The sequence below is a fragment of the Rutidosis leptorrhynchoides genome, chromosome 4 (assembly GCF_046630445.1).
Source record: "Rutidosis leptorrhynchoides isolate AG116_Rl617_1_P2 chromosome 4, CSIRO_AGI_Rlap_v1, whole genome shotgun sequence".
Lineage (NCBI taxonomy): Eukaryota > Viridiplantae > Streptophyta > Magnoliopsida > Asterales > Asteraceae > Rutidosis > Rutidosis leptorrhynchoides.
In genome coordinates, this window is record NC_092336.1 from 16,760,165 (window position 1) to 16,832,253 (window position 72,089).

The window sequence follows — 72,089 nt, forward strand, 5'->3', positions numbered from 1 at the left end:
AAACAAGTAAGTTGTGTCAATTAACCGGTTACGACACAAGGTCGGGTGAAATGTGTTCAATTAGTCCTATGGCTCGTTACGACTCGATTATTTAGCATGTGAAATCAAATTGCCAAGTTTCATGCAAGATACAAGTATATAAACAAGTTAGGAAGGTTGCATAATCATTTGGTTAAGTTTGACAAAAAGTCAAACTTTGGTCGGTCAAAGTCAACGAAAGTCAACACGTTCGGGTCGGGTCCCGAACTATTTTTCTGAGGTTTTTATTCATATATAAGCATGTTAGAACAAGTCTCATGTGAATCGGAGGTCTAGAACATGGCAAACATTTTTGATAAAATGGAAAAGTTGGACAGAATCTGGACAAGGCAAATGTCGCGCCGCGGCAAGGGGTGTCGCGCCGCGACATAACACATGGTCTGGTGTCAGGTCGTTTTCAAGGTTCAAGTCTTGGTCAAAACTTCAAACAAACGCAAAACGCAAACCGCAAACAATTAGAAGACGTATCTTATACCGTTGGAAAGCTCTTTTGACAAGGAACACAACTAAACACAAATCCTCAAACAAAAACATCATTTACAACAATCGAATTCTCGTCATGTGATCAATAAACGCTCATTTCAAAGCCTCAAGTTCATCAATATGCATTTTAAGTTCAGGGAATCCAATTTACACATATGATATGCCGTTTCGAAGGTAATTAAGCATACATTACAACTAATCACTAACAATTAACATTCCATGGCATTCAAGCATCAAAAGTTCATGTCAAGAACTATCAAACCCTAGTCAAACATCACAAAATCATTAATCGGGTTTTTGAAGTTTTCTTAATCAACCTACACATCCAAATGTGGCTAATGATACTAGTAACACAATTAAAACATGCACTTTAACAATCTAACAACATTAACTCATCCAAAATCAAGGATTAAGCAAACCCATTTCAAATGTTCAACTAGTTACTCAAAACAACAAATCGAGCAAGTAAATCATATATTCATGCTAGACACGAGCCATAGACACTAACTAACACCATTTCAAATCAAAAACACGAATTTAGAGAAATCTAGAGTTTTAGAAATGTTACCCAAACGAGATGAAGTTGGTATCAAATTGTAGAGGATGAAGAGAGGATTCCAAATATGTAATTTGTTTTGAAGTTTGCTTCCCGATCCGAATTTAGATGATGATTTATGTTTGTGTTCTTGAGAGAAAAAAAGAAAGAAAGAAAGAAGAAGAAATGGATGAATGAGGGGTGGAGGTGGTGAGTGGTTGACTAGTCAACTACTAGCCACCTCTTTGGTCAAGTGGCGGAACTAGTCCCTCAAGTTTCAGAGCGGGTGCGGGAATTAACCAAACGAATATTTTTAAAACGCAAGTTAACGAGAGATGTTATAATTAAATGACGGAATTATTATTAACGTTAGTCAACGGAAACTACGAATTTAAATACGAAAGATTATTATTAAAAAAAAACGGTGTTAAAAATAAATTTAACGGAAAAACGCGGGATGTTACATTATCCACACCTCAAAAGATATTTCGTCCCGAAATTTAGTTGGAAGTAGTAGTTGTTGAATCTTACTCGAGATCTTGCGTTGTAAATTGTACGAATAAGTGAAGGTACGTCCTTGAGTATTTCCACGAATTTTGACGGTCGGGATCATATGTTGTTTTAAGGTTTGGCTTCCATGATTCATGGTTTCAACCGGTCCTCCTAGGAAGTGAGGGTTATCGTCGATAGTGAGTTCATCAAAGGAGATAACAAGTTCTTGTTTCGCAAAACACGTCTTTGAGTTGATACATCGAATGTAGGATAAACGGAGACCCAAAATGAGTCGGAAAAGTCTAAACGGCTAGCGACGGGTCCAAAACACCCCAAGAATTTAAAGGATCAAAATATCGCGGATTTAGCTTCCTACGTTTCCCGAAACGGATTGCACCTTTCCAAGGTGCGACTCTTAACGTGACACAGTTTCCCACGTGGAATTTGAAATGTTTACGTCTAACATCGGCGTAACTCTTGGTGATTACGAGTCGCGTAGGGTTTTACCTGAATATGAATAAATTTTCTCGGTTGTTCATGAATAAGCTCGGTCCCGGTGAATTGGTCATCGTTTACTTGGTTCGACAAAGGAGAACGACGTTTCCGGTCACATGTGGTTTCAAAAGGAGTGACGTTAAAACTCGAATGAAAATCATTGTAGTACGAGGATTCGGTTAAAGGAAAATACTTTTCTCAAGTAAGTTTGAAGTTGGTAATACAAACTTGTATTATGGTTTCCAAGGTTTAAATCGCATGTTTGTTCGGTCCGTCGGGTTGTGGATGGTACGCGGTACTCATGTCTAAACGCGGTCCCGAGGCTTTTTGTAAGTCTAGAAATGAAACGAGGATCTCGATCCGAAACGAGGTACATTTCCTTAAGGCATATCGAACAAGTTTGCTAGGAATGGAAAACGTTAGCTAGGAAAAGTTTCTCAAGAAAATTCGCGTCGCGGAAGATTCATCGGTTTCCAAAAACGTTCGTCGGAACTATTCACCCTCGAGGTGAATACTAGTATTACGTGGAGAGTCCCTCCCTCCATTGAAAGTTTAAAATAAAGATTTCCTGAACCGGAATTACGAGGGTGATGCAAGAGAAGTTTCCGCCCCGATGTGAGCATAACGAGTAAATTGTAGTTAGTCAACAAGACTGCGCGAGGACGAGCTAGTATACCCGTGTGACATACGGTTGAAGTCGAATGGAATCGGTAATTCATTCGGAAGCATAAATATAATTTGACAATAATTGAAGGTGTGTCCCCGGTATGGTTGTTATAAATATTCTCGGAGTTTTCGGATGTCCAAACCTGAAAAGATGAAGTCATGTACATGGCACATGGTGGTGTTTAGGTTGATCGAGTCTAACCACCATCACGTGTCACTAGAACTTTGGTATGTCTTACCGTAATATAACCACGTTGATCGAGTGTCGTTATATTACGCTAACTCATACCTCCATTCCCACATCACTCTATAGATTCAAGTTCGTGTCATCGCGAAAATCTAAAATAAACAAAATGTAACGACGTCTCAAACGTGACTCGTATTAAATCGAAAGAATTGGTGCAACTCTGAAGATGCGTTCCCCGAGGGAAGTGTATAGTTGATTGTTTACGTCAATGTGGTTCGAGTCAGACAATATGTATTTAGGTATGAAAAGAGTAACGAGTCATGATAACAAGTAGTACGCAACCGTAGCGATAAATAGTGATGACGATACTCATCTAGAGTAGTGACGGTGACTTTACAATACTCATGGATAGTAAGCTAAGACGGGGTGGATAACAACCAAAGAATTTGAGTTCCCGAGCTAGAGTAGCTAACGAAGTCGCGGTCATCCGTACGCGTATGAATCTTGAATTCACGTGTTTTACCAAAAATTGGCGGAATACGAGTTCGTATGATGAAGGTTGGGTACCATTAAAAAGTTTGCCTAAGAATGATTCAAGTATAATGCACAAGTAGTCAAGTAAGTGCTATCTATAGCAATGTATGTCAGAATGCAAATGCTAACTATCCGGTTGTAGTCTAGACTCACTAATGCGTCCTAACGACTCTGTTAGACACACTAATGCACGTCCTAGTTCCCTACAACCAACGCTCTGATACCATCTGTAACGACCCGACCAAAACCGTTATTGACGGCGCCGTTAACTTAGGTCCCGTTGCGTGGTCGTAGTCCCTATATGAGACTCGTTTGACCAAAATTATGTCGCATTCATTTGAAACGTGCATGACTTGCAAAGTTTAGTTCACCAAACGGATCGACAACGAGTTTAAGTTTACAAAAGTAGTAAAGTACGAATGAAATATCTTGCGACATAATTAGTTTAAAAGCACAGTTGCTATAAATAGCGTAAGTATGTAAACAATATGTTTGAATCCAAAGGTGCTATCACTAGCGTATGCATGTATGTATGCTTGACTCCAAGCAAGAAATCAGAGTGTATGCATGTATGCTTGACCCCAAGCAAGTATGAATGTACGCGGAAGCATGTATCAAATAGCCATGTATGAACCTGAGAAACATATAGAAAACTGTCAACGAAAAACGTTGGTGAAATCATAGGTGTATTAGTAAACGTTATATTTTGAACCACAAGATTTAGTATTTCCATAAATTGATCATCCAAAAGTTGCATTCCAAAAGTTGGTTCGCGAGCACCCAATTATCAAAGCTTAACATTCCTTCCATTGTATACCCCATCACTTAGTGCTAGAACAAACACTGATTCTCGAAAATGTATTTCATCCGTAGACGGTAGCGAACCGTCAAGGATGAGGGTTGTCAACCCATATGGCCATATAACATAAGTTCTCGCTTACACCCGGCAAGTGTAACTAATGATAATCGAATTGAGGATTTTCGTTCTAAACTCGCTGTAGAATGTTTGTTTTCCTTGTTCTTGTGTTCAAAGTATAAAAGTAAGTAGTACAAAATGTAACAAAGTATATGTTTCTCAGCCCACAATTTAAAAGTATAAAAAGTTGTTGAAAAGGTGGGACTATGATCTCACCTCGAGTGCACGAGTATAAAAGTACTTCACAAAGTAACGTATGCATGAAAGTTGCTTAGCCTTGACCTAAACAAGTAAGTTGTGTCAATTAACCGGTTACGACACAAGGTCGGGTGAAATGTGTTCAATTAGTCCTATGGCTCGTTACGACTCGATTATTTAGCATGTGAAATCAAATTGCCAAGTTTCATGCAAGATACAAGTATATAAACAAGTTAGGAAGGTTGCATAATCATTTGGTTAAGTTTGACAAAAAGTCAAACTTTGGTCGGTCAAAGTCAACGAAAGTCAACACGTTCGGGTCGGGTCCCGAACTATTTTTCTGAGGTTTTTATTCATATATAAGCATGTTAGAACAAGTCTCATGTGAATCGGAGGTCTAGAACATGGCAAACATTTTTGATAAAATGGAAAAGTTGGACAGAATCTGGACAAGGCAAATGTCGCGCCGCGGCAAGGGGTGTCGCGCCGCGACATAACACATGGTCTGGTGTCAGGTCGTTTTCAAGGTTCAAGTCTTGGTCAAAACTTCAAACAAACGCAAAACGCAAACCGCAAACAATTAGAAGACGTATCTTATACCGTTGGAAAGCTCTTTTGACAAGGAACACAACTAAACACAAATCCTCAAACAAAAACATCATTTACAACAATCGAATTCTCGTCATGTGATCAATAAACGCTCATTTCAAAGCCTCAAGTTCATCAATATGCATTTTAAGTTCCGGGAATCCAATTTACACATATGATATGCCGTTTCGAAGGTAATTAAGCATACATTACAACTAATCACTAACAATTAACATTCCATGGCATTCAAGCATCAAAAGTTCATGTCAAGAACTATCAAACCCTAGTCAAACATCACAAAATCATTAATCGGGTTTTTGAAGTTTTCTTAATCAACCTACACATCCAAATGTGGCTAATGATACTAGTAACACAATTAAAACATGCACTTTAACAATCTAACAACATTAACTCATCCAAAATCAAGGATTAAGCAAACCCATTTCAAATGTTCAACTGGTTACTCAAAACAACAAATCGAGCAAGTAAATCATATATTCATGCTAGACACGAGCCATAGACACTAACTAACACCATTTCAAATCAAAAACACGAATTTAGAGAAATCTAGAGTTTTAGAAATGTTACCCAAACGAGATGAAGTTGGTATCAAATTGTAGAGGATGAAGAGAGGATTCCAAATATGTAATTTGTTTTGAAGTTTGCTTCCCGATCCGAATTTAGATGATGATTTATGTTTGTGTTCTTGAGAGAAAAAAAGAAAGAAAGAAAGAAGAAGAAATGGATGAATGAGGGGTGGAGGTGGTGAGTGGTTGACTAGTCAACTACTAGCCACCTCTTTGGTCAAGTGGCGGAACTAGTCCCTCAAGTTTCAGAGCGGGTGCGGGAATTAACCAAACGAATATTTTTAAAACGCAAGTTAACGAGAGATGTTATAATTAAATGACGGAATTATTATTAACGTTAGTCAACGGAAACTACGAATTTAAATACGAAAGATTATTATTAAAAAAAAACGGTGTTAAAAATAAATTTAACGGAAAAACGCGGGATGTTACACCTTGCATGAAACATGACAATTTGATTCACATGCTATTAGGATCGAGTCTTAACGAGCCATAGGACTAATTGAACATCTTTGACCTATCGTGTTTACCGTTATTGATACAACCTATTTGTTTAGGTCAAGACTAGCATTGTTCTTGCACACATTTACTTGTTGAAGTACTTTACTACTCGTGCATTCAAGGTGAGATCATAGTCCCACTTTTTCAATCACTTTTATTCTTTACATCGTGGGCTGAGAAACACATACATTTCACACTTATTTACTTTTCATGCTTTTACATTGTGAACAAATACGAATACAAGGATGCATACGAGTTTGAACAAAAGTCCTCAATCCAATTATCATTAGTTCCACTTGCAGGGTGTAAGTGTAAGCGTGTAATTATGTTGTGTGGCCATACGGGTTTAACAAACCCTCATTCAGACGGTTCGCTACCGTTAGTGAATGAAATATAATTTCAACAATGTATAGTGTAAGTTCTAACACTAAATTCAAAATTCAGAGGGAAGATTCGGTTAAGCCTTGATAATTGGGTGCTCGTGATACAAATACTATTTTGGAATGTGAACGATTCTGGTTGAGCAATTCTTAAAGAACCTTGTGGTTCAATACAATTTACTTACTAAACCTATGATTTCACCAACGTTTTCGTTGACAGATTTCTATGTTTTTCTCAGGTCTTGCACGATATGTGATACATGCTTCCGCTCATTATTTGATACTTGCATTGGATGTCGAGTATACATGCTTTTCATGGAGCGTCTTTTGACTTTACTTTAAACTGTGTCGCCTGGATTTCAATCGTACTTATAACGTTGTAACTTAACTTTTGGTTGAACAATTCTTGTAAATTTTGAAACAATCTTTATTTTGAAATGAAGGCGACATATTTTGGTCAAACGTTATCTTAAAGACTTATAATCAGGTAATGGGACCCACGTAGCCGACGCCGTCACTTGACGATTTGTCGGGGTCGTTACAGCTTATTCTGACGTGTTGCGACCTAACGACACCGCATAAATAAAACCGTCCATTTTGGCCATATCACAAGTCTTCAACTTCTTTGGTAGACAACAAACCTAATCTTTCTGTCCCTTTGAAAGACCAACTCCAACATAGCTCAACTTGTCTTCAACTTGGACAAGTATTAATCTTCAAATAAGATTAATCAACTTCTTAAGTCCCTTCAAGGAAGTAGATCACTAAGCTAGCCAATGCTTCTACTAATTGAAGTTACGAGACTTATACAATTTGCAATGATGATCCTAAGACAATATTAGGACATACATCACACTAAGTAAACTCACAAGATAAACAATTTTGATTAGTAAGTTTACAACAATCAAATTATATATCTATAAGATCATAGAATCTTCTCTTGCTTGATCACATTTGAGTAGTAACTAAAGCCCTTGTGATCTCTGAAAATAAGCCTTTAAAATATGCAAGAGGGTCAGCTTCAAATGCTCTTCAATGCTTGCTATTTATAGTGAGCTTCAAAAACTAGCCGTTGTCACACAGTCACAGGCACAGTCGATCGTGGTTCGACCGTGCGTGATCCAGTCCAAAAATATGTATCCGTTGTATAGCCGTTTGACTCAGATTTGAACATCACATTTTGGAATCTTTACTCCATCTAGCACCTGCAATAGAAACCCAATATCCTATAAAAGTACTATATGCATTAAGTGTGTGAGACTTGGTCTTATTGAGTGAAAATGACATAACACTCCAAATGTGGTAAACCCAACATTATTGGAGAAGTGTCTTGATTGAAATTTTGGGTAATCTCAGTTTGGTCAAGACTTAGTTAGGCTCATTAATGCATTTGGTTCAATCCTAAAGACTAGTCAACATATCATTAACTTCCTAGTTTCAATTAATCACAAGTCATATTCATTTTAAGATTAAGTAAAGACTAATTAAATGATATCTTTCTAAAATAAACATTAAGTGTGTAAAGACATCAATGTTAAGTCATACTTGGACAAGTAACACAATATGTTACTTAGACAAGACCAAATAGATCATTGACCATTATTCCTTTGTGAACCATTTTACACTTAATTCATTGAAGTAAACTAGTTACTTGAATCCTAGTATTCTAACTAGTAAACACATAGCAAGCATATTAATCAAGTTGGCAAATTAATGAGTATTAGACATATTAGCAAGTAGCAAGTAATACTCACACATAGCAAGAGATAGTTATTCCAAGATCAATCATATGGATATTTGCACAACACTATGGTTCAATCTTTAGCAAGCTTACTTGCAATATAACATATTGCATGATTAATGTATAAGCAAACATTAATGTCCAACACATGCACAAGGGAAGAGCAATCTCTAGTTAGGACTTGGTGACCATCCTAAACGTATGTAAGTGTATTTTAGGATTACAAGTCTTTACTAGTTATACTTAAAAGTATTGTTCTTCATTTAGCCTTAATTTGTCACTAAGTAATCTTTAATTGTAATTAGTGTTCTAGTGGCATTAGCTTATATATGTTGGTACTCGGTGATCATCCTAAGAATGTCTAGACAAGTTTTAAGATCACAAGTTGTTGATTAACACTTATGTGTTATGCCTAATCATGGTTAATTTGTCATTAAGATGTAATTAAGCGTAATTAACCAAGATTAATGTTTTTATGACCAAAACTCAATTGAGTATGGAGGGGGCATCTATTCTAAGCGTGTTGAGAAATGTTTCATGAATTATAGATGTCGGGAAGTAGTCAAACTAAATTTGATCGAAAATGGTGACAGAGAATTCAGCAGTCGCACTATGGTTGACCGTGGTGGCGACCGTGCAACTTGTTTTCACAAAACTGCGTTGCAATTTAGTCTAGGCTTCTACGGCTAAGTATACGGTCTACCGTACTTTGACTGTGTACTTCAATGATCTTTATTTTCATTTTATAAGTTTTGTTTGACTTGGTTATTTGCAAGATCAAGTATGGATTAGTGAACTTGCGTGTTTTATGTTAAGATGTCGATAATCACTTATGCATATGTATGTGTCATCATCAAAACATATTATTTGGTTAAGCATCATACTTAACTTTGTCGGTTAGTCCATTAACCAACATTCAACCAACATAAAGGATAATAATATTTAATGCATTTTTAGAGCACATGGAGTCGTCCAAATTTTTTGCCGTCACCACAATGCGGCGCCGGGATGGTGGCACCGTCGACTCCTTTCCGGCGTTAAACCGTCGTTGGAGCTCGGCGTTTGGCTTCAGCGTTGGCTAGTCGACGGTGGTTTCGCTCTATTTTCTTCCTTTTTTTCTTTTTCTTTATTCTTCTTTTCTTATTTTCATCATTTAATTTAATTGTTTTTGTTGTTGGTTGTTGCAGGTGAGTGGAGAAGATGGGATGAAGGAGATGGTTTGAAGATACTTTTAATATTTTAGGTTTATATAGAAAAAGTTGGGCTAAATATTATTTATTATTTGGGATAAATATATATATTATATGTTATTATAAGATTTTTTTTAAGTATTGTTTTTTATGCATTGTATTTTTTTAATTAACTATTGTATTTTTTATTAATGAAATTAAGTAATTAAGATTTGTATTTTTAAGCAAATAATTAATTTAGTTTTATTATTTAAACGAATTAAATATTAATTAAAAATGAATTAGACATTGAAATTAGAGGCTGAATAATTTCCCATATTTTAACTTCGATGTAAATTTCAGTGTCTTGGTTGAAAGAGACTGCAATTAAACACCAAGTTAGTTGTCTTTTTGTTCTCTTAGATCTTACACTATAAATAAATGGAAATAAATTGTGTAAAATATGAAAAGTCAAAATAAATTATAGAAAGACAAAAAATCATCATAACCGGGTTAACCATATCCGTTTAATTCTTTTGATTTTCATCAAAGTTCCCATTCTTCTATTATCTTTTTTTCCAGTTTCCACAATGACAATTGTTCTTGGTCATGTAGTTTCACCTTTAATTTTAACACCACATTACAATAATCACAAATTCACCAAACCCCATTTCTTAAAGTTTCCATCTTTTAATCACAAACCGCACCAATTCCAGTCTCAATTCAGTGTATGTTTCTGTTCCAAAGATCCAATTTTTATGAGATATTTTGCTTAAATTTTGTATCTGACAATGTAATGAATTCAGCATAAAAGGATTGTGAAAGCACAAGCAGTTGATGAAGATTATGAGTTGCAGCAAGTTAAAGATATGGCTGCTGCTAGAAAGAGATGGGAAGCCCTGGTATTTCTGTTGTTTCTGTAGCTTAAATTATATCAATAAGTTATATGACTTTAATTTGTGTAGCTTATTGTTTCACTATTTTGGCCATTTTTCTTTCGTAGAAATATCTGTTGTTTATATATATGGAAGTAGAAGGCCATTTCTTACATTGTAGAAAGGGATAATGATGTGTTATAGCAATGTAAGTTTACAAATGTAGAAAACTAGTGATGTTTAGTAGTGATGTATCATGTATGTAGCATACTTTCTTTGCATATTGTTATTTGATCAAACCTAATATCAAGGATAATAAGCTTGAGTGTAAAACTGAGGGGGGAAAAAGGTTAGATTTAATTGTTTAATCTCTGGCAATCGTACAAACCCGATCGGGATCTGGATCCGCGAGGGTGTTAAACAATCAGAGGATTAATCAGCTCAACGGACGAGCAATCAATATCTAAAAGCATCAATTCCGATTTAGGAGATCGGAATTTGATCGGAATGAGTGAACTTAGTTATGAGAGTGAATTTTTGCTGAGTAAGTTTAGGGTGAGTGAAGATGATCAAATGAATAGTCCAAGGGGTCTATTTAGGCTGTTTGTAACGGTACAAAGTGACACCGTCACTTGCCCATGTGGCAACGAAGAAACACCAAATTTTGCGTTAATGGAGTGGCACTTTGTGGCGTCACTTTGGTGTGAGTTAGAAAGTGACACCAAAAGAAACTTGGTGTCACTTGTTTATTTATTAATTTAAAAATATTATTTTTATCCTCATTTAATACTTAACCAATTATATTTTCACACATCATCACAATACTCCTATTTAACACCAAAAAGAAACACGTCCTACTCAGCAAAAAAGTTTAAAAAGGCAAGCGACACCACAAAGAAACGCCACAACCGTTACAAATAGTCTTATAGGCGGTAGGGTTTGTTACATGAGAGGTGCTGACGTGGTACATGTACTACTCATGTGCGTAACAAACTTTCCGAATAAAGGGGCTACGTGGCACACACGCTCCCCATGGGTGAATGGCCTACTTTCACCTACGAATTTTCAGAGGTTTAAAGAGTGCGCATTGCCAGATATTTTGGGGCTTACGTAACACTTTTACCGGATATCGTGCTTAATGCCCAAGATAAAGGGCTTACGTAAAATACTACCTGACGTTCTACAAGTGTTCTTATCCGGTATCTGGTCAATACATAAAGCAACCTGGATATCGGAAGACGACTTTCCAGAACAAGCCCAATGATGACTTGTTTATACTTGATGACCAATATTTACCCCGTCTTCGGGTCACAACTCCGTTCCCTTTCCTATCCGATATACAAAATCGTATAAACAACTTTGATTTCTCTTCTTTGAATATGACCTGTGGGGCGTATCATTATTATTGCATATGTACTTTGAAAATTTGAAAGTGGAATATATTGTTCAAGTCAGTTACCAGGGTAAAACACCTTTTACATATACACTTCCATAAATATAAATATAAATATACTACATAATATGGAATGTTAATTAAGAGAATTAAAAAGCCAATCAATGATTTGTATTGATCAGTTTGTTAATTGACAGAATTGATACAATTGTTATGGATTTACAAATAAACAAGTGTTTGGTGTTTTATACACAAAGTGACCAACAGCTAATTCCTAGAATGGGAAGGATCCAATTATACTTTTGGAACCCTCATTTACAAATAAGGAAAAAGATGATGAGTTGTGCCAGTTTGGATCCGTTAAACTTGGCTGCTACTTGTGACTTCTCAAACGGGAAATGATGACTTTAGCTTTCTGATCCCAATAGTCAACTTACCAAATATGGTAATTGACTTCTACTTGCTGTAATCTAACATAAAATGCTAATGAAAATATAGCGAGTTAGGTGCATTAAAAACTTTGTTGCATACAGTTGTGAAAGTATGTTATTATTACATGCCACTGTCCCTTTCATGTAACATTTTATTAAAACTTTCCACTTATTTATCGTAGGTGAGGGATGGAAAGGTGAAACTTCTTACACCAAAAGAAGCTGGATACGCAATTCAACTTTCGGGCAAAACCTTGTTAGATGTTCGTCCTTCTACGGAGCATGAAAAGGTGAATAGCTATCAATTATGTAGTTCTCTTTTCCAACAGACATTTATAATAAGTACGTGAAAGAATACCGGATTCAACGTTATTATTATTATTTGTTTGTAAAAACAATGTGTATAAAACTGTATCTAAGCCACTCTTAATGAAACATAATAGGACATTTTACAACCAAACTCGTATAAAGGCCAATATATGCACTCTTTGGGGGGTTCACATTAAAACCAATTGTTGATAGAGGGAGTAGCTTGTATGATGCAGGATTAAATATTATTGGGCCTTCACATGTTGGACTGCAAAATTATTATGGGTTTTATAAAGTTGGACCAAAGAAAATAAGAATGGGAATCGGTTAATTAATCTTGAGCTAGCATGTGGTGAACGTAAAGAGCAAGTCAGAAGTTGAAGTCATATTCAAATTCATATTTGTTCTTATCTTCTTTATTTGCTTTTATCTTCTTTTAGTTTATCCTTTTGTTTTTAGCCTATTTAAAGTTGACAGATCCTAGCATTTAGTTTTAGTTTTTGAGTTTGACATTTAAATTAATAAAAGATTGTTATCTTTTACGTGAGATAAAAAAGCCATATTTGGCTTGTATCTTATTTAGCGTATCTTTAGTCGTTAATATCTGTTTGGCCACGATTCGTTTACATTATTGTATGCTTATATACATGCTTAAGTTTTACAAGTTTTTGAGTATGTGAATTGGGGTTTACACCCAACAAAACGTGACACAAGTTTTAATGTTGTTGACTTGTTTTTGATTCTTGTTTTGAAGGCATGGGTTAAAGGGTCAACATGGATCCCCATCTTTGATGTTGATAATCGACTTGATGCCGGAAGTCTTTCAAGAAAGGTCACTAGTTATATGATGGGTATCTTACCGTTCTATCATCTTTTTGCTTATATTGGAATATATATCATTATCGTATCGTCCAGTATTCCTAAAAAGGACCGCATATTATGTTACTTCTTCCATGTATAATGAATTAAATTGTCTATACTACTTCTCCATCCAAGTAAATGTTTCATCTTTTGTTTTTATAAGATCCTAAGCAATCTCTAATTATAATAAAACAGTGGAAATTTGTAGACCCAAATGAAAGCACCGTTGAATTCCTTATAAGTCTTAACTTGTGGGTTATTGATTAACACAACGATGTTTTTAAGCTTTAATGATGTAAGTTAACAAGTTATTGTGAATATTATTATCTTCTAAAGATCTTTTATGACTGCAGGAGGTTGGTGGAGTGGTGTGCCTACACTCTCTTACGATAAGTATGTCAAGAATTGTTTTCAATCATGGATTTTGCTGATACTAAAATAATATGTTTTTGCTTACAACTCCTGTTTTTGATAGCCAATTCATACCAAAAGTCGTAGAGAAATTTCCAAAAGATACCGACCTTATTGTTGCATGCCAAAAGGGATTAAGGTAAACAAGTTTCTTAGTTTTTTATTTAATATGTCCAATTTATGTTAAGATATATTTCTGTTGATGTAGATCTTTAGCAGCTTGTGAGCAGCTATACAATGCTGGTTATAAAAACCTTTTCTGGGTTCAAGGAGGTCTAGAGGCTGCGGAAGAAGAGGTACGCTTTGATTTTAATAATCTACAGGTCAATAAATTTAACATTGTAGTTGATATCAACGACCAATTCGGTAAATACAGTAAATTCGTAAAAAAGCTAGTGTTTGTAAGAAATCAACTATAACTTCTTGATTATCTGGTAGTGAAGCTGAATAAGAAATTAAATTTTCACAACAAGGTTTGACCTCAAATAAATTACCATCTTTCTTTTAATATGAAAGGCAAGATTAAGGTGATAATTTTGACTCGCTTACTTATCAATGGATTGGTTGATTTTGGTGATGTTCTATCTCTTAAGTATCAAATGGTTTGAAATGGAGCATTTAATGAAACAGGTTTAACAAGTTAAGATAAAAAGTCACACAAGGTGATGTTAATGCTAAAATTAATGTAAATTGTTTTATCTAAATACATGCAATTAGATTAAATAAAAATGGTAACTATTAGATTAAATAAATGAGTATTAAATACAAATTCTAATAATTAAGGAAATTTCCAGGATTTGTAATTAATAAACGTATAAAAATGGTAACTATTAAATTAAATAAATGAGTATTAAATACAAATTCTAATAATTAAGGAAATTTCCAGTGCATTAAATGCACCCTAACGTATGCCTCCGTGGCATACGTTAGCAAAACCCTAAAAGGAAATACTTATATGCAATTTTTATCGCGCTCGGGAGGCTTGATTACCCGAGGTTTTACCTTCTATGAGGGAGCCAATGTGCTCGTTCATAGGAGGGTTTCCTCGCTTACCCAAAAAAAAAAAAAAAAAAAAAAAAAAAAAAAAAAAATTTATACAAAAATGCTTCAGGTCAACTTCTCATGATGTAACATATATCACTTGGTCAAATTCGGTCAAATGCATTCAAAGTTGGTCAAACTTGGGATTACTCGGAAAATTGGTGAACACTCGGCCAAAACTTGGAAAATCAGTCAAAATTGGTCAAAAATCTGTAAAGGTCAAACTTAGTCAATATCTGACTACTCCCCGAGTTGCCGAGTACTCCCTAAAAAGTCTCGATCGAGTAGTCCTCGAGTAGCGATTTTTGCAACCTTGATGAAGATACTTGTTATCTTATTGTTAGTTTTGCCACATCTAGTTTCTACTTTAGGATTTTCCCATAATTCTTGGAAACTGAATTTAGAAAGTCGAGATTATTAGAATGATCGAGTATTGTTCGGTGCAGGATCTCGAAAGGGAAGGTCCTCAGCCCTTTAAGTTTGCTGGAATCGGTGGCTTTTCTGAGTTTCTTGGGTAAACAACCTTCCTAATAATCGTATACGAGTAACTGTCAATGCAAATATATTTTTCGCTTTGCTTTAAGATCGTATTATAAAAGGGTACTAGCCAAGAAAGGCATAAAATACCACTTTTAACACTCGGTTATGTCAAATTTTGTCTCTCACAATAAGCCACATAAATTAAATCTCTCACATTTGAGGAACATAGACAACAATTAACATTCTATTTCAATACAAGTTCCAATTTTGTTGTTCTTCTAAATATGAGAAATTGAATTTGTGTTACCTTTTTATGAGCGATTAAACTTTGCATACCCCACATGGAAGCATTATACTGGGAATTGGCTGGCTTAGTTTTTTATTCTTAATTATACAGTTGGACTGATCAACAAAGAGCTCAAGCTGCAAAGGAGGGATGGGCTTACCGATTAGTCTTTACTGCACGATTGGTAATCACTCTCGAATTTCTCAACTCTTTGTATTGTCAATCTGGCAAAATGGGCCGGTAAAACGGGTTGGGTATGTGTCCAGTTAGTCTTTCTTTGTACAGCTTAGGTTGGTTTGGGTTGACTTCAAACTGAATCACTCATCGCCCGTACTGTTTAATTATTTTTATATCAGTATACTTCATCATATTTGATCACAATACTATATTAGTGCAAGAATGATCTTTATCTTTTAATAGAATTATTTATTTATGCAGGTTATACATGATAGATAATACTATGGGTAGGATTTTCAATTTTTTTTATATTTTGTTTTTTAATTTCACATGTTTATTCTGTTACTCAGCATAGACCAGAACCCATATTGTCCTATTCATAAATAACTGAGTCAGAATTTATATTTATATTTATATTATTTACTATAAGCTAAACAATGTGAATCTATTTACTTCCCAGCTTGGGGTCGTTATTGCTGCCGATGCACTGTATATTGGAATTCAGCAAGTGGCTCACTATCTTCAGGATATAAGGGCTAATTAGAGATCCATTTTTGAGTTTCATTTATTGCGTGTGTACCATTTCCATGAGGTGATTATACTCATATTACCTCGATAAATTTTGTCATAGTTATCACCTGTAGGTATATGTATAGTGTACGAGTAACATGTCCGGATTCTTTTAAGTCTTTTTTGTTAATGCAATACTTGACAAAGTCAGAGTTGTTCTTAGTATAAACTAAGATTATTCTACATGGATCCTTCAAGTGCAAATGCTTATATGTATATTGGTTGGGTCAGGCGTGTTGGTGAGTTGGGTAACAAGTCAGAAGTCTTGACTCCTTTTTTGTCCGGTCAAAATGAGTGGGTTAACATGAAACCCCTTTCGCCCAATTTTACAAAAAGTGCAGTAAGTGGAAGATGGAGTGGAAGGTCTCATGTTCAACCTCACTAGCAATGAATCTTAAGGACAGAAAACGGTCACGGATAAACCTGCTAGTCCATCCACATTAGGGTAAAAAAAATGTCGTCCAGGATAATGAAAAACTTCATCCGTTACATTGTGATATGCCCCTCACATTTTTTTGCAGTTTATTTGTGACAGACCTTGTCATCATCTCCTCTAGCACTATGACAATTGTGTGTGAGTAAATCAAACACTAAGAACTACCAGAATTCACTTTCATTAAATTGCAAACAACTAAAACCGAGGAAAACATCCCATAATAAGACAAAATAATCTCACCACGTAAAAACTCTGACACTCAACACTATTCTAATCATTCACTCAATCTAGAATGCTGAATGCGTGTTAACAAACTAGAACAAACCCAAAGTTGTACAAGAAAACAAATAGAGATTTCAAGCCTTCACTTTTAATTCCATATCATCACAAGATAGTCCAGCCTTGATATCCTTGCAAAAGATCTCATGTTCGAATCTTGTGAAGGTCGCGAAAGAGTTGTAAACAGCGGGGCAAGATATTGGGACATACAAGGTGTGCAATCGCACATGGTCCAATATCCAAAAGGTCCAAAAAAATATAGTCCATCATTACATACATAAGTCCATTTGATTTGATATTACATTTTCTACAACAGTTATTTTGAGTATTGTTGGTACTTACAACGTTTTTTATTATTGAATTTATTATCATTATTATTATATATATAAAAACTTTCGTATATAAAAGACCTACATTTAATTTATTGAACATCAACAGAACAACCCTGATAAACACCCAGATGTTGTTAGAGTATGTGTTCGAATTACTCAAACCTTAGACCAGTTTTAACGGTGCATGAGACTTCATCCGTCAGATTATGTGGCCAATCTGACGAAAATTGACGGATTATAACGGGACGTCAATTTTCATCGATTCGGGGTGTCAGTTGGACTTCTAACACAAATTTTTTTTGTCACTCCTCCTTCAACCGATCACTGGTTAGTCTGATTTAATAAATATAAATTTTAATAATTAATTTATTTTTTCCCACCCAATTTGCAATCACTACTCAATATTTGACACAAAAAATTCACAACGATTAAAAATTGTCAATAATTGACATTGCCTTGTCACAAACAGATTACACTTTTGGCCAAAAAAATGCATAAATTGCCCGTGATATCACTAACACCATCATAAATTATAAATGGTATTACAGAACGTTTACAATATCTCTTTTAATTCCAAAGTTATAGAAAGACCCCTTTATGTTTGCTTCTTGTACCTACAGAGCCCTCAATTAACATAATAATTACCTTATAAACCTTTGAGTTTATCGGCATATTCAATAAAGTACAAAGTACCTAATCTATTTAACATGTTTCTTAATACTCCGTGATTATTTTTAACATCGGTTCCGGCTGCAAATGCATCCAAAAGTAGTGCCTTGATGTTAGTCACGGATAGCAAAGGAACCCAATACAATGAAAAGTCCCTCAAAAGTTGTTGAATTTCTTCCCATTTGCCCTTCACTGTATTTTCGCCATAGACATGAGGTATGATATATACTTACACTGTATATACTAAAATTATTCATTTAACTTTTTTATATATCGTTTCTATCCATATATTTATATAATACTAATACTAATACTAATATTAGTCGTATATGCAGTTCCTTAGGCTTTTTATTTGAGCTTTTAAGTTTGATTTTTTATGCCCACCAACTGTTTGATAAAATGACAATAAGAATATTCAAATCATGTGTGCTTTTTTTGTGTGTAGGTTTGACTAAGTGATTGTAAATATGGCTAAAGAATGGATAATAGGAAATGAAACTGCAAAGCAAATGTTGGCTAGAGTTGTTAAAGAAAGACCATTGTTGTTATTACCTCACCCCCTTCACAGAGTCCCTCTTAGTGTCAACAACATCGTCGAAATCGCAGGTCCATCTCCATCTGCAAAAACAGAAATCTTGATACAAATGGTTGCTAATTGTATTCTTCCTAAAGATCGAAATGGTGTGGAATATGGAGGATTAGAACGTCCCGTGTTGTTTATTGACTTAGATTGTCGACTTGATGTATTCCGTCTTTCTCAGATACTAAAACTACGAATAGCCAAAGCCAACAAAAAAACTGGTGTTGGATGTGAATATGATGACGTGGAGGTTTTCAAAGAGAGTATGAATCGGTTTTCGTATACTCGTTGTTATAATAGTTTTGAGTTTCTTGCCGCTTTGAAGACATTGCGTTACACTCTTGAAAAAGGAAGAACATTGAATGTTAGTGGTAAAGAGTTTCGTGTTCTTATGATTGATAACATTGGAGCTTTTTATTGGATTGATCGTGGGCTCTCGTCTTTACCACAAAGAAACCCTAACAGGAAAAACGCGTGTCTTCAAACTGTGTTTGAAACAGTTGTTAATGAAATAAGTAAACTTTTGTTATTGCACCCAATGCTCGTTTTAGCTACAAAAACGGTTACAAGTCAAGTCAAAAGTTCATACTCTAGACGTGGTTCAGGTTGGTCAAACATTATGTACCGTGAGTATATGCCGTCTATCTGGCAGTCATTTGTGACACATAGGATTCTTGTGAGAGCCTCAAATGATAAAAGAAACGTTCAGAATCATGTATGCTATTTGGCAGAGTGGTTACTGCCTGCACTAAACGTTTTAGATGAGTTTGTTGTTGTTGATTCTGGAATCTTTGCTTCCATTTAAGGATGCTATACGTTATATATTGGCATGATTCTGGGCTCTAAATGCGGTCATGGTAGTTCAGTGCAGTATTGAGTTTGAGTGGCCTGATTGATCTTTAGTTTGATGCTTATAGGTTTCTCAGATTACTGCAGAAACAAGTTTTGGTAGTTTTTTTTTTTTTTTTTAAGCGACTTATCTTTAAAATCAAGTTCTTTTTCTAACATAGAATGCGAAATAGATCTCTCTGGTATAGAATACGATTTAAGTTGAACTGGGTACTAGTCCAATATTTGCCCGATTATATTTCACTCTTTGTTTGAAGTGATATTTTTAGGGTGGGCGCTCACTAATAAAAAAACTAGTTGGTGAAAACTGAGAAGTATGTCTGGTCAATATTCTTAACCGGATGATCATACCCTACCATATTCTAGGAGTGCATGTTTGATCAATGATTCACCAAACCTTTTATTTATAATAAAGTAATAACCTCAGATAATAAAGTAATCCAAGTATAATAACGAGTCTCTATCATATCCTAAATATAATACTAAAATCTCATCATAGCCACTTTGAAAATTTAAAATACATATTATAAACGTATATAGTTGTATTCATTAGCCGGCCGGCTCAATAGAAACACTATAGCTTAAGTTAATTTGAATTTGTGTGTTTGTATATATATATGTATAAATAAGCATATATATGTATATATAAGCATATATGGGGGCAGTCCATTAGCATAATCAAGTTATTATAATCATAATCATGATAGTGTTATCATCCTCATCACAAACCTCTCTTCTATCTTTGTTTTTGTTTGGCTTTGTGGTTCTTTTTGTTAGTTTCAAATGGATCTCATCCTACTCTAAGAACAAGAAAAGCTCACCACCATCACCACCAGGACTTCCCATAATCGGAAACTTTCATCAACTCGGATTGAGACCTCGTGAATCTCTTCGAGATCTGTCTCAACAATACGGTCCACTGATGCTACTTCACCTCGGTAGCACACCTACACTTATCGTCTCCTCAGCCGAAGTAGCTAAAGAAGTCATGAAAACTCATGATTTAGCCTTTTCCGATAGACCAAGTTTAGTTATTCCTGACATACTATTCTACGGCTCTAAAGACATTGCGTTTTCTCGTTATGGAGAATATTGGAGGCAATTAAAGAGCATTGTAGTACTCCATCTTTTAAGTGCAAATAGAGTCAAGTCATTTAGACAAGTGAGAGCCGAAGAGGTTGGTAACGTGCTTGATGCGCTTAAACAAAGTTGTGGTTCTTCTGTTGATATGAGTGCGTTACTTGGTTCATATACAAGTAACGCACTTTGTAGGGTTGCGTTTGGAAGGACTTATGATGGGTTGGGGTTTACAAATAAGTTGAAAAAGTTTGTGGATCTTTTGGGTACTTTTTGTATTGGTAGCTTTATTCCATGGTTGTCTTGGGTAGATAGATTAAGTGGTATACATGGGAAAGCGAAGGCAATGTCTAAAGATATCGACGATTTTTTAGTAAGCGTTGTTGAAGATCATCTAGTTAAGAAGAAAATAAATGATCAGGGTGAAGTAACACAAGACTTTGTTGATATCTTGAGAGAAATTCAAAATGATAAATCAATCGGGTTCACTCTGTCTACAGATACTCTTAAAGCTGTCATCTTGGTACGAGTTTTTTATTCTCTTTGAATCTATTAATTGTTTCTGATTAAGCTTAATTTTTTACTTTTAAAGAAGAGACTATCACTTATTGTGAATGACATTGTTTTAAGTTTGTTTACACGTTTCAAAACACTTCATCGTATGTAGAATTATAAATTCCACGAATAAGCAATAGTAAATTATAGTCAATACGTTCAAATGTTATGAAAATGACTTTGTTCAACAAGTTACTCTGTTCAACCATGTTTCAAAAATGGAATTCAGCTTTTGCTTTCAAGAAAATAGATTTGACTAGAGTCAACGGGTCAGCCATATCTAAGTGGCTGATCATGATTGTGATTTCGAATCTATGTTGACATATAAATGTGATTTGTACATACATGTTTACTAGTGTATTTAAGGTGCAAGTTTTAGGATGCATTTGATTACCTGGTAAATGAATGGTTCAACGTTTAACGGTGAATGCCGATTATATAAAATTTCATTATTTTAATTATATAGTTACAATGTACAAATAAATTGGATTAATAATTAAGAGTTATGCTTCTTGTAGGATGTATTTGTAGCTGGATCTGATACCATATTCTCAAGTTTGGATTGGGCGTTAAGTGAGCTAATAAAACACCCAAGAGCAATGAAAAAATTGCAAGAGGAAGCATCAGAAATAGGACAAGGAAGACCTGTAATTCCAGAGGAGGATTTGGACCATATGACATACCTTAAAGCCGTCGTAAAAGAGGCTTTACGATTGCATTCACCACTCCCACTACTCCTTCCTCGAGAATCACGGCAACAAGTCAATCTCATGGGGTACGACATTCCGAAAAACACACAAGTGATCATCAACGCGTGGGCCATTAATAGAGATCCCACCACATGGAACGAAGCAGAGGAGTTTAAGCCAGAGAGGTTCTTGAACAATCCCATGGATTATAAAGGGCTTCATTATGAGTTTCTTCCTTTTGGTGCTGGTCGTAGAGGTTGTCCTGGTCTTCATTTTGGTGTTGTTCTTCTTGAGCTTGTGTTAGCGAACCTCGTATACAAGTTTAACTTTGAGTTACCGAATGGTGTTGACGTGACAGATCTTGATATGACAGAGGCTAACGGCGTAACAGTTCAAAGGAAAACTGCTTTAATCGTTGTCCCAAGTCCTCGGTTTTAGTAGCTACTTGCTGGATGCATGTAAACTTTTCTTTGAATCATTTCAACTTTTCAATTCCTTTAAAGTCGAATAATACAATTTTAGTATATGTTACTATAGTGTATTAGAGAACTTAATGGGTTTTTGCCTAAGGTTCTTGTACAATTTTTTCCATTGTTACCGATTGGTCTCGTATGATTGGCCGACGACCAGCCTCTAGTCACTTGTTCGAGATGTTCATCTTAACTAGGGTTACTCACGATAATCCAACCGAAAAGTTAAAAAAACTGATCCTAAAACCATTTATATTTCACTTAATTCAATATTCAACCCTTGGTGAATATTTACTTCATCAAGGAATTCACTGTAACATCTCGTATCGATTGCATTTGCATACATACATTATACAACACACCAACTGGGAAGAATGGATGGCGCCTCTGATTGGTTTAGAGAGGCGGCTGGCTAGTGTAGAGTGACTCTAAATTGGTAATTTGACTTTTTCTTGAAAAAAAAATAATTTTTTAAGGCTAATAAATAATAGTGCAAATATTTAACAAGGGCAATAAGGATGAATAGATGATTGGTTTGTGGCTTACTTTTTCCCGTTGGTATAATCCTGGATACTTTTTTTTTTTTTTTTTTTTTTTTTTTTTTTTTTTAGCCCCCATTTTGTATAAACTTTTAGTTTGCTCTATTCTAACTTTTTGTTTTTCAAATTCATTCCCCCAGCTTCTGACCCCAATTTATTTTGCATTTTATTTTTAATGCCTAGCATTTTTTTTATTCTATAACTCTTCCCTCAAATTGTTTTAAAATATTTCTTTTGTAGCTTCTTTTATTCTTTCCAATTTAATCAAAACATGTTAAAATTGAGTTTTGAGTGTTAAAAACAAGTCACAGCCGTGTTCATCAGCACAGACGGGTGTAAACAGCCTTACCCACGCGTGTAAGACCTTACCCACGCGTAGGGCTATGCATGGTCCATACCCGGACCGGACCAGACAATACCCGGACCGGACCGAAACCCAATTTTTTATGAAAATAGGAACCGAGGACCGGACCATTAATATACGGTTCGGTTCGGTCCGGTTCTAACTTCGGTCCAATCGGTTCGGGTAAATACCCGACCCGTACATATACTTTAGAAAAAATGTTATATATATATATATATATATATATATATATATATATATATATATATATATATATATATATATATATATTATTTCATTCCATTATTTATAACGCACTTCATATAATTATCGATATATGTCATACACAAATGAAAAAAACTTAAATCATATAAATAAACCAATCCAAGTTCAAAATCAAAGTAGAACTATGATAGCGTATATTTATACATATGTATATACATAGAAATGACCTTATAGAGTTCATCATATATCAATTGTAATTTGTAATCCATTATTTGCTTTGGTTCCAAGATATGGTACGATAACTAAAATTCCTATTGTTATTAAGATATTGTTTACATAGTTATGGTGTATTGTATGTTGGTATATATGTAACGTAATATCTATAGGATCATTGTCATAATAAATAATTATGTATATTAATATCAAGGATATATTAGTAACCTAATATATGTGGGCCGCAAATATATATGTTTTCTCGGTTCGGTCTAGACCAATGGTCTTTTCGGGTTTGGCCCGGACCGGACCGAAACCCGAAATAATGAAGATATATGGACCAAGGACCGGACCAAATATTCTCGATTATTTCGGTTTCGGTTCGGTTCCTCCTCGGTCCTCGGTTTTTTTCGGTCCCACCCGGACCATGCACACCCCTACCCACGCGTCTGAGTCTTTACCCGCGCGGATGAGCCTTTTACCCGTGCGGATGAGCCCTGTCAGACAAGAGTCAACTATGACAGACAAGGGTCAACCCTGACAACACGCGCGAAACTTGTTTTCACATGCATGTACGTTCTCATGCGCGTATATATGTTCTCCCACACGTATGGAGACCTTTTAAGTGATAGAAAAATGATTGAATATTGTGAACGCGTTCCAGTCACATGCGCGTATGACGGATTCATACGCACGTATGGGGGACTCACGCGCGTATGACTGATTCATACGCACGTATGGGGGACTCACGCGCGTATGTACTGATCATACGCACGTCTGGGGGACTCACGCGCGTATGTACTGTGACAACAAATGGGTTAGGTGCAATATTGACCCAAGTGTTTGATTGAAATATTTTCTACCTAACCATTATAATATTTTTAAATATGACTTGAGAAGTATACTGACTCGAAATATGATATCTCAGGTGATAAAGCGAAAGAGAAGACTCTAGTAAAATAAGAACGTCGAGTTCTTGTGTTTTCAGGTGAGTGGGAGTATCGTTATGGATATGATTATATAGTGACAAGTGTAGTGATCAGTGTCGTGCTTATGATTAGACTATGTAGTGAGTATGTGACCAATGTAGTGATTCTCTGTGACTATGTGTACACCCAGTGATAACGTTGATGGTGTTTTTTAGATGTAAGAGGTCAACCCTCTCCACCTTGGTGCTTTCGGGTGGGAGTGTGTTGGGTCCAAGTGTTGATGTCTTAGTAGTATAGTTCTGAATGACGCATGTGTTGCGTGTGGAAGACTATACTAGTGATTCAGTAGCAAGGACCTATCGGTAGACTAAAGTCCGATCAGCTAGTAGTTGAAGGCCCGTACAAGCCATCAGTCCTCCTGTTATTTTGTGCTTAGTGACCAGTGACTTAAGTTGTGCTTGATGCTTATAGTGACGTTCATTTAGATATTTCCATTCACTTAGCGACGCATTAATCCCCCCACAGTATTCTTTCTATGCAGGTGATTTACAACATGTTTGAATGAAATCTAATATTGGTCTCGTTCTACATAGGGCACTCTTTTTAAAGAGATAAAATCTGATCTTGAAAATTCAAAAAATCATGAAAATGTGAGTGAATCCTATCCTGAATATCTGATATTATCTGGGGCAACACACACCATGCATCAACCAACAAGCACCGTTCGTGGAGCGTGATGCGTGGTTTAGGATGCTAGGATGTATGAGTGTACCCGGTAAAACCAACAACAATGTTCGATAACACACACCACACACGGACCCGCACGCACCGTGCGGTGGTGCGTGGACGGGGGCAAAATGAAAGTTTTATAAATGTAAGAGCATATCGTTAAACACTTTGTGATATAGGAACATTTTGATTTTGAGTATATTTATTCTGAAATCATCATCTGGGCTTAATAGAATTGAGCTACGCTTAAATCAGACTATAAACGAACCCACCCTTGTGGTCCAGTGGTTCACCCCTTTGCACTTGTGCATTGGAATGGCGGTGGGGAGGTCTTAAGTTTGAGTCTCTCCCCTTGAAAATATTCATGAAGTTTATTTCCTGAAAGTCGAATTGCCCCATGGAAGGTTTTACCGACACGTATTTAGGATCCATGTCCGACCGTCTGCCCCTCGGGATGATATAAGGTTTGGATCCATGTAATGCGGTTCGGGTTTCCTGTCCAAAAGCGCGTACTTGCGTGACAAATGAGAGTATTCGATGCCAACAACTTGCCCTTAAAAAAAAAAAAAAAAAAAAAAAAAAATCAGACTATAAACTCTACGAAAATGGTAAATGGGCCTGTCTTAGTTAACAGAAATTCACAAGATTGAACTCATCGGCGTCTAAAGTTCATCATTTGACCAAAAAAAACCCTAACTCATAAAAGAAAATTTAGAAGTCATGATTGATTATAAAATATTTTCGAGATCTACATTTAATCGGTGAAACTTGAAGCTGAATCTATACTAATTGATGTAAGTTTCATTCAATCTTCAGAAATACATGATTCCTTCCGCTTGTGTCATTTTATCTTCTTGCTGAATCTATCATTTATCTATTTGTTGCTCTTGAATTGCGTTGAAGAACAATTGTATAAAGCACTTCAGACACTCAATTGATCAGTTAATTTATCTTTAGTAAATTTTGTAGAATCTAATATATAGAAGTTTACATGTTTGAACTTGAGGATCGTATGAAATCCCCAATATGGTGAAAAACTGAGAATATAAAATTACCCATCCCCAAATACATATGAAATTTACATGAACCTGAATGCACAGGGAGTCTATCTACAGAACGGCACTGTGTAATTATTCATTTTATATGTAGCTATTTGGTGAAGTGATAACCATATGGGTTGCCCGTCACTTGTTTACAAGTTATATACCCCATAAGAGGTTAGATGCATACAATTGAAATCTGAATAAAATTGATGTTAACTCGTGTTGTATGTTTTTTAAGATGTTTTTGTCTGACACTATGGACCATGTTTGTAGAGAAGATGTGGCCTAAATTTATGTATGCTGAATTATGCACATTACTAAGTCTGCGAGTTTGTAGACAGAATAAAACATTAGTTTATCTTATGTCTTCAAAAAAACAAACAGTCTGCAATGAAAACATCAGCACATAAAGCATAATAAGACCCTCAGATTGAAAAACAAATGCCACCTTCTATTTAATCTATTCTCCATTTTGATTTCAAATGTTTGGTATCGTTTTAGCTTAGGATTGTATCTTATGGAGAGATGGCAACCTCCACATGAAAGAAGGGGGCGAGGTAGAGGAAGAGGAAGAGGAAGAGGAAGAGGAAGCTATTCATCTTCATATAATTCCCAATCATACAACACCGGATCTTCAAACACTTCGAATTATGCTTCCACTACTAGAAATTCAACATCGAATGTTAGGGGTTCGTGGGTGCAAAACAAACAAGAAAACAATGTTACCAAAGATGTTCCAAACATAATTGGAACTTGCCCTTTCATGTGTCCAGTTGACGAGAGGGTGCAACGTGAACGGCTACGCGATTTATCCGTATTTGAAAGGCTAAACGGTAACCCGAATAAATCTTCATCTACACTTGCAGTTAAAAAATTCTGCAGAACAATCTCCACAAATGAATTACGTGATGCAGATATTCGTCCCCTTTCAGTATTACAGGACACGTTAGATTACCTTTTAACCATTTTCGAGTCCAAACAACATTCTTTTGAAGCCATTCATGACTTCATTTTTGATAGAACTAGATCCATAAGGCAAGACCTTAGTATGCAAAATATCATAACAGGAAATCAGGCAGTTACAATTTATGAAAAAATTGTAAAGTTTCATATCGTCTCTCATTACAAGCTTCGAAGAAGTAATCTGAACTCCAGTTCAGATTCAGATATATCTCCGATGCATTACCTTAACATGGAGCAGCTTAAAAAGACGTTGGCATCTTTATATCACTTGTATGCACAAAATCAGAAGTCAAATTCTGAATTTTATTCGTTTTATGTGCTTCTTCATCTCGATTCAGAACATCAATCAACAGGGGAATCATTATCGTTATGGTTCAGAAGTATTCCGTATGGTGTTGTTAAGTCTAAAGAAATGATGTTTGCTCGCAAGCTTTTAAGGTATTTTCGTTTTGGGAACTACAAACGTTTTCTTGAAACTATAGAAGCCGAAGCATCTTGTTTACAGTATTATGTTATTGAACCGTATGTTAGTGAGGTTCGTGCGTTGGGGTTATCGTGTATGAATGGTGGAGGCTACAAGCTTAATCCGTACACACTTTCAGACTTATCGAAACGCTTGCTTTTGGAGGAATCGGATGTTGAATCATTTTGCAAAAATTGTGGTTTAGATACTTCTATTACTGATACGGGAACAAAGGTTATGGCTACAAAGCAAACGAGTTTTTGTTTTCCGAAAAGGTATCAAAAGTATTACCCGTTGGCTTCAAAACGGTTACAGAAGTGTTATGAGGAAGTATAATGAAGAATTAAGGAAGTAGTGTATAAGCTGTTGTAACAAAATCGATTGTAGTTTATCCTGAATTTATCAGGAAATAATGTAGCTAGATCTTAATTTGTTTCGCTTGTGTAACCCGAAACTGTGTATATGTATAATTTGATATAAGGTGTTTTGATTGATGTAGATATTAAAACAAGTTATGAACAATGTTATTGCTTGTATGTAGAATAGTGTTGATTCTAAAGGAACAAGTAGTGGGACTGGAGAATACAACATTTTTTTTCTTTCTTTTTTTGCTGCTGCTGCACATTGAACCTATCATTTCTGTCTAGAGGTGTCAAAATGGGCAGGTTGAGTAATGAGTATTGGGTTAAACGGGCTCGGGGTCAACAGAGAATGTCAAAATGGACAGGTTGAATAATGAGACTCCAAGTAATGGGACAGTGTAGTAATTATCTGTGATATGATTAGATGAGCTAAGTACGACTAAAATAAAGGTGTCCCAGATGAGTAAGAAAAAAGAAGTGTTCAAATGGAGTTAAAGTATGATTAGAGGTGCTAATCTTGATTTATGTTATTGAGAGTGTTTTATGCAGATTTTGAAAGATTATTATTAGCTTATAAGCTTCAGCTTATTGTGTGCATTTATTTTATACAGATTGAGTGTATTTATGTGTTTCTGAAGAATGATTGAACTAGTCTGCCTTGTTTTCTTGTTTATGTTTATAATGACTAATAATTACAACAAAATTTATCATATTTTTATTATTATGTTACTCCGTATTATTATATATTCTCATAACAATATTAATTCAAAAACAATGTAGTTACATCATCATTTCTACAATAGTTGTTACATACTTAAAAAGGATTGAATTGTTCAACATTCATAAAGCTTAATCTTGTTTTTTCTATGAAGAAGGAATAATTATCATGTGGACCTTGATAATGACACTTACATGGGGCTTTTATGTAGTTACAAATGGCTTATCTCTAGCCTTTGTTCTTTTCCTGTTACAAACTTGCATATAAATGTATCTGTCACACCTGAGGATGCCAGTGACACAAATATTAACTATTCACTTATATTGGCAATAGCACCATACGAATCATCTGAATGGCTTGGGCTAGTTCCAATTTCATAGGAGACATGGTAAACGATTTCTGAAGCAAATGACTGCACGATTTGTTATTAACGATTCAGCAAGTGTGCTAAAACAGCCGTTGGTAATTTCAATTTTCTGAAAAGAAGGCGGAAACTCGTAAACCCGACTAGTTGGTCACATTGAGACTTTAAAAGAACAAACTTTAAAAAGATTTGACAATTTTCAACAAGTGTTCATAATATTCTTGAAAGAGTCTTAAGAACATCATTCATAGTAGGCCTAACTTGAGGGTCATCTTGTATGCAACATTTAGCCAAAAGGGCTAAACACATTGCATCCCCTAAACCATATTCCCCTTCCAAATCAACATCCATAAACGTCTTAAACTTCTCTAAACATTCGGTCGAACCACCCAACACTTCCCCATCAGCCAGAAACTCGACACAGTCCAACCATTTCCGACCAATACCTGCCTCTTTCGCCGATAAAAGTTCCAATAAAACGACCCCATAAGCATAAACATCAACAGGATACCCAGGAGCTAAACAGTCCTTTTTCTCGATAATCAACGAATCTGTCCAATCTCCACTGTCAAAATCCACCCCTGCTATGTAAACTACTGGTGTTGCAAACTTAAATCCTGTAATTTTTGCCCTCCAATCTTCTGTTATTAACACATTTTCGCTACTTATGTTTCGATGGACATATGTTGGTTTTGTGCAATGATGTATGTAATGCAACCCTTCCGCTAGATCAAATGCGATCTTTAATCGTTTCTCCCATGTTAACTGTTTTCTTGTATTTGAGTCCTGCAAACAGTCTCTTAAACTTCCATTTTCGGCAAATTCAAACACCAGATAAGCTTGGTTCGTTTCGAAACAGCATCCTTCTAGCTTAACTACATTAAAATGATTGATGGTTGTCAATATGTTCACAACATGATGACCAGACTCGATTGAATCCATATCTTCTATCGCAACAAAGATGTCGTTAGAAATTAGGCCTCTGTACACCGATTTACCAATGGATGAAGAGACAGAGAACTCGTGTGTTGCGAGTTTGAGCTCATCGAAACTAAAATTCGTTATGGAGTGCTTCAACTTTGACATGTCATCAAGAAAATCGGGCGATACACGTTTCAAGTCTGATCCTGTTACTGACAGGGGTGGTGGTTCATCGTAACGACATTTCCATTTTAAGAATATAAGAAACAAAACTACGCCGAGAAGAGAAATTGATGCAAAAATAATTAGAAAAAATGAAAACCGGTTCTCCATTCCAGGTTTCATGATTCCACTAACTGGAATGATGTCCTGTGAACTTGGACCAGTAACCACCACGTGGTCCAAGTTCAAGACTGGGGGACCCCTTGTTGGTACCAACAACGTGGTCCCCCCAAAAATGGTTTCTTTCGGGCCCAACCCATTCACTTCCAGGATGGACCCTGGTGTCACCCCAAATTTCTGAGCGATCACATCAACGGTATCACTCTCCATCACCGGATACGTCACGAGATACTTTGTACCAATTGTCTCGTCTGACAAGTTGACACACGCACATTTAATAGGTACGCTAACGACTACGGTCTCATGAAGGTTTGCATTTTGCATTGCCAATACATAAGGCTTCACCATCCCTTGGTATACTTGACAAGCAATATCTAAATCTGAATAGGAGTTATCGTTTGTGTAGTTAACGACAACTCTAGATGACGAGTCGGGGCAAGAACAAACGATTGGGACGAGGACTTCACGATATTCCAAATGACTTGTGGAATTGAGTTGGGATTCATTGACATTGTAAAGTTTGGCAATGTAGGAAACTGTTTGGTTAACATGAGGTCTATAAACAACATAAGTTTTGCATGTTTTGTTGATGGAGTTGCAAGTGTAAGTTGAACCATAAAGGGGTGGTGTGGGTGTGGTGCAAAGGGTTTGGTCATATGGTTGTACGGATAACATGGGTTGTATAATTGTAATTAGGAGAATAAGGGCTAAAAGCAAAGTGAATGTGTTTGCCATTGGTTTAGAGTTTGAAAGAATGTGTTTTTTTGTGAAAAAGTTGAGATTTCAAGAAAATAAAAAATGGGTAACCAAGAAGAAAGACATGTTTTAATATGGGCTTTAGCCTGCTCCTGGCCGGCTTTTATCTAATTAAAATTGAAACAGCATTTAATTGTCTTATATATTTTATTTTATTATTTTATTTTATTTTATTTTATTTTTTTGAACGGCAAATTATCTTATATATTTGACCAAGTACATATTATATATATATATATATATATATATATATATATATATATATATATATATATATATGCGCAGGATCAATGAGGAAGTAACCAATCGGGGGGAAGCGGGGGGAAGCAAATTTTTTTTTTTTTCGTTTGTTTTTGAATTTTTTTTTCCGGCATCAAGATCACACGAAAATATGAACATTTAGAAGAGACACTTCGTGATGAATGTTATTATTTAGGCGGGAAAACGATCGACAAAAATAACATTCAAGATAATATTGTTCGTGAAGAATATGAACGTTTTTTTTTCTTCATGTTTTGTGAAGTAAAATTTAGCCCGATTTAGAGTTTAGGGTTTATGGTTTAGGGTTTAGGGTTTGGTGTTTTGGGTTTATTCCATAAACCCAAAACACCAAACCTTAAACCCTAAACCCTAAACCCTAAACCCTAAACTCTAAACCGTTCGTGTTAAAAACTCAATCTAAATCCTAAATCTAAACCCTAAACCCTAAATTTCTAAACCCTAATATCTAAACCCTATAAACCCTAATATCTAAACCCTAATATCTAAACCCCAATAGCTAAAACCTCAAAATACGCTCGAAAAATACGATAATTGTTATATATTACTTCTTCGAACGTTTTCCCGCCAAAATAAAAATATTTATCACAAAGTGTTTCTACTAAATGTTCATATTTTCATCTCATCTATAATGTTCGTGAACAAAGTTTTTTCAAAAAACGAAAAAAAAAAGTTTTTGCTTCCCCCCGCTTCCCCCGATTGGTTACTTCCCTCTTGATCCTACCACTATATATATATATATATATATATATATATATATATATATATATATAGTAGTGAAATGACCCGTGAAATCACGGATTTGTTTAAACGAAATAGTTTATGATATGTTTTAGGTATTAAATAAATATAAATATTAAAGTCATTTAGTTTAATGACCTGTGAAACCACAAGTTCTGACTAAGAAACTTTGTTTATACAAACATATTGATATACTTAGCTTGGTCAGAATAAATGAACTACATTTATTCTCCCACCACCCTCTTTCGATTTTCATCACAATTACTATATTTTTTTTTGTCATAAAACGCACATTACAATATTTTATTGAGACATGTATTTCGTATACATATGTAAATTAATCCCATAAAGAGAACTTATATTTGAATAATAACAATATTATAATTATAATAATAGTAAATAATAATAATAATAAAGTCTGCTCTAAAATTGAGTATTTATTTTTAATAATAATTATTAGTAATAAAAAATGCTTCTTGAATTTTTTTTAAAAAAATTAAAATACAATTATTATATGAAGGTTGTACAATATGCTTCAAATTTGTATATGTGTTCTTGAAGTGTTTTGTAAAAGATTGTACAATTTGTTTTAAAGTTTGTACATATCGTCATAGAGTGTTCTAGTATAAGGTTGTACATAATACTTCAAATATTGTACATATAGTCATTGAGGTGTGTAAGTAACTAGAGGGAGAGGGGGGGGGGGGGGGTTTGTGTGACATCCCGCCTTTTTCCATTTACTTTTACGTTATACTAATTTAAACTCCGTTATATGTTTATAACATCTCCCGTTGATACGCGTTTTAAATTATCTCGTTTAGGTAATTCACGCACCCGAACGAAAGTTGAGGGACTAAACTTGACAAGGGATCAAACCCTTGACTAGGTCAAAGGGTCAAACCCCTTTCACCCATTCATTATCATCTCCATCTCTCTCTCTTTCTCTCTAGCAAGAACACACGCCCAATTTCCAAATTCATTCAATCATCATCTAAATTCAATCTAGGAGGCTTACAACAAAATAAATTACATATTCGTGATCCTCTCTTCATCCTCTTCATTTTGGTACCAACCTCATCTCGTTTGGGTAACATTTCTAAAACTCTAGATTTCTCTAAATTCGTGTTTTTGACTTGAAATGGTGTTAGTTAGTGTCTATGGCTCATTGTGATGTCGTGTATGTAATTTGTATGCTCGATCTCGTTGTTTTAGTATAACTAGCATGAACTTGAATTTTGGTGTGTTGTTCTTGAATTTTGGATGATCATATGTTGTTAGATGTTAAAAGTTCATGTTCTAATTGTGTTCCTAGTATCACTAGCTTCAATTTGATGTGTAGGTTGCTTTATAAAAGTTCATGAACTTGATTTATGATTTTGGTGAATTTGGGTTAGGGTTTGATGAACTTGAAATGGACTTTTGATGCATTGAATGTCAAGGATTATGGTTGGTAAGTGTTTAGTTGGATTGTATGCTTGATTACCTTCGAAACGGCATATCATTCATGTAAATTGATTGCCCGAATCATTGAATTGCATTTATGAATTTGTATGCGATTAATGTTGAGCATTAGAGGCGGTTTTGGATGTTATAATGAGGTTTTTGATTGATGAATTGTGTTTAGTTGCATTCTACGTCAAAAGAGCTTTCCAACGATATAAGGTGCGAGTCCTAAGTGTTAGCGGTTTGTGTTTTATGCACAAAAAGGTTTTGGATTGAGACTTGAACATTTGGGACTGGCCAGGCACCAGCTCCCGGCCTTTGCCGCGGCGCGGCCCCTTCCTGTCGCGGCGCGACATATAAGGGGGCCAGGTTCTGACCTCCTTGTCTCAAATGTGAAAAATGTTTGGCACGTTCTAGACCTCCGATTCACATGAAACTTGTTCTAACATGCTCATATATGATTAAAAACCTCAGAAAAATAGTTCGGGACCCGACCCGAACATGTTGACTTTTTCGTTGACTTTGACCCGACCAAGTTGACTTTTAATCAAACTTAACCAAATGGTTGTGCAATCGTTCTAACATGCTCTTATACTTGTATCTTGCATGAAACGTGACAATTTGATTCACATGCTACATAATCGAGTCGTAACGAGCCATAGGACTAACTGAACATCTTTGACCTATCGTGTTTACCGTTATTGATACAACCTATTGTTTAGGTCAAGATTAGCATTGTTCTTTGCACACGTTTACTTGTTGAAGTACTTTACTACTCGTGCATACAAGGTGAGATCATAGTCCCACTTTTACTCTTTTTGAACTTACTTTTGGGATGAGAAAACATAAACGTTCTTTTAAACTACGTGAACACAAGTACAGGGAAAACAAACATTCTACATACGAGTTTGAACACAAATCCTCAATTCGATTATCATTAGTTACATCAGATGGTGTAAGTGAGAACTTATGTTATATGGCCATATGGGTTTGACAAACCCTCACTTCGGACGGTTCGCTACCGTCTACGGGTGAAATATATTTTCGGGAAACAGTGTATGTTCTAACACTATTATTACGGGGTTCAACGGACGGAATGTTAAGCTTTGATAATTGAGTGCTCGTGAATATTAACTTTTAGAATGTACTATGACTTTATCGATGTTGCAAATCTTGTGGTTCAACTTACTTTTACTCACTTACTTATTTAAACCTATGATTTCACCAACGTTTTCGTTGACAGATTCTCTATGTTTTCTCAGGTCCTTGAACTTAGGTGATACATGCTTCCGCTCATACTTTTTGACACTTGCATTGGATGTCGAGTATACTTGCATACGTGGAGCGTCTTTTTGACTACTTTTAATTGTGTCGCACGTGTTTCATACAAACTTTAAACATTGTTATGTACTTGTTATGGAAACTACTTTTGTAAACTTTGAAACATCCTTATTTATGAAATGAATGCGACATATTTTTCGGTCAAATTTTGTTATAAAGACTTACGACCATGTAATGGGACCATACGTAGATGACGCCGTCATTTGACGATTTGTCGGGGTTGCTACAAGTGGTATCAGAGCCTTGGTTGTAGGGATTTAGAGTTCATTGGTGTCGACCCCGAGTCATAGGGTACATTGGTGAGTCTAGACTACAACCGGCATATAGACTTGAAGTAGGAATTACTTGACTACTTGTGCATTTATACTCAAGCGCTTCTACTCATATCTACTCTTAGTTCATCTTAATCTCACGTTGTTTAATTTGATTGACACGCCACCTTGACTATATGAAATGATGTCGAATGCACATATGAATCAGGGTAATATAATTTCCTGGATTATATTACGGTGACTCATATGAACGTTCCGACATTATGACATAAAGAATTTAAGGCGAGTCGAGGAAAAACTTCTCTTTATCTTTATTCTATATCACGGTTAGTATTATTGAGAATACTAATCAATGATATTCTTGTGTCTTGAAGGAACAATGGCTCCTCGTCGTGTACGCCGCAATGAAACTCCCGAACAAGCTCTCGAACGGATGATAGCTACCGCCGTAGATGCGGCCATGGCCGGTCACTCATCCAATAACAACAACCACAACAACAACAACAACAATGGAGCCGGTAACTCAAACGAGGGGTGCTCCTATAAAGCTTTCATGGGGTGCAAACCTCACACTTTCGATGGAACCGGGGGACCGGTCGTGCTCACCCGATTGTTTGAGCAAACGGAAGCCGTCTTTAGCATAAGCGGTTGTCGGGATCAAGACAAGGTCAAATACTCCACCCACACTTTCTCCGGAATTGCTCTAACATGGTGGAACACCTATGTTCAATCGGTGGGTACCGATGAAGCTCATGCCCTCTCTTGGGCCGATCTAAGGGAAAAGATGATTGTTGAATATTTTCCGCGCGAAGAAACCCGAAAGCTTGAGGAAGAATTAAGAGCTTTGAAAGCGGTCGGAAACGATCTTAAAGCTTATAATCAACGCTTCGCCGAACTATCCTTGATGTGTCCTAATCTTGTTAACCCCGAATCTCAAAGGATTGAGCTCTACATGCTCGGTCTTCCAAAAAGCATCAAACAAGGGGTGATGTCATCCAAACCCGCTACTCATCAAGCCGCTATGAACATGGCCCGCCAATTAATCGAAACGGTTGACGAAATCGTAGTGCCGGCTCCTAAGGCCGAGGACAAGTCGGGTGGCAACAAAAGGAAATGGGAAGCCACTCCATCAACCAACTACAACAACACCTTCACCAAAAAGCCTTTCAACAACGACGGTAAGAAGGGTTATGTCGGAAACTTACCTTTTTGCAACAAATGCCACAAGCATCATCACGGCGAATGTAACAAGCTAGTTTGTCACCGTTGCCAAGGTGTTGGTCATAGGGCCAACAATTGCACAAGCGCCGCCCCCGTTGCTCGAAAGGGGCCCAATCCTCCAAAAACAGTCACTCGTTACGAATGTGACCAAACGGGCCATTATAAGAACGAATGCTTGAAAAAGAAAGCCAACCCCAACAACCGAGGCCGAGCCTTTAACATCAACACCGAGGAAGCCCGAGATGACAATGAACTAGTCACGGGTACGTTTCTTCTCAACAACTCTTATGTTACTTGCTTATTCGATTCGGGTGCCGATAAATGTTTTGTGTCTAAGACTTTGGCTCCTACCCTTTGCACTCCACCACACCCTTTAGATACTACTTATTCCATCGAAGTGGCCGACGGAAAACTCTTAAGTGCCGACACATATTACCGGGGGTGTACTTTGAACATTTTGGGTAAGGAATTTGAAATTGACTTGATACCCATGGAATTAGGGAGTTTTGATGTAATAATCGGTATGAATTGGATGGTCAAAAATAAATCTCACATTCTTTGCGATCTTCACGCAATCCGAATTCCTATCGAGAATGGTGAACCATTGATTGTCTATGGCGACAAAAATTGCACCGGACTCAATCTCGTTTCGTGCCTTAAAGTTCGAAAGCTACTTCGCAAGGGTTGTTTCGCGATTCTTGCTCACGTTAAGAAAGTCGAGGCCGACGAAAAGCGCATCGAAGATGTGCCAATTGTTAGTGACTTTTCCGATGTATTTCCCGACGAATTACCGGGTCTTCCGCCTCATCGACCGGTAGAATTCCAAATCGATCTTATTCCGGGAGCCGCACCCGTAGCACGTGCACCATATAGACTCGCTCCATCCGAAATGCAAGAATTGCAAAGTCAAATCCAAGAACTACTTGATCGTGGCTTTATCCAACCTAGCCATTCACCTTGGGGCGCTCCGATTTTGTTTGTTAAAAAGAAAGACGGATCCCTACGAATGTGCATTGATTATCGTGAACTAAACAAATTGACGGTTAAGAACTGATATCCTCTTCCTCGCATCGATGACCTCTTTGATCAATTACAAGGGTCTTGCGTATATTCAAAAATCGATCTCCGCTCGGGTTATCATCAATTAAGGGTTAAGGGGGAAGATGTCTCCAAAACCGCTTTCCGAACTCGTTATGGTAGTTATGAATTTCTTGTAATGCCATTTGGTCTCACTAACGCACCGGCGGTGTTCATGGATCTTATGAACCGCGTGTGCAAACCGTATCTTGACAAATTCGTTATCGTGTTCATCGATGATATTTTAGTCTATTCAAAAAGCGAGGAAGAACACGAGGAACACCTCCGACTTGTGCTTGAACTTTTAAGACAAGAACAACTCTACGCCAAATTCTCCAAGTGTGAATTTTGGTTAAAGGAAGTTCAATTTCTTGGTCATGTTGTAAGTGATCAAGGTATTAAAGTCGATCCCACGAAGATCGAAGCCATTAGTAAATGGGAGAATCCTGCTACTCCTACTCACATTCGTCAATTCTTGGGTCTCGCCGGGTACTATCGTAGATTCATCGAAAACTTCTCTTTGGTTGCACGTCCTCTAACCGCATTAACTCACAAGGGAAAGAAATTCATTTGGGCGACCGAGCAAGAATCCGCGTTCCAAATCTTGAAGACAAAGCTAACCACCGCTCCTATCTTGTCACTTCCCGAAGGCAATGATGATTTTGTTGTATATTGCGATGCCTCGAAACATGGTTTTGGGTGTGTATTGATGCAACGAAAGAAAGTCATTGCTTATGCCTCTCGACAACTCAAAATTCATGAACAAAACTACACGACGCATGATCTCGAACTCGGAGCCGTTGTCTTTGCACTTAAAATGTGGAGACACTATCTTTATGGAACCAAGAGTACTATATTTACCGACCACAAAAGTCTCCAACACATTTTCGATCAAAAGCAACTAAACATGAGACAACGACGGTGGATTGAAACTTTGAACGATTACGATTGCGAGCTTCGTTACCACCCCGGGAAGGCAAATGTAGTGGCCGATGCCTTAAGTCGAAAAGAAAGAGCGGTGCCTCTTCGTGTCCGAGCTTTAAACATCACCATTCACAGCAACCTCAATAGTCAAATTCGTGTAGCCCAAGATGAGGCCCTCAAGGATGAAAACCTTTCACACGAGCTCTTGAACATTCTCGTCTCTCGATTCGAAATTAGGAAGACCGGACTCCGATATTTCGCCGGAAGAATTTGGGTACCTAGTTATGGGGACTTGCGAAACCTTATTTTAGACGAAGCCCATAAATCACGATACTCGATTCACCCCGGTGCCAATAAGATGTACCACGACCTTAAACAACTATATTGGTGGCCGAACATCAAAAGGGACGTAGCTACTTATGTTTCCAAGTGTTTGACATGTTCCAAAGTCAAAGCCAAACACCAAAGACCTTCCGGACTACTTCAACAACCCGAGATCCCGCAATGGAAGTGGGAAAGAATAACGATGGATTTTATCACCAAACTACCAAAAACGACGGGCGGTTATGATACCATTTGGGTTATTGTTGACCGTCTCACCAAATCCGCACACTTTCTTGCCATGAAGGAGACCGACAAAATGGAGAAACTTGCGCAACTTTACATTAAAGAAATCGTAGCCCGACACGGTGTACCTTTATCGATTATCTCCGATCGAGATGGCCGTTTTGTTTCTAGATTTTGGCGTACCTTGCAAGAAGCATTGGGAACGCGTTTAGACATGAGCACCGCATATCATCCTCAAACCGATGGACAAAGCAAACGTACAATTCAAACCTTGGAGGACATGTTACGAGCTTGCGTGGTTGATTTTGGAAAAGCTTGGGACAAGCACTTACCTCTCGCCGAGTTCTCTTACAACAATAGTTATCACGCGAGTATTAAAGCCGCACCTTTTGAGGCGCTATACGGCCGAAAATGTCGTTCACCTCTTTGTTGGGCCGAGGTAGGCGACGTGCAAATCACCGGACCCGAACTCATTCACGAAACCACCGAGAAGATCGTACAAATCCGAGATAGGCTCCGGACGGCCCGGAGTCGTCAAAAGTGCTACACCGACAAAAGACGCAACGACCTCGAATTTCAAGTCGGTGACCGAGTAATGTTAAAAGTTGCACCTTGGAAAGGTGTAATCCGTTTTGGGAAACGCGGAAAGCTAAATCCGCGGTATATTGGTCCTTTCGAAATCTTGGAGCGTATTGGAACCGTTGCTTATCGTTTAGATCTTCCGCCTCAATTGAACTCCGTTCATCTTACCTTCCATGTATCTAACTTGAAAAAGTGTCTTGCCGAACCCGATATCGTCATCCCTCTCGAGGAACTTACTATTGATGACAAGCTTCATTTTGTGGAGGAACCGGTTGAAATTGTGGACACCTCCGTCAAGACATTGAAACAAAGCCAAATCCCGATTGTTAAAGTCCGTTGGAACGCCAAAAGAGGACCCGAGTTTACTTGGGAAAGGCAAGATCAAATGTAAAAGAAATACCCTCATTTATTCCCAATTCTGGAAACGCAGGAGTCCGAGGAAGAAACAACGACTACTACGCCTACTTAAATTTCGGGACGAAATTTCTTTTAAGGAGTAGGTAATGTAACATCCCGCCTTTTTCCATTTACTTTTACGTTATACTAATTTAAACTCCGTTATATGTTTATAACATCTCCCGTTGATACGCGTTTTAAATTATCTCGTTTAGGTAATTCACGCACCCGAACGAAAGTTGAGGGACTAAACTTGACAAGGGATCAAACCCTTGACTAGGTCAAAGGGTCAAACCCCTTTCACCCATTCATTATCATCTCCATCTCTCTCTCTTTCTCTCTAGCAAGAACACACACCCAATTTCCAAATTCATTCAATCATCATCTAAATTCAATCTAGGAGGCTTACAACAAAATAAATTACATATTCGTGATCCTCTCTTCATCCTCTTCATTTTGGTACCAACTTCATCTCGTTTGGGTAACATTTCTAAAACTCTAGATTTCTCTAAATTCGTGTTTTTGACTTGAAATGGTGTTAGTTAGTGTCTATGGCTCATTGTGATGTCGTGTATGTAATTTGTATGCTCGATCTCGTTGTTTTAGTATAACTAGCATGAACTTGAATTTTGGTGTGTTGTTCTTGAATTTTGGATGATCATATGTTGTTAGATGTTAAAAGTTCATGTTCTAATTGTGTTCCTAGTATCACTAGCTTCAATTTGATGTGTAGGTTGCTTTATAAAAGTTCATGAACTTGATTTATGATTTTGGTGAATTTGGGTTAGGGTTTGATGAACTTGAAATGGACTTTTGATGCATTGAATGCCAAGGATTATGGTTGGTAAGTGTTTAGTTGGATTGTATGCTTGATTACCTTCGAAACGGCATATCATTCATGTAAATTGATTGCCCGAATCATTGAATTGCATTTATGAACTTGTATGCGATTAATGTTGAGCATTAGAGGCGGTTTTGGATGTTATAATGAGGTTTTTGATTGATGAATTGTGCTTAGTTGCATTCTACGTCAAAAGAGCTTTCCAACGATATAAGGTGCGAGTCCTAAGTGTTAGCGGTTTGTGTTTTATGCACAAAAAGGTTTTGGATTGAGACTTGAACATTTGGGACTGGCCAGGCACCAGCTCCCGGCCTTTGCCGCGGCGCGGCCCCTTCCTGTCGCGGCGCGACATATAAGGGGGCCAGGTTCTGACCTCCTTGTCCCAAATGTGAAAAATGTTTGGCACGTTCTAGACCTCCGATTCACATGAAACTTGTTCTAACATGCTCATATATGATTAAAAACCTCAGAAAAATAGTTCGGGACCCGACCCGAACATGTTGACTTTTTCGTTGACTTTGACCCGACCAAGTTGACTTTTAATCAAACTTAACCAAATGGTTGTGCAATCGTTCTAACATGCTCTTATACTTGTATCTTGCATGAAACGTGACAATTTGATTCACATGCTACATAATCGAGTCGTAACGAGCCATAGGACTAACTGAACATCTTTGACCTATCGTGTTTACCGTTATTGATACAACCTATTGTTTAGGTCAAGATTAGCATTGTTCTTTGCACACGTTTACTTGTTAAAGTACTTTACTACTCGTGCATACAAGGTGAGATCATAGTCCCACTTTTACTCTTTTTGAACTTACTTTTGGGATGAGAAAACATAAACGTTCTTTTAAACTACGTGAACACAAGTACAGGGAAAACAAACATTCTACATACGAGTTTGAACACAAATCCTCAATTCGATTATCATTAGTTACATCAGATGGTGTAAGCGAGAACTTATGTTATATGGCCATATGGGTTTGACAAACCCTCACTTCGGACGGTTCGCTACCGTCTACGGGTGAAATATATTTTCGGGAAACAGTGTATGTTCTAACACTATTATTACGGGGTTCAACGGACGGAATGTTAAGCTTTGATAATTGAGTGCTCGTGAATATTAACTTTTAGAATGTACTATGACTTTATCGATGTTGCAAATCTTGTGGTTCAACTTACTTTTACTCACTTACTTATTTAAACCTATGATTTCACCAACGTTTTCGTTGACAGATTCTCTATGTTTTCTCAGGTCCTTGAACTTAGGTGATACATGCTTCCGCTCATACTTTTTGATACTTGCATTGGATGTCGAGTATACTTGCATACGTGGAGCGTCTTTTTGACTACTTTTAATTGTGTCGCACGTGTTTCATACAAACTTTAAACATTGTTATGTACTTGTTATGGAAACTACTTTTGTAAACTTTGAAACATCCTTATTTATGAAATGAATGCGACATATTTTTCGGTCAAATTTTGTTATAAAGACTTACGACCATGTAATGGGACCATACGTAGATGACGCCGTCATTTGACGATTTGTCGGGGTCGCTACAGTTTGAATAGTTACTTAGTCGATGTTTAAAAATTCTTTACGTTTTCTTGAACTTGAACTTGATATAGTGTGACTTGAAATGTTTGTTCTCAAACAATACGTGTAAAGTATATGTATATGTATATGCAATCAAAGAGATAGAGGAAGAGAGAACAAACACAACGATATGTAGTGGTTTGGAAAGATGTTAACTAATCTTCCTTAATCCACTCCCCAATTCTACGAATTGAGATTTTTCTTCACTATGAAACTCCAAACTCGGTGGAGTGTCCGGATACAACACTAGTACTTCGATAAGCCACAACTTGTGAACCCTTACGTCTCTTTGAAGACTTCACAAACACCTAAAGCTCTTACCACAAGATCCTAATGCACTATCCTAGTGAAAACACAACTACTTTTTAAATCTCTTTAAGAAGATAGTTTACAAGTAAACTTACAACTTAAGCTTACAAGTACTCTTGCTAGAATCACTTTAAAATATTACAATCAATTATAAGAATGATATCAGAAAGTATAAGAAAATATGAGTGCAAGAGGTGAGTCTTTAAATGCTTCAAGGCTTGGCTTTTATAGGAAAGAGAAATCTGTCTGGAAGCTGTACGACTCACTGCACGGTTGACGTGGTTCGACCGTGTACCCCTGACATCTGATTCTTTTAGTCGTTTTTGTACTTTGAAAATTGTCATTTTTCCTTGTTGAATAGCTGCAACTAAAAGCCAATTATCTCTAAAATTATCCCCTTTACTCTTTTTGTTTTGGACATAAGTGTGGAAGTTGACATGTCCATAAAAGAAGAAAGTCTTCAAGCTTTGACCATTTGTCATTGATTACTTAATAAGGTAATTGCAGAATTTTGTCTCTTGACAAAGCATTATCTTCCAAAACTTCATCAACCATTCTTAGTTACTTGTCATTTTGCTAATGGAAGTATCTTGTCCTTTGGAACATTGTTACATCTCAAATGAACTAGTTTGAATCTAGTTGGAACTTACTTGAAGATTATTACATCAACAACTTACTAGTTCACAATAATACATACATAATAATGATTCATAAGAGTTATGGGAGAGCAACTCTTTTGTTGGGACTTTTAATGACCATCATTAGTATGTGGTTGAATGACATTTTGTAACAAGTAAAAAGTAAAACATTTTTATAATTAATCTTATTTGAGCTTAAAATGTCATTAAGATGTCATTAGGTGTAATTAGTGAAAATTAACATCTTTTGTTTCAAAACTTTTTTAAAATCAAAGAAGACAACTATTATAAGAATGTTTAAAAGGGTTTTTGTAAATTATAGATGTCTCAAAGTGGTCTAATTTAAAGTTGATGAATTTGGTTACAGAAAAACTGCGTTCGATCCACGGTCTGCCGTGAGGTTGGCCGTAGATAATAATTTTTAAAAAAATATTGCAGCCGTTGGTACAGGACATCCACGGTTAGATTCACGGTCGACCGTGGTGCAGCCGCATAACAATTTTACCAAGTTAATTATTTATGCATTGGTCTTTTGCTAGAGATAGTGTAGGCTTATGAACTCATGTCGTCTTACATATGATTAAACACTTATTTCTTTTGTGTCATCATCAAAACAAAGTGATTAACTTTTGAATATTCTAATTGGAATCTTAACCAACAAGGTGTTTTACCATAAGGTTGTACATAATGTTTCAAATATTGTACATATTATCATCGGGGTATTTTATCATAAAGTTGTAAATAATGCTCATATATTATATAATTAACATGTTAATATTTTTATTAAATACAATTAATTATTTTAATGACATCATCGTGAGAGGTTTAGAATTTTTCTTTTTATTTTTGAATTTTTTGTAAGCTTGGATAATCTTTATTTATGACATCAGTATTTTAGAGATTGAATATATATATATATATATATATATATATATATATATATATATATATATATATATATATATATATATATATATATATATATATATATATATATATATATATATATGAGGATAGGGAATATGTGACTGTTATACATATAAGTTAGGTGTAGAACCAACATTTAATTGATTAAAAAATAAGTTGGGTGCACATTTTTCAAAGTTTTAAACTTCTCATAATCTTATTCACCAATCATTTTTTGATTCTACACCCAACTAAGTGTATAACAACCACATATTTACTTTACTCATATATATATATATATATATATATATATATATATATATATATATATATATATATATATATATATATATATATATATATATATATATATATATATTACTAAAGTGAATATAAAGTGAATATGTCCAATAACTCGCATGTGCGGGATTGGATATTGTTGTTGACTTGTTGTGATGAGGCTGTTATACACTTAATTTGATGCAAAATCAATATATCATTAATATATTATTGATTTATATAATTATAAAATGTTTAAAAGTTTGAAAAATATGCCCTGACTCGTTTTTAACCATTAATTTAGTGATTTTACACCTAACTTAAATGTATGACAGCCACATATTCTCCATCCTCTATATATATTACTCTATATTATATTATATTATATTATATTATATTATATTATATTATATTATATTATATTATATTATAGACTATAATTATAATTAATTATGATGACTATGCTTATGATTATAAGAAGCTCATATACGTCAAATTAAATAAATAAATGATTATTTTGAACGTATGTCTAAGAGCTATGTTAAAAAAGACATGCATCAAATACTTTTTTTATGGAAAGAAAGTGTTGTATTTTTGGTTGTGTAATAATCAAGCAATACACTTCCATTTTATAAACTGAGGGGCAGCAAAAAAATAGAACTATGTGTAAAGTAAAGACAAAAAGGCATGGCAAGAAGAGTTGTGTGAAATAAACCGGGCGATAGAGACTCTATTTATCTATTTATTGAGTTGCCTTCACTCGGGGTTCTAGTTGTCTTGATTTAGTAGAATTAAGTTCCCGATTATAAAAAAGAAGGATTTCAGATTTCAAAAGCCCTAGATATAGATGTGAGGGAAGTGCTTCGTTGCATTAAAGACAACTGAATGTTTTGATCTGGTTCGATTCATGGTCTCATCTTATAATACCTAAGGAGCTAAGGAATGTCTTTTAGTCAAATTAAACCTTCTCAATTCCCCGGCAATCGCACAAAAAAATCGGCTTCCTTCTTGATCCATGTAATGTGTTAGTAACCACCATTGATAATCACCTTACTAACTCTTATCTACTACTCCGTATCATTTATGCATCAACTTTTTTCTTAAATATAGCTCATAGGGCTATCATTACATAAATCCATAAAGAAAATATAGAATATGATAGGTTCATTGATTGGTGATACATATATTCAAATATATTAAAGTATAAGAAAAGAGTTTATTATAAAATATTCAAGTTATAACAGATTTTAATTTATAATTTAAGATTATGAAAAGAGTTTATGAAATTCAAGAAAAGAGTTTATGAAATTGGGAGGATTTGAGATCCTTTCAATTTGGAAGGAAAGATTGGAAGAAAAATTAGGCTAAAATCATATATCCTCTTCCTTTCTATTCATTCCAATCAAAACTTAGTAACACACAACTTCTTTATTTCTTTCTACTTCTCTCCCTTTATGTCTAAAAATAAAACTCTAGAACAGAGCCTTAGTAAGACATTAAGATTTATCACTTAGCCTCTGTTATAGAATTTTAGTTTGGAATGAAATAAAAAAATTGTGTTATTGAGATTTTATAAAGAGAGAAAGGGAAAGAAGTGGAAGGAAAATTGTACTTGATTTCTCTTCGGCAGTTCCTTCTAAATTAGAAGGATCTCATTTTCTTTACTTTTATTCCTCTTCACTCCATTCTTATCTTTCGTAAAAAAAACTTTTATTTCTCTTCACTCCATTCTTATCTTTCGTAAAAAAACTGGGAAACAAAGTGTTATTATCACTTGGCTTGCATCATATAGCGCACGTCTATCAAGAAAATTAGATAGTGGATTAATTACTATATTAACTATTAGACAAAATTCATGAAAAGTATCGAGGGCGTTTCCGTCTTTTCACTTTTTTATTCCCCTTTCCAAAAAGCCCTCCACTCTTTGTTCCAAATTTAAAAACGACCCCCAGACAGGGGGTAAAGTGTCAAACCAACATTTTAATAAAAAATCTTAACTAAACTCTACCCAAATATTCAACGGGTCATATCTTCTCGCCCGCAACGAGTTAAATTTTCCGACACCATCGTTAAGCTCGAAATAATTTTACAAACACAATGTCACTAACTATACGCAAAACGGAAGCTTCTTAAAAAATGCTAAATATTTGAGTCCACCTTTCATACACGTTGATTTTTTCCTCACGGGCTCCGTACCTATTTTCATCTATTAACAACATATACACATGGGTCTTATTATTTTTTTAAAAAATTATTTAGTAGTTTTTTTGATATTACTTGGTAAATATTCTAATCTTAAATCATACGGAATGTTAATATAAGCTAACGAGTTAATTGCGTTAAATTTTAAAAAGTCAACAACTCCATAGCGAAACGCGGAAATACACATAGATTGTTAATTTAAGATAACATCTAAATCTTTGACGGGTTATACCTTGTCGTTCGACTCGAGTTGCGTTTCAACGACATCATCGTTAGCCACGAAATAATTTTGCAAAATAAACATAATAAAATACATTGAAAACCGAACCCGACGCGAAGCGAGGGTTGAAAAACTAGTTTCAAACCATATTAAAGCATGCTACTTTTTGAGAAAGAATAATACTAACTCTGTAAGAATGGGCCAATAGCCTAGTGGCGAATGACTCACTCTCCCTTAGGGGAGGTGAGGGTTCGATTCCCACTAGGTGAGGATTTTCCAAATAATTGGATCAAAAACCATTCTTACCGGGCCCAAATGATCCCTTGATCTCACGCATGCGAAGATTGAAACAATGACAATGCATGTTCGTTTATCGGGCCTGGCATGCTGTGGGGAAATGGGTGATGGTGTTTTGCCAGGCTCCAGTGGGCTACCGGGGACAGTTGGATGGGTTGACAAAGTCAACACAGGGCTAACATGTCCCTGCCGATACACATGTTTTAAAACAATAATACTAACTCTGTCCCATTATGACTGTACATTTAATTTTTACATATAATTTTATGAAATTTACTAAATTCATTCTCTTCTGTTAATCACAATTTTTTTCTCGGAATAATCTATTCCGATTGAAATATAAAGTAAGACATTTGAAAATAACTGAACACTTGTTGAGATGTAAGGAGTATAAATTTGCATCTTCTTAGGCAATTACCACATCTCTTCTCTTCTCTTCTCTACACTTTACAAAGCGTAAAGATAAATCCTAAGTGTCATTCTGACACACACCCTTTGTTTTTTTTTTGTCGACGTGTAACATACTCTCCACTCAATGCCTTGCTTTATTGACTGCAAAATACTGACACCTGTAAAACCAATACACGCACAGTTACTTTCATAAGTTTATCTCTTCTCTCTCTTTCTACATTCCAGATACGGAACACCCAACACCCGTGAGGGTTATCATCTCCATTTTCTTCCAATGATAAACGAATCAACAAATCGTCACCATGGTACGATTAATCTATAGATTTTTAGTGTTCGATCGATATATCTATCGTATAAAATTGTTATTTTCGATTTCAACAGCGTTTTGTCGAACGTTTAATCATCGGAGAACTTGGATTTCGTGTTCTACAACCCTAGGTTATTATTCAAACATTTGTTCCAATTTTCTGTTCCTGAATTCTACAGCTTTATTACGTGCACGATTTATATTGTTTTTACCCAATTTTGAGAAGCCAATTTTGCCCTAATTTCAATTACAAGTTTATCATTCTAATTTACCCCTAAATTAACGTTCTTTGTTACTTTAAACCCATAATTGATACTCATATAATTAACATAAGATCAGTATTCGTATGGTCATTCATCTGTTTTATATTATGATCAAGGAAACTATTGAATTTAATCGTTTTAAGATTAAAACGAACACAAATTCATCTTCTACAGTAATTAATCGGATTACTAATTTCCTGTCGTAACCATATTTCATCTTTCTTATAGTCATACTTTTATTTTTTATAGAATTATTTACCATTCAGTGAATCTAATTTTTTTTTCGTATTATTCGAATAAACTTGGAAATAATCCGGTTACTACACCGGTTTATGTTTCACGAACAACACAAAACATATCATTCTGATATTCAGGTTTGCAAAAAACCCCTTTTTGATTCAAATCATTATGAACCTGAATATTCGATGGAAGATGTGGACAGGAATTAGGTTTCAGCCGATTGACTACAGTCTATATCAATTCAATTACTCATCTTCCAGGTATATTTCAATTCGATTCTACTTATTATATATGGAATGATTTAACTCTTTCTTTTTTTCCTGCCCCATTTTAACTTAATGTTGACGATGATGATTCTGATTACTTGCTTAACTACACAATATTATTTGATTTAATGTATTTCTGCTGCTAAAAAAAATAAGTTAAATTCAGCAAAACTTTCAGCAGTCTGATATATATTTAACTTGCACTTGCAGATTTTGGATGAATATGGAACAAAATATCATGTATCTGTCCTAGAAAATTACGCTCAGGTATGTTTGAATGACATCATTATCATACATTTGTCCACAACTCCAGGCGATATTGAACCTGCCTTAAGCGTGTGACATGAGTGGTGCATTCTCTAACCCGCTATTTAATGAGTTGCTTAATTGAAAATTCACTTTCAGATGTATGATTTTAATGATCACCATGTATTTGATGAAATGCCTAATTGAAAATTAACTTGCAGATGTATGGTTTTTTATGATCACCATGCCTAGATGCATCTTGGAAAGTTTCTAGCAATTAGCATATCAAAATGGTCTGTAAAAATGTTTACCAAAGCGTATTTTTAATGCCTGCTTATTCAAAAAAATGGTTGAATGTTAAAAAAATTTAGTTTTTCAATTAGTTGAGACGCTAATTATTTTACAATGAAACTAAATTTTTGGGCCAAAATTGTTTCAGGGCTAACCCCACCCACCTGACCCGCACCACTACACCTTAAAGTTACCCATTGTCACAGAGTGAACAATTCACTCATATTGCTCTCGCTTTTTATCTGAATTAGAAGTTGTGTATCTTTCTTCCACATGTTATAGTCGTAATAGTAATACTGTTTGGTTTGGTTTGGTTATTCAGGACGAAACCTTAATTGCAATTAAAGCTCCGCATCACACCACTTAGAAGTTCCAGATTGACGAGGTAAGTGTTTTTTTTTTTTTTTTTTTTTTGGCGTAAAAACAGAAATTAAAATGAGTGGGGTCGAAAATACTTAAACGTGTTACAAGATATGATTTACATTTGATTATGACACTAGATGGAGCTTACAGTTTTTTTTTTTTTTATTGTCTATCAGGCTGCTGACTTTCTTCAAAGGAGATATAGAATAGTCCTAAGGAGCACTATTAGTTATTAATCTCATGTTTATATGTATGCATTCTACTCCTTGCTCACCTGATTTATTATCTCATGAAATTCCAGTGTTTTGAGATCATTGCGGTTTGGAGTGTAAACATCTCATGAAATTTCATTGTTTTGGGATTATTGCAGTTAAGAGTGTATAAAGAGGTGGTTCTCTTTACTTTTGGGTTTTTTGTAAATCTATTTTGATTTTTCTTTTAATCATCAGGTACTCACTTACAGGCTCTTTTTTAGTAGTTAATGATGTATGTTCACATGATATATAAAATAGATGTGTGTATGCTGGTTATATGTTCTCTAGAACCCATGGTTGCAAAGTAAGTATTTATGATACTTCATATTAATTTCAGTTATATAGTACTGTAGTTACATCAGTAATGGGTGTTAATTAAAGTTAGTGAAGTAGATTACGAATTTGGGGTGTGTGTGTGTGTGTGTGTGTGTATGTGTGTGATAGATAGATAGTATGAATTTAAACTTTAAAGTCAAAAGACAAGTTGTTATCATAAATACTTTATGTAGTCATTTTTGTTTGTGTTGGTTTAAGGTTTGTATGTATGACCAGTGACCAAGGATTCCTCAATGTGTTTGTTAACTGTTGTAACTGTCTCGATGTTCCGATTCGCAGGTATGTGTTTCTATTGTTGTTTAAAAATGCTAATTAAGTGAGCTACTTGCGATTAATCATTTAACTGTTGTTTAGATAATCATACGTCGAACGGGCTCAAAAAATATACCTATCATGAATAGTTGATTATTTTTGCATACAAGTATTTCTCTTCTTCACCTTACTCATACTTTCATACTTTCTCTTTATTGATGGATTACCATTATCAACAGGTAGGTGATGGTTTTCCTTCTCAATTTATTTGCGTCTATTATGTGGTCCAGTTATCTACGTGAGTGTTAGTTTATTTATCAACCCCGAGTTCTTTTTGTACAATGAATTACAACGGTTTAATAAAATAACTAAATTTGCAAGTTTTGTATGAGTAGGTTTTGCTAATTTTATTTTTTTATTTATAATTTATAGTTACTTCACCATAAATGGTCAAGTGGTATTGACGAAGTTGTAGGTATTGATGACTACAATTTATATGACATCTAACATAGTAAGTACTGTAGTTTACTGTTATCACTCAAGGAAATGGTGGTTACCAACATATGTGCATCAATACTACTTTGGAGGTATGTTCTTAGTGTTAATATCAAATTTGTTATACAGTTATTTTTTAATTAATTATAAAAGTTTATTGTTATTATGGTCTCTAAAGATTGATGACCCCTTCTCGTGTCTTTTTCAACTTTGTTATTAGATAATGGTTATAGCTTTGACCTGTTTGTGGTGAAACCTAACCCAAATCGGTTATTCTTTAGTAAATGGGTTGGAATTGCCACTTTTAGTTTTTCTCTATACATTCTTGATTTTGGAGATTTAGCTGTATTCAAAGTTTGTTGAGTTGGATTTGAACTTATTATGTTTAGGTTCATGGGAAGAAATCAACAATTAAACATATCCAAGAATATATTGAAAGGATCTATGGGAAATATGCGTAGTTCCAGTTCTTAATGTACTGGTATTCCTTTTATGTTCTTCATTTTTCAGTTGAGTTGGTTGACAGTTTTCCTAACGGATTATGTGTTAAATCAGGTCAGAAATATGGTCCTTTTATGAAGAAAAAAGTTTGGTAAACTAAGTGAGCTTCCTAACTCTCACTATAAACTTATAACGGCTGCTAATATGAAACACAAAAATAAGTGAACTGTAGTGATGATTAAGTGACACATTTTGAAGACCAAAGATTACGCCCTGTTTGTTGTATACACTTTTTTTTTGTGTGCAAGTATTTTGTCTGCGATGTCATAAAGTTTTATTTGAACCAATGATTTATTAGAATGTACACCTCCAGTATGTAATATTATGGTGTGTATTATTGTTCCACTACTTATTTGCTTCAACGCAATGTTACTATTAGTTGCTATAAACTATAGGTTGAATATATGCATAGCAGGTCATAATGGGTAATTTTTTTGTCACATGTCAAAATAGTCCAATTTTTTCAAATTTCTACTCATCTTATCTTATGTGCTATGTATTGTATGATTTGATTATGATTATTTCTACTCATCTTATCTTACGATTTGATTATGATTATAGAAAGAACGTCATTGATGCAAAAGGGATCTGTTTTTGTGCATGTATATGTCCATTGTCGAGTAATGGGTCGAAATTGTCACCATTTGTTATCATGTTTGTTTTATTCGTATGTCTTTCATTTGACTAGGTTTTGAATCTCCAATTGCTTGTCAATGTCTTGAACATACCGTTAATTTATATGCGGAGTAATATTTTACGTTTACAGTTTGTTTGATCAAGAGTCGTCGTGCAACGCACGGGCTCTTAAAGGCTAGTCAATAATAACATTTCCCGGATTAAAGTTATATTACACCTTTTTTTTGGAAGGGCAATTGCAGACCTCGGTGATTTTAAATCAAATTTACTCATTTCATGCCTTACAGTTCTAGATTTCCTCGAATCGCTTCTATGATCTACATGATGGTAAAAAATTGATTTGCTACGGAGTATAACTCAATCTTAAGGTCTATTTGGTAAAGTAGCGTAATAACCCTAACTCAATTACTACCGCCAAATTCTTCAGAAACAATTGACTAATCACTCATTCATGGTGAATTCGACTAAAATCACCTCAACCTCTTTCTTCTGGTAATTTCACACTCTATTTCAATATGTTGTATGTATATGTATGTATCTATCTGAGTGCGTATATAATGCGAATGTTATATGATTGTGTATGCTGATTCTAATCGTTCTTCTTGTGATATGAAGTTATAAAGTTGTGAATTTAAGAGATATAGTACATATCAAATTATCTGACATAATCCTTTTCAGTTAATTGTATCAATAAATTTGAAATGTACCAATTTGTGGGAAGAAGTATGACCTTGTTTTATATAGTAATGCACAAATTAAGCCTGTTAATTATCTTCTCTATATTTCGCCTATATATTCTACCATGAGCGTGCTTATTCTATTCTATCAAGTTAATTGCAAATACAATAACGGCCAATATTAAGAAAATAAAATACATAAACCAAATACAATAATACATCAAATCCACACATACACTTAGGCTTGAAATGTAAATAAACATTCTGTACGAGGTGTTTAGGTTCTCACAGAGTGTTCCCCCTTTAGATTCAGGAGGATTCTTGCCAGCGAAATAACATTTTTTTGAGGTCGCACATTCAATGACTGCTCTAGATTCAGGAGGAAAAACTAACTGACCTGTTGAGATCGCTTTGTCTGTACTGATAAAGCAAGATAAACTTCCCGCATTGAAGGTCGAGATGCAGGGCTTTGTTGCACACATGACAAGGCAACTTCGACCGACAATTTCACTTGTTCAGCAGTTTGTTGCACTGGTAAAGGCAGGCGCTGGTCTAAGATTCTAGTAAGAGATATCTCTTGTCTGTCTGGTAATGATGCGATCAATGAATCACCTGGATGCTTTCCCATTAAGATTTCAAATGTTAAAACACCGAAGCTGAAAACATCACTCTTCTCTGTCACTTCCATTGTGTATGCGAGTTCTGCAAGCAAATAGTTAAACGTTAGTTGCCTTGTTACTAATTATTATGGAGTAATGTTTATTTTAGGAGTACCTGGCGCAATGTAGCCAAACGTTCCTGCAAGTGAAGTCCAGTTGGATGAGTCTGGTTTTAATACCCTGGCTGTGCCAAAATCTGAAACATGAGCAACCCAGTCTAAATCGAACAAAACATTACTGCTTGATATGTCCCTATGGATTATTGGTTGGTCGCAGTCATGGTGCATATAAGATAGGGCCTTTGCAATTCCTTGAATAGCCATCACCCTCTTGTTCCAATCAAACAAAACTGCATGTTCCGCATCATTGAGTACCATCCTCACACTCCCGCCTGCCAAAAACTCATATACCAAAAATGTGTGTCGTGAATGTGAACAAAATCCATGGAGCTTCACAATGTTTTGATGACGTATTTCAGTCAACACTCGGATCTCATTTTCAAAACTTTTCAAATTCAACAAATCCCCATCTTCTGGTGTGTGGAGTTTTTTCACAGCTAAAACTTGTGTTGACAATTCTGCTTTATAAACAGCACCGTATCCACCAACCCCAACAATATACTTCGGGTCAAAATCCTCTAGCGCTTCAATGATGCTTTCATACACCGCTGTCCCATCATAGCTCCATATTGTAAATGGGTTCGCTACAACAGTTTGGGATGTATCTTTATCTACCTTCTGTTTTTGACGAAGATAAGATAATACGATAACTATAAAAACCACAATAGGAATTACAATTAGAATCGTCATCAAAACCTTCTTGCTGTGAGTTTGATTTCTTTTTTGAATGTGACAATCTAACCCTGTGTTATTTCCACATAACCCTATGTTTCCTTGTAAAGCCTCAATTGGAGCATCTTCAAATGCCCGCATCTTTGGAAGTGGTCCCTCTAGCTGATTGTAAGATATATCAACCGTGGTTAAACTTACCATTGCTTTAAAACTAGATGGGATGGAGCCCGTGAGGTTATTGTGAGAGAGGTTTAAAGTTTGTAGTGTTGTCAGACCCCCAAGCTGTGACGGTAAGCCCCCAATCAAACTATTTTCACTAAGATCAAGAGATTCTAATGTGCCCAATTTGGAAATTACTTTTGGAATAACTCCCGAGATTTGATTTTTACTTAAATTAAAAATCCTTAGCTTTAAGCAATCTCCTAAGCTTTCGATGATTGGGCTACTAAGAGAATTTTTTGCCAAGTTAAGCTCTTCCAAGTTGTGCAGATTTCCTAATTCTAAAGGAATTGTACCTGATAGCTTATTGTTGTCCAAATACAACTTCATCAACGAGGTTAATCTTCCAAAGCTATTTGGGATTTCTCCCATCAAGTGATTTGATGATAAACGAAGTTCAACTAGACTTGTTGCTCCTCCTAACTCGGTTATTAAGTTTCCAGACAAGTTGTTGTTTGACATGTCTAAAAAGGTTAAATTAGAACAAGACCCCCAGTTACTAGACACCTCTCCGTAGAATGTGTTGTTGCTTAAATTAATATAATCCAAAGCGGGATATGTTCCAAATTCTTTGGATATGTTTCCGGTTAGTTGGTTGTTTTCCATCCGAACTCTGTACAAGCTACTACAGTTTTTCAAGCTCTTTGGTACAGATCCTGAGAAGGAATTATCGTTCAAAATCAAACGTTGAAGAAGTCCAGATGCACATATGTCATTTGGTAAAGGACCCGAGAGATAGTTAAAACCGACTTCAAAATCTTCCATCTTTGTTAGATTCATATCTTGGGGAATCGGGCCGCTAACACTATTATCGAACAAATTGAGTAAGGAAAGAGATGTTCTCTTTCCCAGTTCAGGTGGGATAAAGCCAGTGAGTTGGTTTTCATCTAAGTTTAACTCATCAAGATTGGTGTAGTTTGAAAGAAAATCTGGAATCGAGCCAGATATATGATTACTGTAGATAGCAAATACTTCTACTGAAGTGAAATTTCGGAAGGTGGTGGGAATGGACCCGGAAAGATGATTACCGTCAAGTTGTAGGTTTATTAGATACTGAACCTTAGCAATCTCAGGTGGGATGACTCCAGAAAGCTTATTCTGACCCAGATCAAGGATTTGGAGACTGGTTAAATTACCAATTGAAAAAGGGATGACTCCAGTAAGTTTATTATATCCAAGCTCTAGGTGTATGAGATCCTGACACCCAACAATCTCGGTTGGTATAACCCCAGAAAGTTGATTATTATACAGATAAAGGAATTGGAGACTTGTTAAATTTCCTAAAGATGAATGGATGACTCCAGAAAGTTTATTCTCACTCAGATCAAGGACTTGGAGACTGGTTAAATTACTAATTGAAGAAGGGATGACTCCAGTAAGATTATTATTTCCAAACTCTAGGTGTATGAGATCTCTACAACCAACAATATCGGTTGGGATAATCCCAGAAAGTTGATTATCATACAGATAAAGGAATTGGAGACTTGTCAAATTTCCTAAAGATGAAGGGATGATTCCAGTAAGCTTATTACCGGCAAAGTCGAGGTTAGTCAGTTCAACAAGTGTCCCAATTTCTTGTGGGATGATTCCGGTAAGAAGATTATTTCCAAGGTCGAGACGAGTTAATTTATTCAGCTTAGCAATGCTATTTAGGATATGACCATGAAGACTATTACCACGCAAAATAAGACTAGTCAAAGATCTTCCCAGAAAATCAATATCTGACGATATTTCACCTGAGAAATAATTATGTGAGAGGTCAAGATCTTGAAGTTTAGACATGTTGAAAATATTGGAGGGAATGTGCCCAGAAAGTGAGTTGTTTGGAAGATTCAAGGCTTCAAGATTGGGTAATGACAAGAAATCAAGATCGTCTAGCGTTCCTACTAACCCCGAGTTTCTAATATCAATAATTCTTAAGACACTTTGTGTAGTTGCAGTACGGTTACTACAACCAACTCCTATCCAACTATGGCCGCCGCATGGGTTGCTTCCAACCCGCCATGAAGAAAGATATGATTGGCTTTGTTTATCAAGGCTCATTTTCCATTTTAAAAGAGCCGATGCTTCATTTGTGTGGTTTGAAACTATTGGAATTTTTCGAGCGGTTGCATATGGTGAAGGGATGAAAACCAAAAGATTAGTAAAAAAAGACGATAAAACTAGCACGACGGTCAGTAACGACGTCATGGAAGCTCCTCTGATTAGAACAAGAAAAAGGTGATGAGATGTTAAGGAATCAGACTAAGAACCGTTGCAATTTGTTATTTAGAGCAAACAGGTGAAGGCTTGCATGACAAACGTACTATAGTCTTTGGTATTTAATGACTAGAAACTTACAATTTGAACCCTCATTTCCAAAAAAGTCTTAAGCCATCACATACAAAAAAGTCAATTTTAAGTCATTAAATTTTGTCAAATGATTTAAGAGCTATCGTATTATTACAATGGCCTACATAATTACTGGCATACCTCAATGGCTCAACTAATCAGTTTGACCTTGTTTATAGAACAGTCGTTGTCAAAGTCATCGTCCTTGTCCCATGTTGGCTTTCCCGAATTTAAGACTACTTATGATGGTATGATCCACTGTATACATACAATTACATTCGTGTATCATTACATGTAATAAGAAATTCATGTCAGTTACCAGATTTTATACTCTCCGTTGGTGCATAATAGTCCCCGAGTTCATTACGATCATGTTGAAATGTTTTAACGTTTAACTTTCACTGTTGAAATGCAACCGCACGGTTACGGGTAGAATGAGCAACCGCACGGTTTTAAGATGCAACCGCACTGTTGCACGTGCTGTGTGTATATAATGGGTATTACGGGTTCATTGTTAGGGTTACGAATCCTAACCTATTCTACACGTCCAAACCGACAATGGCGGAGGGAGGAGGGTAGCTTGGGGGTGTTGAGCTACCCTCAATGGACCACCGACCCTCAAATATGATATGTTAATTTTTGGTGAATTGGTAAGAGCATCCTCTATAAATCCATAGTAACTTGTTTCTTTGTATAGTCCAATTGTAAATGGGCTAACATCTTATATTTGTATATAGATTTTAAGTTTCAGTTTTCATTAGTATAAGGCCTAATGGCCCATAAATATTAAAACTCAATACCTAATATTTTAAACTTTATTCACAAATTTTATACTTCGTACAAATTTAGGTGTGATTTGGAATTCTCTCTGCCGTAAGTCCGTAACAACAAAAGACGATTTGTTTGATTTTTGTGAGTTTAATTCTACTAACTTTACACTAATTGTTTATTGTTCTTCATTAAATTTCATGTATGATGTATCTTTACCTTATTGAGTTATTAATAACTTTTACAATTTTACAACCATCAAAGTGATCAAACTAAATGCTACTGCTCGTCTGCTCTATTTATTTAGATTCTATTTCTTTTTTGGTATATATATTTTTTTGTATAATTCTTACTTCGAATTATTAATTATCAATTGTGTTTAAGTTAGAGTATTAATTACATGTATAATTTTGTTCAATAATCTTAGGTTAAATATGGCTCGAAAAAGAACAATGTTTGATTTCTTTAAATCAACAAATGTTGATGATCACCGATCACAACAAGAAACACATAATGTTAGAGAAGATGTTGCTAAAAACTTACAAACAAAAGTGACATATGTAAGTTAGCAAAAACGTTCTATCCTTTAGACTTTACAGAGCAAGAGATGATCCACTTAAAACTTGAGTTGCAACATTATGAGCTAGATGTGCCAAATCATCCAAAGTTAAAAAAGGTTCAAACTGCTGCGAGTTATGTAGAGGCCTACAAGAAACTGAGAAGTCGAAATCGTATCCTTTGCTTGATAGATTGATTCGCCTTGTTTTAACTCTTCCCGTTTCAACTGCCACAAGTGAAAGAGCTTTCTCATCGATGAAAATTGTTAAAACAGGGCTTCGTTGCAGCATGAGTGACGATTTTCTTAAAAATTGCTTGATTCTTTACATTGAGAGAGACATTGTAGAAACCCTTTCAATAGATGAAATAGATGAGATAATAGATGATTTCGCTACCAAGAAACGTAGACGTGTTCGACTTCAAATGCCAAAGGTACAATGTTAAACAATTAACTTATTAGTGTATGTTTATACATATTTAACTTATACAATTATTATAACTATTTCATATGTTACTCAATTAGACAACGGATCGACGCATGGTAGATATTTATCTATTTTTGGATGATTTCTTTTGGAAAACTTGTTCTTTTATTTAAGAATAGTCTTCGTTTTCATTCTTTTGTAATGATGATGCATTGTTATTATATGTGGATGGATTTGTTACAATTGATCGTTGATTATATACATAAAATGTTTATTTTTGATAGTGAATATATTTTTTTCCGTAAGCATTCCCTATCATGAAATCCTGGCTTCGCCTCTGCAAACCGATACCCTGGTGTTCTAGCATTCATATTAATCGTCCTTTTAACGTTCTTAAGCTGTGTTACACATTAAGATCATAGGATATAGATTATTTTGAGTACAAAACCCAATAACGAGTTATTCCACACTCGTTATTGATTACAAGATCGTTTAATCCTGTTTATACGATCCTACAAGTGGTATCAGAGCTTGTGTGATTGATTAAACGTTCGGTTTTTGTCAAAATCGTTGTGAGAGTTTGAGTTTTGGGTTTTTCATTGAAAAGTCATAAAATCTCATAACTTTTACGTGTTAATTCGTGTTTTTGTTAAGGAAAGTTGTTAATCTGGTCATTTTAAGTGTTTTGAACGTGATATAACCTGTAAAATTGATCCAGATCGAGTGCTAGAACAACCAAAAACCAAAACCTAACTTATGTGCAGTTTTCTGCCCAGATTCGACCAAGCATACAACCATACGGTTACACACTGAAACCATACGGATACATCACCAAGTTACTGCAACCGCACAGATACAACCCTGCATCCGTGTAAACTACAACTGCTTACTCTCCAACCGTGTACCACTGCAACCGTGTACCACTGTAACCGTACGGATACAACTTGTACCTGTCCGGTTACACATTGCAACCGTATAAACTCACCCGGTTACATTCTGCAACCGCGTAATCTGCAACCGTGGTAACTTGTGCTCCCGGGTTTTGCAATCGTGTTAACTTCTGCAACCGTGTAGTGCAACCGTACGGTTACAATGTCAGACATCTATGAAACTTCAGAAATGCAGTCAGCTCTTGTCGGTGCTTCCTCGTCCGGTCTTCATCAGTTACTTAAGACAGAAAAAGATTGGTAGTTCTTATCGTGTACCCAGGCTTGAATCATTAGATGACTTTGCCGAGTAGAAACCTCGGTTTTTAATTTCATTAAATGGCATAGATTCAAGGTTGTATAACTTCTTAAAGGCTGAATATACCTTTCCGACTAAGGATCATGGTGAATTCAAGACTCCTATGGAACTAAGTGCATTAGAAAGAGAAGATTACAACTTAGAATGTAAAGCGTACAGTCATCTTACTCAGGCTCTTTCTAAGGAGATATTCCATCAGTTTGAGACGCTTCAGAACACATATGTTTTGTGGAATGCTATCGAGAGTGGAAATGAGGGGAGTGCTGAGTATAGAAAAACAAGGGTAAGGTTCCGAAGAAAGAATGGAAGAATTTTGCTGTTCAGCCTGATGAATCATTGAAAGATGTTGTTGCTAGGTATCGTCACTTATTGACAGAGCTTAAACGTGTTGATATCGTGTTTCCAAATAAGAAGATAGTACAGTGCTTTCACGAGGGTTTGCCGATAAAGTGGGATCCTATTATTCAAGAAATTGAGAAGTCTTTTGCAATTCTGGATAACTCGTTTAGTGCTTTTGTTACCAAGCTACAGGCAATGGAGCTTGAATTTCAAAAGAGGTTGAAAAGGTTGGAGACAGTTCAGAATCCCGTGGTTTATAAAGCTCCTGAAATTGGTTCAGCGGATAAGAAACACGCTTCACCTCAGACAGCTTTTACTTCAAATACTTAGAAGATAACGTCTAGCTATGTCACTCATGCGCCTCAAAGTGTTTTTTATCAAACAACTTCAAGCAAGGATGCGAGTACCGAGGTCTTGAGAACTGAAAATATTCGTTTGCGTACAATTCAAGCGGTTGAGGAGAATATGGTGTTGGTCGCTATGGTTGTGAATTCTTACAATGATTTGTTGCATGGAAGAATTGGGAACAGTCATCTGGATCAGGAGGACTATGATCAGATAGATGAAAATGAGATGGAGAAAATAGATATCCTTTGGACTATGGGAAGTGTTATTCGTAGGGCCAAGAGATATATTGAGAAGACTGGTGAGAAACACTTGGGTGTGAGCAAGAACATTAAGTTTGGCTTCGATATGAACAAAGTCAGGTGTCACAACTGTCATGAGTTGGGTCACTTTAAAAGAAACTGCACTAAGCCGAAACAACCAGGCTTTCATAATCCAATCCATAATCAGAAGTGAGAAACGGAAATTACGGGTTCAAAGAAGGGACAGAGCAATTGAATTCCGAAGGAGTTTCCTCTCTTTTTTTTTTCCAGGATTCTATCGAAGAAAGAACAAACCCTAAACTAAAATGAAAAGAACTAAAATAGTGAAGTTGATAAAATATTCCATCTTTTCTCCCGCTACTCATATTTCTCATACTTCTTTTTATTCCAAAGAAAATTGGATCTTTAAAATTTATAACCTAATTCCTCTCTTTTTCCACTTCGCTTGTATTGTTTGTTGGGGTTTTGTAGTTAATGGAAACGGACGGGTGGTTAGATGATACTTCAGTTGATGGGAAGACCTAAGGTAGGTTATAGAAAAGAAAGAACAGAAAAAAGGATAACAAAATGAATTTTTGATTGGTTCGGGAATCCAATCTTGGATTCGATATGGATAAATCATCTTCGTATGTTATACTATTCAATTCTCAACGACGAATTAATTTAATAGCTCAGATATTGTTATTCATGATATTGATCCGATTCAAAATCATCGATAGTTAATGTATTCATTGAATTGACAGGCGAAAAATTTATCTCCCTAACATAGAAAAGATCACATTTTCATACAAAAACTACATCACCATACATGTGATTCGATCACATGTTCAACACTAAAGTAAGTCGGAACCTTAAACTATAGTTAAGTAGAAAATATAAATTATTTAAAGAAAACAAAAAAATACCTCTCTTTTTTGGTAACTTTCGTTCACGTTTTTTATTTTGCCATTGAATAATATGAGTAACAAGCACCGTTGCAAAAGACCCCGTCTCGTGCCGTAGCGACGCCCGTTACGACGGTTTGGTGACTAGTCCGTCATGTCTCAAAGAAAACCGTCTAATATGACAGTCAATGGTCAAAATTCAGGTCAAACTTGAAAAAAATCGGGTCAAAGTCTTTCAAAATTTGAAAAAGCCAGAAAGTCGGTAAAATCGGTAAAATCTGTCGTATTTTAGTTTAAATTTTTTGTATTAAATTAACAATGATAGAGATTATGGGTACAAATTAGTCAATTAGCGGTGATATATATTTAAAAGTCAACTTTGGTCAGCGTCCGTCTCGACCCCGTCTCGAACGTCTCGACCTTTTTAAGACTCGACCGTCTTAACCCCGTCTCACGTATTTTGCAACCTTGGTAACAAGTAATTGGATAAGCTCACTATGTTGGTTACTCATATTATTCAATGGCAACCTTGGTAACAAGTAATTGGATAACCCCGTCTACTAGAGATGTTAAATAACATTATAGTTTTTATAAAAAAAAAAAAAAAAAAAACCCCATTGGATTCAAACCTGAGGCACTTGGTTGTCAAGCCTCCCAAATCTGCATTTGTTATAACAATGAGACTAATTATATTATATTATATTTTATTTAACCACTAAAAACAGACCTTTTGTTGATCCCATATCACTGTTCACCAATTTTTGCGAGTTTCACTATTCACCTTTTTTCTATTTGATTATATATAAAGAACTAGTTTTGGAGCCCTCGCTTCTCGCCGAGAGCTCCGTTTTGAATATAAAATTATATTGTGTTTAATGCTTTTAGTTTTTTTATTCTAAAAAATATGCGTTTTAGTCTTTGTAGTTTTGGGAGGTTGAGTTTTTTTTTTTTATTGTACCCCCTGTGTGTATAACGTGAGATTTTTTTTAGTTAAGTTGTTCTTTTATCGTGGAGTTTTTTTTTTAAAGAAAAAAGAGGAAAAATTGTTTTCCCTATCTTTATTGTAAAAAAATATATTTTCGTGTTCTATTTGTAACGTTTAATGGTTATTCTTTTTGTGAAAGTTAATTCTTTTATTGGTGAGGTTTTTTTTTTTTTTTGTTAAAAAAAAAAGAAGGGGAAAAATTGTTTCCCCTATTTACTATTGTAAAAAAATATTTCCGTGCTCTATTTGTAGCGTTTAAGGATTGCTCTTTTTGTGAAAGTTGCTTCTTTTATCGGTGGAGTTTTTTATATATAAAAAAAGTTGCTGTAGATGAATAGTGAATGGTGAGACAGGTACATTTTTTTTTAACGCGATATAGAAACGATTTAAGCGTGAGGGAGTTACTATTCATAACTTTTTCCCTTTTAATAGAAGGGATAATATATTGGTTGTGTACGTATCACTACCGATAATATATAAGTTTCTTGTAACTTCACGTCTTCATGTTTATTATGCACAGAACGGAAAGTGTGGTGCCTTCAATGAAAAGTATAACCCCTTCAATGGAAAGTGTTAAATGGAAAGTGTAGAGCCTTCTATGGAAAGTGTAGCGCCTTCTATGGAAAGTGTGGCGCCTTCAACTTAAACAGAAAGTGTGGCTCCTTTAACGGACGCGCCTTCTATGGAAAGTGTCTCTTCAATGGAAAGTGTAGCGCCTTTGAAGAAAAGTGCGATGCCTTCTATGGAAAGTGGGTTGCCTTCTATAGAAAGTGTAACGCCTTCTATGGAAAGTGTAGAGACATATAGATGCCCATTCTATAGAAAGTGAGGCGCCGTCTATGGATATAGAAAGTGTAGCGCCATCAATGGAAATTGTAGCACCTACAACGGAAAGTGTGGCGCCTTCAATGGATACTGTGGCGCCTTCAATGGAAAGTTTGGCGCCTTCTCTGGAAAGTGGGGTGCCTTCTATGGAAGGTGTAGCGCCTTATATGAACGTGCATTCTATGAAAAGTGTGGCGCCATCAATTGAAAGTGTTGGGCCTTCGGCGGAAAGTGTGGCGCCTTCGGCAGACGCGCCTTCTATGGAAACTGTCACTTCAATGGAAATGTAGCGCCTTCTATGAAAAGTGTGATGCCTTCTATGGAAAGCGGGCTGCTTTCTATGAAAAGTGTGGCGCGCGCCTTCTATGGAAAGTGTAGAGACTTATATAGACGCCCCTTATATAGAAAGTGTGGCGCCTCCTATGGATATAGAAAGTGTAGCGCGTTCTATTGAAAGTGTAGCGCCGTCAATGGAAAGTGTAGCGCCTCCAACGGAAAGTGTGGCGCTTTCAATGGATATTGCGGCTCCTTCAATGGAAAATTTGTCGCCTTCTCTAGAAAGTGGGGTGCCTATTATGGAAGGTGTAGCGCCTTATATGGACGTGCATTCTATGAAAAGTGTGGTGCCTTCAATTGAAAGTGTGGCGCCTTCAACGGGAAGTGTGGCGCCTTCTAGAGAAAGTGTGGCGTCTTCAATGAAAAGTGTGGCGCCTTCAATGGAAAGTGTGTTGCGCCTTCTATAGAAAGTGTGGAGCCTTTTATGGAAAGAGAGGCGCCTTCTACGGAAAGTGGAACACCTTCTTTGGAATGTGTGGTGTCTTCTCTAGAAAGTGTGGCGCCTTCAATGGAAAATGTAGCGCCTTCTATGAAAAGTGCAATGCCTTATATAGACGTGCCTTCTATGGAAAGTGTGGCGCGTTTTATGGGAAAGTGCGACTCCTTCTATGGAAAGTGTGGCGCGTTCTATAGAAAGTCTGACGTCTTCTATGGAGTGTGTAGGCCATTCAATAGAAAATGTAGCGCCTTCAATGGAATGTGTGGCCCCTCCAATGGAATGTGTGGCGCCTTCAATGAAAAATGTGGTCCCTTCTATGGAAAGTGTGGCGCGTTCTATGGAAAGTGTGGCGCCTTCTATGTAAAGTGTGGCGCCTTACACAGAAGGTTTGGCGCATTCAACGGAAAATGTGGCACCTTCAACGGAAAGTGTGGCGCCTTCTAGGGAAAGTGTGGCGCCTTCTACGGAAAGTGTAGTGCCTTCTAGGAAAGTATGGCGCATTCAACGGAAAATGTGGCGCCTTCAACGAAAAGTGTAGCGCCGTCTATGATAAGTGTAGAGCCTTCTATGGAAAGTGATGCACCTTCCATGGAAAGTGGGACGCATTCTCTGGATTGTGTGGCGCCTTCTCTGGAAAGTGTAGCGTCTTATATGGACGCGCCTTCTATGGAAAGTGTAGCGTCTTCTACGGAAAGTGTGGCGCCTTCAACGGAAACTGTGTTGCGCCTTCTGTAGAAAGTGTGGAGCCTTCTCTGGAAAGTGAGGCGCCTTCTACGGAAAGTGGGACGCATTCTTTGGAATGTGTGGTGTCTTCTCTAAAAACTTTGGCGCCTTCTATTGAAAATGTAGCGCCTTCTATAGAAAGTGTAGTGCCTTATATGGACGCGCCTTCTATGGAAAGTGTGGCGCGTTTTATTGGAAAGTGTGACGCCATCTATGGAAAATGTGGTTCCTTCTATGAAAAGTGTGGCGCCTTCTATAGAAAGTCTGGCATCTTCAATGGAAAGTGTAGGCCATTCAATAGAAAGTGTAGGCCATTCAATGGAAAGTGTAGGGCCTTCAATGGAATGTGTGGCCCCTCGAATGGAAGGTGTGGCGCCTTCAATGGAAAGTTTGGCGCTTTCAGATTAGCCTTATTATAATCTTAACATATACGTTCTTGTTACTGAGGAACCTTTCATGTTTCACCACATTAGCAGTAAATTTACCAACAACTTTATTAATCCTTGACCTTTCGAAAAATCCTTATACTCATTGAAACCCTATCATGTACTCATCCACATCTTGTAACAATAATTGCCATACCAACTACCGGGAATTAGCAATCAGTATTTTGAATCTCGCAGCATTTTCTACGACAACAGTTATATATAGATAACATCTATCTTCTAGACTTACATACTTCGAATGTGAAGTTTCTAAAAAACACCCCAAACTACGAAACTAGTTCTCCGAATTTTGGAAAAATGCTGATGAAGCAGCAAAAACTGTAAACGACCTTAACAGTCAAAAGTTTGATGATAAAGAATAGTATGGTGGTAAAGCTGAGAAAAAGAGAAGGTTTGGAACTGGAAAACGGATTGAGCAGGCCATGAAGGAGGCTATGGACAAATCACAAAAATGAAATCAACCTTCAAAGAATACAAATGATTCAGTGTCTGCTGAAATCCTTAGCAAATACCTTGCTCCTTATTCTAAAACCTTTGAGGACAATATTCTTCGTCATCATCTTATCTTGAATATTCTATGATATCATCGTATCTTCCATTATAAATATCCTCCATATTTCTGAAGATATTTTTTATAACCATTCTTATCTGAAATCATTCATCTCTTCGCGCTATCTGTGTTACATCATAAAAGAAACTATTTTAGTTTCTAAAATCTAAAAAAATTCGAAAAATGGATGTTTTGAAGTAATGTTGGGAATTGAAGCATGAGTTAGTATAATATAATGACACTTGATCAACGTGATTATATTACAGTAAGTCATGCTGAGTTTCTAATAGAACATGATAAAGGTTCACAGACCCCACCCTCATCATGAACCATGTTACATAACTCTTTCATTTTATTTAACCTCCAAACGTATCAAGAAAATACTTTTCTTGATGATTCGGTCTTTTCCAGATATTCTGGTAATTTGACAAATCAAGATCGTGCCATTACAATTTCTTTCTTAAAACATTAACTATGTTCATTCCGAAATGTATAGCCTTGAATTCTTGACCATTATTCGCTTGACTTGAAGTCGGGAAGGAAAAACGAAAGCATGAAGCTCCTAAATATAAGGAAAAATATAAAGCCTGACAACAACACATATATTACAAACCGTGTATATCAATGCGTATAGCAATATAAAGACACGAGAGAATGAAAAATACTATAACCCCAAGGTAATAGTAGAAGAAAATAACTTCCTCTGGTGGCAGATGAAAAAGAAGAATGAAGGATACGATAGCCAAGAAAATATCAAGAATCAGAACTGGATTAAGCATTTCACAATCTTTTGGAAGTATGAAATAAGGAAGAAGATGTAGGAGTGGTAAAAATAATGAAACGGAAGTGGTTAATTTATAGCAAAATATCAGAAATAACAATCGAGGCAGATTACGCATTTAAAGGAAATCTTAATTTCCTTAAATTTTGAAGAATCAAATCTTATTTAGATTATGAAGATTTTCTATTCCTTAAATCCCGGAAATCAATCGTAACTATGTCAAAAGTTAAGACGAATCTCTATTCTTTCATTTCACTCTTTTACGATAACTTCTCTCATACGCTTCGAGAAATCGGATTATTTTATCCATATTATTCAACGGTGATAAAATTCTATTTATCAACTCATATTCGTCATGAAAACAATTTTATTGTTAGCCATGACGACCTCACTTAAATTTCGGGACGAAATTTCTTTAACGGGTAGGTACCGTGATGACCCGGAAATTTCTGACCAAATTTAAACTTTATCTTTAAATGATTTAATGTTTTCGACACGATAAGCAAAGTCTGTAATGTTGAGTCTCAAAGTTTTGAAACTATATTCATGTAATCGATTATTCTTTGACTGTTCTCAAAGATTCACGAACAATATATATATAACTTAATGTGCATATATATATATATATATATATATATATATATATATATATATATATATATATATATATATATATATATATATATATATATATATATATATATATATATATATATATATATATATATATATATATATATATATATATATATATATATGATTTCAAGTTATTTAGTAAACGATAGTAACATTCGACTATTGATTCGATTGATATTTACATAAGTTAACTAAAACGCTTAAGATGAACCAGTAAAACACTAATTTGCTACGGTATTTTCGAATTGCTACAATACCAGAAAAGCTACAGTGTTTTCGAAAATCACTATTTGCTACAGTAAAAAACTTTGCTACAGTAACTTTGCTACATTAAAACACTATTTCAAAATGAAAATGTATATGTATATGCTACGAGACAATGATTTATAGAAGTAAATGACCAAAACACTCGAAAGTTTAAGATACACTTTGAGTGATATAGATTATTGATAATTTAAGACTATATTTTGACAAAGGTACGTCTCTCATAATGTAAATTACAAGTTTTCTCAGCATACGAAGGGACACTCGAAAAACCGGAACCGAGACATAAGTCGCGTGATGACATACGACTTATCGGAACAAAAATTACAAGTCAACTATGCACGTGAATTTAATATAATATATAATTAATTATATAAATTATATATTATAAATATAATTAATAAATATGTCGACAAGCGTAGGACAAAACAGATGTGAGCTGGATTTTTCAGCCATGCGATCGCATGGCAAACCAGTGCAAACCCCATGCGATCGCATGGGGTACTGTAGCAGGCCAGATACTATAAAAGCTCGAACTGGTTCAGCTTGTTTTTTCATTTTTTTTACTCGTATCATTTAAATTATTTATTTTATTATTATTATTATTATTATTATTATTATTATTATTATTATTATTATTATTATTATTATTATTATTATTATTATTAAGATTAATATTATTATTATTATTATTATTATTATTATTATTATTATTATTATTATTATTATTATTATTAATTAGTATTATACATAAAATACTACGACGAGGTTATGAGCGTGTCACTTTCAAAATGGGTTTTCGAGCGGGATAAAGCTAAGGAAATTATGGGTTATAACTATGGAGGTTATGGGTAATGTTCATGGGTAATATTCGCAAGTCAAACCTAGTGTTTATCATCTCTGTTGCTTCTACGTACTTTTCTGAAATATTGAATCACAATATTGATACGTAAGCATTTATATTTTATCTTTTATAAATTAATAGTGTATACATGTCTAGTGCTCGAGTATATATATTTATACATGTTTGTATGCTAAATTTCGTCGTTAAACAGTTTATAATGAATCACGAATTAAATACATATATTACTGGTAAAAGGTATATGATATACATGTTTTCGAAAAGCTGGCGAAAAATCAATAACTTTTCATTTAGACACCGAATAGTTTCGATGAACGGATTAAAAGATATGATCAACTGAATTATGATTGACGTTAATTGAAATTGCTTTTGAATCTGCAATTAAGATTTAAACAACTTGTTTACGAGATTGATAAAATGGATTTTTGAATATTACCAACCGAGTAAATGAATCCTTATATAAGGCACGTCTCGTTTTGTTGAACTATTGTCAAAATTGACTTTTTGAAACGACTTTGGATAACTATTGTATGTCGATCTCGAGCATTAGGATTGTGATACACTATGACCTGACCTAGCTTCATAGACATTTATTGACCAACATATGTTCTCTAGGTTGATATCTACGGTTATTTGGTAATCCGAGTTTCGGTCACATTTTGGTGAACGACTTTATATGCTGCTAAGGTGAGTTTCATTTGCTCCCTTTTTAATTACTTTTGCAATCTATATTTTTGGGCTGAGAATACATGCACTTTATTTTAAATGCAATGGATACAAGTACATACTAAATTCTACACCGAGTTTGAACCGAAAATCTCTTAGCTTTGGTAACTAGTAACTGCCAGTTATAAGAACTGGTGGGCGCGAGTAGTTGTATATGGATCCATAGGGCTTGACATCCCCGTCTGTTCCAGGTATAGAAACCCTAGCCTGAACTATAAAACAGACGTATACTATTTGAGTTTAGTACACGTTGGATTGCGTGTATTATATATGTTGGTTGCATGTATCTTAAAACAGGGGTACTTATTATAACGTTAAAGCTTAGTTACCAGGGTGCTCAATCTTGTAGAATATTTTGATAAACGTTTCTGAATGAAATAACTGAAATCTTGTGATCCACCTTTATGTACAGATTATGCAAAACATTAAAACTATGAACTCACCAACCTTTGTGTTGACACTTGTTAGCATGTTTATTCTCAGGTTCCCTAGAAGTCTTCCGCTGTTTGCTTATATGTTAGACAAGCTATGTGCATGGAGTCTTACATGGCATATTTTTCAAGGAAACGTTGCATTCACCAAATCATCACCATGTATCTTATTTTGACTGCATTGTCAACGGAAGTACTATTGTAAACTATTATTTACGGTGATTGTCTATATGTAGAAATCATCAGATATCGAAAACCTTTGATTTAAATATTCATTTATGGTGAGCCTTTTCAAAAGAATGCAATGTTTACAAAACGTATCATATAGAGGTCAAATACCTCGCAATGAAATCGATGAATGACGTGTTCGTCCATATGGATTTGGAGCGATCGTCACAATATTACCATTATAGTATAATAACTGTTGTATAAAACAATTACAATATTTAGAATGAGATGTTGATTATTTTATTGAACGGATAAAATCTCGCATACATATCTAAGCACCATTTGTTCTAATATACTCCTTGATATTTATGGAGTAAGGTTTTTGAGCCCGTGTGTTGCACGAGTGTGTAAAAACCATGCAAAAAAAAAAATATAATTTACAGTTTATATTCGTATGTAAATAGTGATACTAAAAAAAATATGAAAAGTATAAGAATTAACAAATAAAATCACTCATAAATCACAAGATCACATAACAACGTACACGAGTTTAATGAATCGTAACAACATCTTGTTCTATATTACCATTATAGTATAATAACTGTTGTATAAAACAATTACAATATTTACAATGAGATGTTGGTTAGTTCCTTAATGTTAATGTCATTCATGTATATGAGCCCGTGTGATGCAAGTTCATTAAGAAAATAGTTACAGTAAAAGTTATTTCGTCCGTCTTAAAATAATTGTTCATTTTACTAATTTATTTTATTTTAAAATAATTGTCATAATTGAATTATTAAATTTGTTCAAAATGCTATCATAATTAAATTATTAAATTATGATATACAAATGCAGAGATGAATGAATTATGTAAAATATCGGAGTATATACAGATTGATAAATTACCCATGGTATGGATGGGTTAATTATGTTATATACAAATATAGAGATAATGATGTTACATATATCGCGTAGAATATATCTTTTAAATAGATTGATTTTCATCTAATACATATATTAAAAAAAAATCAAATCGGGGTATCCATACGCATTGACAACTAAGTAAACTTTTTTATTTTTATTTTTGTAATTAATTTAATAATATATATAATATAATATAGATATATAGATATAATATATAGATACAAACATCCTAAAATAACTTTCAACCACAATTCATAAAAAACTTTTAGTTTATATATATGTACTAAGTTTTTGAGTCCATGCGTTGCACGAGTGTGTAAAAAATCGTGAAGAAAATGTAATTTGACATTCATATTGGTATGTAAATAGTCATACTAAAATGTAAGAAAGTATAAAAATTATTTAAGAGATCGCAGTGTTGACAAATTTTAAAAAAAATTTGAGTTTAAGAGCCCGTGGTGTTGACAAATTTTAAAAATTCTTCTGAATTTAAGAGCCCATAGTGTTGACAAATTTTAAAAGTTCCTTTGAGTTTACTTCCATATTTATTGCTAAAAAGAAATGCTCCGTTGGTAGTGCATCGAAGCTCCGCGTCGAATACAATTTATTGCGTTTAGTTCATAAAATTATTTCAAGTTGAACGGTGATGGCAGTGGAATCTAAATCGCGTCTAATAGAAAAATAGATTAGTTAAAAAATTTCGGTGGATTTTATTTGGTGGGTTTATATTAAATATCATTTATAATTTTTACAATACTTAAATACCTATCTATATTAACTAATTACGTACTCTCCTATTTTATAATAGACATCTCCTAATTAATAATTACGTACTCTCATATTTATATAATATTAATTTGTAATTAATTTAAAATTAATAATATATATAATATAATATAGATATAATATATAGATATAAACATCCATAAATAACTTTCAACCACAATTCACAAAAACTTTTTGGTTTATATAGATGTATAGATATATATTTAAAAAGAAATATTATTTTTTTATTTTTAATTTAGTTTATTTTTATTACTTTTCTAAAAAGAAGTTTACCTTTTTTCAGAAAAAAAAATTGTTTTTCTTTTTTCTCAACATTTTAATTTTTTTTTATAACTTTCTAAGTTTTGTATTTTTTTTTCTTTTCTTATAATGAGTTGGAAATGGGTTTCAATGGATATAGATGTAACTTTTAGAGTGTGGTTGGTAGAAGGTCTTGAAATGTAAGGAATGGTAATCATAATAATTGAAGTGGCTTGATTGAATATAAATAAAATGTTATGATTAAATTGAATT

The 72,089-nt window shown here is 35.2% G+C and overlaps 5 protein-coding genes and 1 long non-coding RNA gene across 6 annotated transcripts; 5 read left to right on the top strand and 1 right to left on the bottom strand.

Annotated features, from left to right (window-relative positions):
* The first annotated feature begins 10,039 nt into the window (after nucleotides 1–10,039).
* Nucleotides 10,040–16,498, top strand: LOC139843308 (rhodanese-like domain-containing protein 11, chloroplastic). The gene is made up of 10 exons (XM_071833382.1): nucleotides 10,040–10,239; nucleotides 10,318–10,413; nucleotides 12,393–12,500; nucleotides 13,274–13,370; nucleotides 13,734–13,773; nucleotides 13,856–13,930; nucleotides 14,000–14,087; nucleotides 15,279–15,346; nucleotides 15,710–15,782; nucleotides 16,236–16,498. The coding sequence occupies exons 1-10, from the start codon at nucleotides 10,102–10,104 to the stop codon at nucleotides 16,317–16,319; spliced, it is 867 nt and encodes a 288-aa protein (XP_071689483.1). The 5' UTR covers nucleotides 10,040–10,101; the 3' UTR covers nucleotides 16,320–16,498.
* Nucleotides 16,499–18,128: 1,630 nt separating this feature from the next.
* Nucleotides 18,129–20,002, top strand: LOC139843374 (DNA repair protein XRCC2 homolog). Its single transcript, XM_071833451.1, has 2 exons — nucleotides 18,129–18,277; nucleotides 18,507–20,002. The coding sequence occupies exon 2, from the start codon at nucleotides 18,529–18,531 to the stop codon at nucleotides 19,444–19,446; it is 918 nt and encodes a 305-aa protein (XP_071689552.1). The 5' UTR covers nucleotides 18,129–18,277; nucleotides 18,507–18,528; the 3' UTR covers nucleotides 19,447–20,002.
* A 111-nt stretch (nucleotides 20,003–20,113) lies between these two features.
* Nucleotides 20,114–22,354, top strand: LOC139843731 (cytochrome P450 Tp4149-like). Its single transcript, XM_071833876.1, has 2 exons — nucleotides 20,114–21,090; nucleotides 21,641–22,354. Exons 1-2 carry the CDS (start codon nucleotides 20,191–20,193, stop codon nucleotides 22,247–22,249), a joined length of 1,509 nt encoding a protein of 502 aa, XP_071689977.1. The 5' UTR covers nucleotides 20,114–20,190; the 3' UTR covers nucleotides 22,250–22,354.
* Nucleotides 22,355–26,918: 4,564 nt separating this feature from the next.
* On the top strand, nucleotides 26,919–28,274 carry LOC139841619 (SAC3 family protein C). The gene has a single exon (XM_071831831.1). It carries the CDS (start codon nucleotides 27,066–27,068, stop codon nucleotides 28,062–28,064), a length of 999 nt encoding a protein of 332 aa, XP_071687932.1. The 5' UTR covers nucleotides 26,919–27,065; the 3' UTR covers nucleotides 28,065–28,274.
* A 1,108-nt stretch (nucleotides 28,275–29,382) lies between these two features.
* LOC139840440 (protein LYK5-like) lies at nucleotides 29,383–31,170 on the bottom strand. Its single transcript, XM_071830707.1, has one exon. It carries the CDS (start codon nucleotides 31,168–31,170, stop codon nucleotides 29,383–29,385), a length of 1,788 nt encoding a protein of 595 aa, XP_071686808.1.
* Nucleotides 31,171–48,590: 17,420 nt separating this feature from the next.
* Nucleotides 48,591–50,172, top strand: LOC139904487 (uncharacterized). The gene is made up of 4 exons (XR_011778840.1): nucleotides 48,591–48,807; nucleotides 49,024–49,080; nucleotides 49,673–49,735; nucleotides 49,890–50,172. It is a non-coding gene; the product is annotated as an uncharacterized lncRNA (long non-coding RNA).
* Nucleotides 50,173–72,089: the final 21,917 nt, after the last annotated feature.

Coding starts and splice junctions, on each gene's coding strand:
- LOC139843308 (XM_071833382.1), top strand. CDS start 10,102: ATGACAATTGTTCTTGGTCATGTAGTTTCACCTTTAATTTTAACACCA. Junction 10,414..12,392: donor GAAAGAGATGGGAAGCCCTG/GTATTTCTGTTG, acceptor TATTTATCGTAG/GTGAGGGATGGAAAGGTGAA. Junction 13,774..13,855: donor CCTACACTCTCTTACGATAA/GTATGTCAAGAA, acceptor TGTTTTTGATAG/CCAATTCATACCAAAAGTCG.
- LOC139843731 (XM_071833876.1), top strand. CDS start 20,191: ATGATAGTGTTATCATCCTCATCACAAACCTCTCTTCTATCTTTGTTT. Junction 21,091..21,640: donor CTCTTAAAGCTGTCATCTTG/GTACGAGTTTTT, acceptor TGCTTCTTGTAG/GATGTATTTGTAGCTGGATC.
- LOC139841619 (XM_071831831.1), top strand. CDS start 27,066: ATGTGTCCAGTTGACGAGAGGGTGCAACGTGAACGGCTACGCGATTTA.
- LOC139840440 (XM_071830707.1), bottom strand. CDS start 31,170: ATGGCAAACACATTCACTTTGCTTTTAGCCCTTATTCTCCTAATTACA.
- LOC139843374 (XM_071833451.1), top strand. CDS start 18,529: ATGGCTAAAGAATGGATAATAGGAAATGAAACTGCAAAGCAAATGTTG.